This window comes from Pteropus alecto, unplaced genomic scaffold, assembly GCF_000325575.1.
Source record: "Pteropus alecto unplaced genomic scaffold, ASM32557v1 scaffold115, whole genome shotgun sequence".
Taxonomy (NCBI): domain Eukaryota; kingdom Metazoa; phylum Chordata; class Mammalia; order Chiroptera; family Pteropodidae; genus Pteropus; species Pteropus alecto.
Window position 1 is genome coordinate 4,100,256 of NW_006436814.1, and position 72,089 is coordinate 4,172,344.

At 37.6% G+C, this 72,089-nt stretch overlaps 2 protein-coding genes and 2 pseudogenes across 2 annotated transcripts; 1 reads left to right on the forward strand and 3 right to left on the reverse strand.

Moving 5' to 3' along the window:
* Positions 1 to 1,733: 1,733 nt before the first annotated feature.
* On the forward strand, positions 1,734 to 45,056 carry LIN9 (lin-9 DREAM MuvB core complex component). Its single transcript, XM_015591262.2, has 15 exons — positions 1,734 to 1,879; positions 5,748 to 5,780; positions 7,192 to 7,286; positions 8,808 to 8,912; positions 16,262 to 16,395; positions 17,623 to 17,748; positions 22,633 to 22,790; positions 25,960 to 26,093; positions 27,455 to 27,574; positions 27,850 to 27,951; positions 30,504 to 30,584; positions 41,898 to 42,023; positions 43,205 to 43,384; positions 43,539 to 43,636; positions 44,097 to 45,056. Exons 1-15 carry the CDS (start codon positions 1,846 to 1,848, stop codon positions 44,200 to 44,202), a joined length of 1,632 nt encoding a protein of 543 aa, XP_015446748.1. The 5' UTR covers positions 1,734 to 1,845; the 3' UTR covers positions 44,203 to 45,056.
* LOC112481731 lies at positions 9,110 to 9,225 on the reverse strand (annotated as a pseudogene).
* A 4,123-nt stretch (positions 45,057 to 49,179) lies between the features above and the next one.
* On the reverse strand, positions 49,180 to 51,646 carry MIXL1 (Mix paired-like homeobox). Its single transcript, XM_006914296.3, has 2 exons — positions 50,516 to 51,646; positions 49,180 to 49,485 (listed from the first exon to the last, which is right to left on the reverse strand). Exons 1-2 carry the CDS (start codon positions 50,921 to 50,923, stop codon positions 49,180 to 49,182), a joined length of 714 nt encoding a protein of 237 aa, XP_006914358.1. The 5' UTR covers positions 50,924 to 51,646.
* An 18,382-nt stretch (positions 51,647 to 70,028) lies between these two features.
* Positions 70,029 to 72,089, reverse strand: part of LOC112481723 — a 5,880-nt pseudogene continuing 3,819 nt past the window's right edge.

Here is a 72,089-nt window from a genome sequence, read left to right on the forward strand (position 1 = left end):
GGACCACAGGTGGCTGTGGACCTTGCCAGAGATAATCCAGACTGGGTACGCAAGTGTTCAGGTGGCCCCTATCCCACCAACGTCCTTCGGTGCGAATGCGCCTTCAGAATCACGGGGTGCCTTCATCCATGGATGTGACGGTCACAGCATGCACATACAGTGCTCTTGCTGACTCTCACCCCAGTGCACCGCTTCCCTCAACCGTGTTGACGCACCCTGCCATCTCAGACATGTGTGCTCACTTGTGTTGAGCGAGTAAAAGCACTGAGTCCGTAGTTTAAGCACTATAGAACTTAATACCGCCATTTACAATATTGTATAAAATATATTAAAAGGTAAATGTTTTAGTTAGTTACAGAGGGGTTCTGGATCCACACTCACTTCATTCAGTTTATGTGTTTATAATACTTCCGAGAGTTTTAATATAAAAGAAACAGAAGGGTCAGTCACTGTTAAATCTATCAGTGATGAAATTTGCAAGGGGCAAATAGTTTTCAAGATGATAGCCAATTCTGTTTTCTTTCTGGGGTCATATACTCTTAATGTGTTATAAAATTAAAATAAAAGTTCAGGTTGCCAGACTGGTGAAAAGTTCTATTAAAAGAGTTTGCAGTTTAAATTTGCTCTAGACTAGTGCTAAGTTCCAATAGAACTTTCTCAGTGATGGAAATGTTCTATTTTGCCACATCCAATACGGAAGCCAGTAGCCACATGTGGCTGTGGAACTCTTCAGTTGTGGCTATGGTGACTGAGGAACTGAATTTCAATTTTATTTAATTTTCATTCATTTAAACTTAAGTAGTTACATGTAGCTGTTGGCTACTATATTGGACAGGGCACACTGCAGACTACCTGGGAATTTTACTGTTTTTCATTTGGAGAATATAGTTGATTATGGTTTAGGATGCTCCCAAATAAGGGTGGGCCTACTAAGCACAGTGTGCTTGCCATCTGAAAATCCTTACTACCTTTATCATAAAGATGTTTTATTACTTCTTAGGAGTCACAACCACCAGAGCTGTTATTTTGGTTACTGTAGTCATTCTGTTGAAATGAGAGGTGTTTTAAGTGGCTTTCTTACAGCTGTCATTCGGAACATTTGCTCATCATTATTAAACATTTATCGAATACTTACTATGCATCTTTGTGGACTTGAGAGCCATACTAGGATTCAGATTCCAGCTCCACTCTCAAACTAACATTTATATTTGTGACATCTCTGGTACATTGCGGTGTTTGGGGCCCTGCATGTGTGTTTGTGTGGTATATGTCTTGTTTAGCTAGATCACAGCTTGTTAAAAGCAGAGATTGCCTTCCCTGGTTTGTGACAAAGTGCCACAGATCGGATATACATAAATACTTGATTTATATGGAACTGAATGTAGAATCAGAGGCATTGTTAATGAAACTGGAGCAGAGCCTTGAAAAGGGAAAGTGATTTCACTTTGATACTAGAAATAGCAGTATGTTTTTTTTTGCCAGTTTTAGCCAAGGTGGCTAGCTAATAAATTAGACAATAGCCAGTATAACATTATCCAGAATAAAAGCTACCATTTATTGAGTCTTAGTATAAACCAGCTGCTGTATGAAACATACTATATACATTTGCTAATTTAATCCTCATTTCAATAGAGGTAAGTACTCTTATTAGTTTGATTTTTGTGTATGAGGAAACTGAGGCTATCTTCAGCCCAGATCTTTCCTCTGAGCTCCTGTTCTTGATATCTCTCGCCTATTTCACATCTCCTCTTAGATGCCTGAGGCCCCTCAAACTTCACCGGTTCAAGATCTACCTAATAATTCCACCCCAGGACAGAGATACTTCAGTGGTTCCCGTCTTAATGAATGGCTTCACTGTGCATTCAGCTGAAACCTAGAGGTTATCTTTGGGAGTTCTCCCTTTTTATTTTGCTTTCCATATTTAAGCCTTAGTCTCTAAGTCTTGTAACTTTTACCTTTAAAAAAAATTCTACCTACTTCTCACCACCACCCTAGTCCAAGCTGGTAGCACCTCTACCTTGCACTAATTACTTCAGCCTCTCAATCCACTGACCTACCCCACCCCCACCCCCACCTCCACGCAGCTAGAGAGATCTTTTCTAAATGTATATATGTCATCCTGCTGTTTAAAATGCTTTAGCAGCTGGAAGACCCTTCATTGTCTGGCCACTCCCCCCCTCCCCAGCTTCATTTTATACCACTTCCTCTTATTCTGTCCCTTAGGTGCTAAATTGGACCTTTTTCATTCCTTACACTCACCAGGCTTTTTTTTTTTTTTTCTGCAGGGCCTTTGCACCTGCTCTTCTGTCTACCTGGAATGTTCTTCCTGGCCCTCACTCTCTGCTTATCCTTTAGATCCAATTTTAAGCTTCTTCAGAGAGCTATTTTCTGTCCTCCCTGACAAAGATTACTTCTTATTAAATCTTTTCATGCCACTATGTAACTTCTTATTGGCAGCTGTCACAGTTGCAGCTTTGCTTTTGTTAGTGTGTTTGGTTAGCTTTGGTTAGAAGATGCACTGTGGAAGGTACTGTTTCTGTTTTCTTCATGCCTGCATTCCAGTGCCATGTATAACACCTGGCTTCTCTGACCTTTTTCATACCTCCCATCTCTTGCTAGCTGCTCCCCAAGCACAGTGCCCTTTCACGCGCTCCCCCTCCCCGCCATCCTATTCCTTGGCTATGCTAACCTTTCTACCTCAGGACTTTTTTACCCATCGTTTTTTCTGTCCAGACTCATTGCTTTGATCTCCTGCTCTCTCTTGGCTAGTTCCTTTCAAATGTTACTTCATTAAGAGAAGCCTTTCCTAACTTCCCTGTGTAAGGTAACCCTCACTGAGATCACCTTGTTTATTTCCTTTATAACAACTGCCAGGAGTATAGTTATCATTTTATGCTCTTGCTTATTGTGGTCTCCCCCCACTAGAGTGCAAGCTCCCTGAGAGCAGAGACTTTGCTTTGCTTTTCCATCAGGTAACACAGCCCCTAGAATAGCGCTATGTCAGGCACTTAGTGAATATTTGTTGAAGGAATGAATGAACATACCCGGTTAGAACAGGATTCTAACTTAATCAAATTCACATGCCTGTAAAATCCATGTTCTTAATTTAATAGTTTTTTTAATTGATCAACATAATGCTGACAGCACAATATGAAAATTAGCCACGTGCTATGTGCATTGTTCTTTAAGCACTTTTACATAAATTAACTCATTTTACCCCCGTTTTGAGCAGCACAGAGAAATTAAGTAATTTGCTTAAGATAACACAGCAGAAACATGGCAGAACCAACCAAGATTCAAACACAGCTAGTCTTAATCTGCAGCTCACACCTCTATCTTCAGATCTCTGCTCAGGTATCACCTTTCGTAAAGCTGATCATGAACACCTTACAGAAAAATAGTCTTCCCTTCACCAACCCTACCCACATTCCCTCTCCTTATTATCCTGCATTAGTTTCTTCAGGTAGTGCTTATCATCACTTGATGTGTGTGTTTGTCTCTCCCCCTTCAGTAGAATGTCATTCCAAGAGAGCAGGAACATTGGCTGTTTTGCTACCGACCTATCCCCAGTGCGTAGAGCAGGGACTGGGATGCAGTTAGCACTTTATGCATACTCACTGAATGAATAAATGGTTACTGCTTTTCCTCAAACGAACCATACTTCTCATGGTAGCTGCATAGACATGTGCCAGTCTACTACTGCTGTTTCACAATTGTTTGCATTGTTCGAAGTTTTTTAGCAAGACTTTACAGCATCTCTCCTTGACTTCTCTCCCCACAAATTTACTGCCTATGGTCACTAAACTTCACTTACAATACAGAAGCTCTTAAGGTGTCCTCTTAACCATTCTCCACATCTAGGCAAGAGGATAGAGTGAAGCAAGAGCGGCTTTGATGTTGATGGGTTGTCTATTCCATAAGCCGCTCATACTGCCCTATGGCAGAAAAATCAATTGAGGTTTAAGTATCTGAGATGTGTAAAAATGTTTCATAGCCAGAATCGCAATACTTTATCTGTTACTTCTCATTTAAAGTTTGTTCTCCATTTATATGAGTTGTAAATCATTGCTGCTTTTATTAAACACCAAGGAGAATTTATCTTCACTGATTTTTGTATTAAGTTCATGTTCTTCTTTATCCCCTGAGGTCATCCTTTGTTTATTGATTTTTATGTATTGTGTGATGTCATAATGGACTGGCTCCTTAAAGATGTTTACATACATTTAGAACATGCCATTTAAAAATTTGTCTTTTTCTCGATGCAAGTAACCGGCCAGCCTTTCACATAACTTCACTTTTGCCTGCTCTTAGATTAAATTCAAACATAAATTGATGTCACAGCAACTGAGGTGAGAAGTAACGGGTTATGAAATAAAACAAATTTGAAAATGAGGAATGATAAATAATATTTGACTGTAGTAAAAGAAAAAGTGTTCTAAACAGTTTTTTAAATTTTAAAGAGGGAAATTTGCCCATCTTTAATTCTATGAACAATTTCTACTTTGGAACATAGAAAGAGTTTTTTTTTAATGTTAATTTTTTTTTTAAGTCGAGATATAATTGACATATAACATTGTATTAGTTTCAGGTGTATAACATAATGATTTGATATATATATACATACTGCAAAATTATTACCACAATAAATCTAGCTAACACCCATCACACATAACCACAATTTTTTTCTTGCGATGAGAACTTTTTAAGATCTACTGTTTTAGCAACTTTTAGATGTTTAATACGTTATTGTTAACAATAGTCAGGAACGTCTCCTGGACATATTTGTCTTATAACTAGAAGTTTGTACCTTTTCACCTGTTTCTCCCTCCCCCACCTCTGGCAACCACCAGTCTGTTCTCTATCTGTCTAAGTTGTTTGGTTTTTTTTTTTTTCCAGATGCCACATGTGAGAGAGATCTTCCCTTATTATTTTTCAAATGACTTGGTCTTCCTTACAATGTACATATACAATTCAGAGATTTTCAATTTAGTGCTCACCCTTTTTTATAAAAATGTCTTTTTCTATCGATCTTGCTACTTCCCCTTACCTATGGACCCCTTTCCTTTATTCATACTAGTAGCCTAGTGTTTCTCAAAGTGAGCCTGAGGGTTACCTGCAACAAAATCCCCTGAGGACCTTTATTAATTGTATAGATTCTGTGTGTATGAGGAGCTTCCTGGTTATTCTAATATACACTAAAGTTTGTTTTAGTCAGTGAACCCCTCTACCTTTCTGCGAGCCCCTCTTGGCTGTTCTGAACTCCCGTTTGCAGCTTGATGTTAAGTGTTGTATATACCTGCCTTCTGTACCTCCTAGGAACTTACTGACTGCTCTGACAGTCCCTGAATCATTTCCATTTTCTGTTGTCTTCACTCTATTTCCACTTCTGATCTTCGCCTCCGTAAATTTCAGTTCCCTTTCTCTTTTCCGTCTCCAGCACCAGCGTACTTCTGGATGAGGATCCAAAATTCTTTCCCTGCTCTTCTTTCTTCTCTACATTTTTTTCTTTTGGAAATGTCTCCAGTTCTCACAACTTCAATAAGACTCCCAAATGTCTTTCTCCAGTTCTTTACCTTATCTGAGTTCTGGTCTATAGCTTGAATTGTCTACTAGTTATTTCTAATTGCACATCCCACCGCCATTTCAAACTCAAAATTGCTAAAACTAAATGGATCACTTCTACCCCTAAACCAAGCTTTTTTTCTTTCACTTTGATTATCCAGTAATATTATTTGTTTTAATTGCAGGCTCTTCAGCAAAAGCCCTTGTCAGTTTAAAAGGTAAGAATCATAGCATGATCATTTAGGTATGACATAAACTAGAAATTTAATTCATGAAAGTAATTTGGATATAGTGTTTCTTTTTTTTTTCTACGTTATAATTCATTATTGATTTTTACTAATGATAATTTTAAATTCATATGCCATTACAAGAGAATTGGTCCTTGGCTATTAGAAATTATTAAGAAAATTTCTCCCCAGAATTACTGATTAAAGAACTTTCTAACTATAATATTCCACACAGATCTTAGTAGATTTAAAGCATTTATTAAACAATTGTGCTAAGCTGTATTTTTGCATAATAGTTTATTTTTTATGAATCCTGCTTTTTAAATAATAATGCAAGTCTTTTAAAATAAAAGAATGATAGTAATTTTCTTTTTCTAAGAAAAAAGTTAGACATGTTCTTTGGTCTTGTTATTTCTTTCTATAAGTACATTAGACCAACCCTCTTAATATAATATATTTTGAAATTTTACCTCTTGAGCAAGATTCTACTGGGTAAGTAAATTTGGAATGAAGCTAGATATTCTCAAGTGTTCATTAGTACTTCTAGTTTTTAAAACTACTGTGCTGTGCTTTGGATTGGTGATTTACCAAATTAAATTCTTCTGGCTCGAGAACACTTATCTTCCAGAGTTATCCTAATTTCTTTACCTACCGAGATAAACCCCATCCCACCTCTTTTCTTTTGTAAGTATTAAAATATACATCTGAAAAATTTTGTTGTTTTTTTCCCCAATATTAGAATCATTTTTCTATTTTAAAAAATATATATAGGTGATATAAATTTTCTATAGAAAAAAATTACAAAATGCTGATAAGCAACTGAAAGGAAACAAAAATAACTATGTTGGATATATTCATCCCAGTTTTCTATGTCTCATGCTATATAAACACATCCTTTTTATAAAAATTGAACTCACCCTTTATTTTCGTAATATCTCTAATTGATTGAATCTTTCCTATTGCATACAACTCTGAAGATATTTCTTTGAATTAAGGAAAACCGAAATGCGACACATTTCATTTTTAGATATCAGGAGTTTCATATATTGAAGCAGAAAACATTTAGAAATATGCTCTAAATACAAGATTAGAAGGAGCTTTTTCCATTGCCCTTCTTTCAATCAGATTATACTTACGGGGTAATTCTTGGCAAATTAGAATAGAGGAATTATTAAAAACCAAAAATAAAGAAAGAAGCCATGCATGTTTTAATAAGAAAATTTAATACTTTCAAGATGCATTGCTTTGTCAAATTATTTAAAGAGTTTGAAAAAATTATGGTCAATGTATTTTTTTCATATTGGTAAATATTTCAGATATTGCTGTTATTAAAAGCAGTGTTCACAGTATGACATCCTTTGACCTCAACTTAAATCTTATTAGTAATAATTATTTATTGCAGAGGGAAGCTTATCTAACACATGGAATGAAAAGTTCAGTTCTTTACAAAAAACACCTGTTTGGAAAGGCAGGAATACAGGCTCTGCTGTGGAAATGGTAAGGAATTAGTTTTTCTTACACTTTAGAATATGATAGCTAAATTGTCTGTATTGTCATGTGCAAATTCTTACAGGACAGTAAAAAATTTCCAGGGTTTTTCCCCAACTCCAAACATTTGAGTCTTTATGTGTCATTGAGCAGTATTTGATCATATTTAGATAAATAATTTGTAGCCTAGGATAATCTGGTCATCATTAAGCATTTGTTAAGTAATTGTAGTTTCTTTAAATAGGCAAAGACAAAAAACTCCAACAACCCCAAATCATATTTTTTTAGTATATGTGCTGCTGAAGTGACCACCAAATCATATTTTTTTAGAATGTAAAAAATTTTACATAGCTCTTATTCTTTACAAAAAGATATATAAATAAATGGTAAGATGTTGAAAGATCTTGTGTGATAAGGTATTAAAATCTTTTGTAGGTCAAGTGTAAGTACATTTAGGGTTGAAAAGTAGAGATAAGCTTATAGTTAGCATAACCAATGATTTAGGGGGCCTCTGCTCCTCCCCTGCCCAGCCAGGTAGCTAGGAGGTTTTAGGGTTCAGTCATGAAACAAACCTGGACCTGGGATAAACAGCAGTGGTCTGGACAGCTGGCCATAATGCAAGCACAGGACTTTTCACACTGTATCTGTTCTATCACCATCATTCCCTTCCTCCTCTGTCAGGGGAAGGGACTTCCTGTCAGGGCTATGGAATGTTGAGACTCTCAGTGTGTTTAACTTCAGAGATCCATAGCCTTGAACCAACTGGATGCTGCCCGTATGTGGTTAGCCCTCCCTCTGCACCTGCCTCCCTTCCAACTAGGCATGAAGCTCTGTCTTGAATGATGGAGAAAGGACTTGAGAAAGGATGTGGGTACTATTAGGATATTATTTCTGTCCTCTATGAAGGAAGCCTCTGAATCTAGGATGGACTGTAAAAATTTTCATGTTAGAGACTGTTAAATGTATGAAGTTTTTTGGGTACTTAAAAATTCTTTAGTTCTATACATATTTATCAAGTATCTGTTAAAGGTATCTCGTATTTTTATTTACAAATGTACATTCACTTAATTTTCGAGAGCAGATATAGTGTAATATTATATACATTTAGATTTACCATCTACAGTAATTTAGTAACTTTGTCCCAGCCCAGCCCTATGCAACAGATGCATCATGAGATACACCCAGTTGGTACTAATGCAAACATTAACATAATGAGAACTGGAATTTCCAGAACTTATTTTCCTATCTTCACCATTACAGGCTGCCAGTGTACTAAGGAGACCTGGATTCTAGTTTAATCATCAGCTAGGTGTTTTGTTTGTAAACAGTTTGCATAAATATGTATCTTACTACTTTCTAAATATACGATTATTTATATTTGACTTTATGTACTTTGTATTACCCATACTTCATCCTTCTATACTTCTGATAATCCAGAGTTAGCTGGATTATTCCAAGTATAGAATTATATTTTGGAACAAAGATGGGAAGTGTTCAGCCTTTTCATTAAATAAAAAATTTCTGTCATAGCCTTTCAGAAATTCAAAACGAAGTCGACTCTTTTCTGATGAAGATGACAGACAAATAAATACAAGGTCACCTAAAAGAAACCAGAGGGTTGCAATGGTTCCACAGGTATGTGTGGGCTGAAATTTTGTTTTTATGTGATAGAAAGTGAGCAATTGCTCAGAGTAATACAGTTTATATTTATTCTGTTACATTTCGAATAACAAGTTCTTTAAATCGGTGCTCCAGTTCAGCTCCTATTTTACATACCTAGAAAAGGCCATTATTTTATCAATGGATTTTATTTTATTATTTTATTTTTTTAATGCCTACAGCACCTGGATTCCTAGGTGGTCTCCCATCCAAGTACTCACCAGGCCCAGTCCTGCTTAGCTTCCGATCAGACGAGATCGGGCACGTTCAGGGTGGCATGGCCGTAGACTTTATTGATGAACTTTAAATCAAAGTAGAAAGCCAGTCCTCAGCCTTACAAATGCACACTTTTCTTTTAAGCATGGATATAGCAGACATTATGAAAATGAACTGGGCAATGTGGAATGAGTTTGGAGTTTAAATGGGACTAAGAGGAGAACTCTCCTTTATCACTGAGGGAAGGATGTTGAAGACTCCTTTATCCAGAAGAGGAAAATATGTAGCATGAAATCATATCTCCTTTTTCATTTTTGGCATCTTTTTAAAGTCATAGTGGACATGTAAGAATCAAAGGAATGAATGAAAATTAGATAAAGAAATATTAACTTTAAGAATAATGTAATTCTTCTTATCAAATTTTTGATAGTTATTCCCTACTTCCCTTTCATTTTTTTCAAAAATGTTATGAGATTTTCTAGTAGAATGGGCCATAGTAGAGGGGATTTTCTCAACCAAGGAAGGATTAGGCACCAAATAAAGTTATGACCAGCAATATACCCTACCAGAAAAATTTGTTTTAAACCCAAAAAGCTCTGACATATCTTTATGATAATTTCAAATAGTAAAATATGTTCATGTTCTATAAAATGAACAAAAAGGTATTTTGACCTTTTTTTTAACATCAAGGACAAATGTACATAAGGATCTAAAATTCAATTTTAAAAAATGGAAACTAATAATAACGTGCATTGCTTAACTTGGTAGGTGTTGCATACAGAGTTGAATGAATATCAGAAATAGTTAAATAACTATTTCTTGCATTGACTTTAGAAGAGCTGTGTTATTAGGATAATTTGAATGACTGTTTAGATTTTTTAAATTTTCAAATGTGGATTTTTTTAAATTTTTTTTTCAAGCATACAGAAAATTTTCAAGCATACAGAAAACCCTGGTCTTTATGACTATAAAACCATCCTGCCCCAGCTCTACCCACTGCCTTCCTCCCTAGGTACCTCATTCTTTCTAGGACTATTTTACAAAGTCCTTTCTACTTCTGAGCAACACAGAGCAAACATAAGACAAACATAATATGAGATGACTTCTGAGTTTTCTCTTTTCTTGACTTAACATGCCTAGTTCTTTCAATATTTATTTACCATGGCATAGCTTGTTCCCTTACTGTCCTAGTCACGTCCCTTAAATCTCTTGTGTTCTGTGTGTTTCTTTAAACCACACAGTCTAGAGCTGAAAAATTAGCAAAAATCAACTTCCATTGAGTTCTTAATATATAGTACATCCTGTTCTAAGCACTTCATACATATTGCTTTGATTTACTCTTCGGCAATGCCGATGACCTAGGTTACTACTATGTTATTTCCCATTTTTCAGATGAGAAAACAGACACAGAGAAATGTCTTGCTAGGAAGTGAAGGCTGGTACTAAAATGGCAGGCATCCTTTCTCCAGAGCCCGGCTTTTTTTTGTTTGTTTTAACAGCTTTATTGAGATAATAATTCACATGTCATACCATTCACCTATTTAAAGTGCCCAATTCAGTGGTTTTAATATATGCACAGTTGAGCAACTATTACCACAACCAATTTTAGAATGTTTTCATCACTCCAAAAGAAACCCTGTACCCAGTAGCAATCACTTTCCATTTTCCATGGTATGAATAAACCCTTAGATGTGTAATTGCTACAATAATAAAATTTAAACTTTGGAATATACTACCAAAAGTCTATTCATAAAAGTTGAAATAATTTATATTTCCAATAACAATTTGAATGTATTTCCTCACGCTCAACAAGGGATCTTTAATACAGTTTTATATCCAGTGAGCTACAAATACCTCATTAAAAAATCTGGCAAATAACTCATTGGAAAGAAAAATAGCACCTTTTCTGATAATATTTTATAATAGTTTGTGTTTATGCTTAACAACTCCCAGTAAACAAAAAATTTTTTTACATGAAAAAGTTAATTTTTTAAGTACAATGTGGTTATCTTGACCTGAATTCTGGTACAGAAAAAGGGCATTAGTGGTAAAACTGGAGAAATCCAAATAAAGTTTGCAGTTTACAGTATTATACTAATGTTAATTTCTTGGGTTTGATAAACCATGGTTATATGAGATGTTAACATTAGGGAAAGCTAAGTGAAGGACGTATGAGAACTTGTTACTATCTTTACAACTTTTCTATAAATCTACAATTTTTCCAAAGTAAAAAGTTTATAATAAAAAAAAGTTAATTTGACCTATACCTACCCTCCATAGCTACTTCCCTTATCCACTGGTAACCACTGTGATTAGCTTGATGATTCTTTTTGACCTTTTTAACACTTCTAAGACTATATATTTATAGAAAATATTTGATATTGTTTAATATATGTAATTTAAAAATTACATTTATAGAATCATTTTCATGACATTGTAGCATACATCATTCTGTAATTTATTTTTTTCACTGAAAAGTCTGTTTTTGAGACCTGGCCATGCTGATCGATTTAGTCAGCTGGCTAACTGGTTGAAAAGGAAGGGGAGGGGAGAGGTGGAAGAGAAGAAAGAAGAAAATTCTGGCTTCAATATTTCATTTTTTTTACTGTTATATAGTATTCAAATTTATGATACCATAATTTATTTACAAATTCTCTTATTTATGGGCATTTAAGTGGTTTCCAAGTTTTTACTATTACAATGCTGTAATGAATCCCAGGCATGCCTAAAATGTGGAATTGCTGAGTCATAGGATATGCACATTTGAAAATTTTTAAGTGTTGCCAAATTATTCTCCAAGGATATTATACTGGTTTATACTTTCTACCAACAATGTATCATAGTGCCTATTTTTTCAAGTGCTTGCCAGCTCAGTATATAATCAAACATCCAAATTTTTCTAATCTAATAATAGCATCTCCCTTGTTTAGTCGACATTTCATCTGTGAGTGATGTTGTTTAAAAACTATTTTTTTCCTTTCCTCTAAACTGTTATGTATTTTTCCCATTTTCCATTAGATTGTGGTTATTTTCTTATTAGCTTGTAAGAATTTTGTATGTATTAAGACTATTAGCCTTTGGCTGTTTATATTGGTTGTACTTTTTTTCAGAGTTTGTACTTTGTCTTCTGACTTTGTTTCTACATTTTTCACCATGCAGGATTGAAAAAAGTTTTAAGACTCAAATAGAACTATCTTTTCTCTTTATGAGTTCTTGAGTTTATGCTCAGAAAGACCATCCCTAATCTAAAATTTATAGTTTGAGAATTTTGTCATATTTCTTCTTTTGCTTTTTTGATGTTTAAAATTTTAATCCATCTGAATTTATTTTGTAGTAAGGAATGAGGTAAGACTGCAACCTAATTTTTTTCCAGAGGACTACTAGTTTGTTCTGGTAACATTTATTGAGTAATCCATCATTTATACATTGATTTACAATGCTGCCTACATCACAAACTAATATCCTGTATATATTTGGGATTATTTCTAGATTTTCTGTCTCTTTGTATCCTCTATGTCTCTGTTGTACTAGTGTCAAATTGTTTTACTGTGGTGTTATATCGTGTGTTAATGTCTGATAAGACATTATTAACTGTTCTTTTTTTAGATTTTCCTAAGTGTTCTTGCAAATTTTTTCCATGTCAATCTCGCACATTTCTTAAGTGTATTCCTAGGTATTTAATACTTTGTTCTTGTCATTTTTGCTGTCATAAACAGGATATTTCTTCTGTTTTATTGTTTAACCAGTTCTCATTAACATATAGAAAAAAGTGGTTTTTTTAAGATACTGATTTTTGTATATCAGCTTTGTATTCACCATTTTAAATTATCTTATTATTTGTAATGGTTATAGTCGACTTTCTTGAGTTTTCTGGGGCAGTCATAACACCTGCAAACAATGATAGTTTTTTCTTCTTGCAGTTTTATTCCTCTTATCTAATTGGCTAAAACCATCAAAACAACGTTAAAAAATTAGAGGTGATAGTCAACATCTTTGTCATATTTATCACTTTAATGAGAATGTTTTTAATACTTTAACATTGAGTACAATGCTGACTTTTGGGTTCGAGATATGATTTTGTTTCTTTCAGATAAATACCCAGAAGTGGAATTGCCGGATCATATGGTAGTCCTATTTTTAATTTTTTGAGAAATGTGTTCTATAGATTAAGAAAGTATCCCTCATTGATTTTTATGTTCTAACTAAAGATTTGTCAATTTTGTTGTCCTTTTCAAAGAACTTTTGATTCCATTGATTTTTCTCTGTTGTTTTTCTGTTTTCTATTTCATTTATTTCTGCTCTAAACTTTATTTTTTTCCTTCTGCTTGCTTTGAGTTTTCTTTGCCTTTTTTGCCTAGTATCTTAAAATGGAAGGATAGGTTATTTGTGATCTTTCTTCTTTTCTAATATAGGCATTTGTCCTATAAATTAAACTTTCCTCCAGGTATTACTTTAGCCATATCATTTAACTTTTGGCATTTGTGTTTTTTCAGTTGTTCTCTCTATTTCTATTGCATTAAGAGTTGTTTTAATGCATATTGAATTTTATCAGATGTCTTTAGCATCAGTGAAGGTGATCATATGATTTTTATTGCTTTGATTTATTGATAATGGTGAGTTACATCAACAGTTTTTTAATACTGGACCATCCTTGCATTTTTGACATAAATTCTATTTGATTATGTTGTGTTCTTTTGATGTTCTTATGGTATTTATCTGGTAACATTCTTTTTTAGAAAAAGCTTTTTTTCAATTGAGATATTTTGTATTGCTTTCAGGTATACAATGTACTAATTTCATATTGGTATATATTCCAAAATGATCACTACAGTAAGGCTAGGTAACATCTGTCAGCACAGTTACAAAAATTTTTTCTTATAACAAAAACTTTTAAAATCTCTCTTAATAACTTTTAAATATGCAATACAGTATTATTAACTATTGTAACCATTCTGTATATTACATCTCCATGACTTATTTATTTTGTAAGTGGAATTTTCTACATTTTGACCCATTTTGCCCATCCCCCACGTCCTGCCTATAGCAACCACCAATATGTTCTCTGTATCTATGAGTTTGGTTTTGGGTTTTTTGTTTTTTTTTTTTAATTTTAGATTACACATATTAGTGAGATCATAATAGTGTTTGTCTTTCTCTGTCTGATTTACTTCACTTAGCATAATACCCTCAAGGTTTATTCGTGTTGTTGCAAATAGCCAAGATTTCATTCTTTTTTTATGGTTAAATAATAGACCATTGTATATATATATACACCACACTTCTTTTATTCTTTCATCCATTGATAGAGACTTAGGTTGCTTCCATGTCTTGGCTATTGAAATAATGCTTCAGTGAACATGGGAGTACAGATATCTTTTCGAGATATGATTTTGTTTCTTTCAGATAAATACCCAGAAGTGGAATTGCCGGATCATATGGTAGTCCTATTTTTAATTTTTTGAGAAACTCTTACTGTTTTCCACAGTGGCTGCACCAATTTACATTCCCGTCAGCAGTGCACAAGGGTTCCCCTTTTCTTCACATCCTCACCAGCACTTCTTGTTTCTTGTCTTTTTAATAATATCCATAGAATGTATAATTTTAAGAGGTTTTGGATTGATTCAAATTCAGAAAGCATTAACATACAGCATATTTTTACATTTATTAAGAGCTGTTTTCCCATTCTAATTCAGTAGGATTGCTATTAAGGGATTCCATGTCTTCAGATACTGTGCTCATTTTTTAATCAAATTGTTTTTTCCTGTTGTTGTATAAGTTCTTTATCTATGTTGGATATTAATTCCTTTTCAGATAATATGACTTAGAAATGTTTTCTCCCATTCTGTAAGTTGCTTTTTCATTTTGTTGATCGTTTCCTTTGCTGTGCAGAGCTTTTTAGTTTGATGTAGTCCTACTTGTTAATTTTTGCTTTTGATACCTTTGCTTTTCAGTGTCTAATCCAAAAAATCATCACCTAGACCATTGTCAAGGAGCTTACTACCCATGTTTTATTCTGGGAGTTTTGTGGTTTCAGGTTTTACATTCAAATCTTTAATGTATTTTGAGTTAGTTTTTGTGCATGGTACAAGATAGTGGTCCAGTTTCATTCTTTTCCATGTGTCTGTCTAGTTTTCCCAAAACCATTTTTTGAAGAGACTGTACTTTTTCCATTGTATATCCTTGGCTCCTTTGTCATAAATTAATTGACCACATGTGTGGGTTTATATTTGGGCTCTCTCTTCCATTCATTTGATCTATGTATCTGTTTTTGTGCCAATATCCTACTGTTTTGATATTACTGTGGTTTTGTAATGTAGTTGGAAATCAGAGGGTGTGATACCTCCAGCTTTGGGTATTTGGGATCTTTTGTGGTTCTATACTAATTTGGGGATTGCTTGTTCTGTTTCTCTGTGAAAAATACAACTGGAATTTTAATAGGGATTGCATCGAATCTCTAGATTGATTGTTTTGGGTAATATGGACATTTTAACAATATTAGTCCTTGCAATTTATAAACAGAATATCTTGCCAAGCATTTTAAAAATTCATAGGAATGAGTGATGTTTTCTGAGCTTTTATTTCATTATACTTTGGCAGATTTTATTATCTGTGTTGTGTTGTCTTTATAAAAATTGTTGGGAACCTTTTTTACTTCCTCAGTGATTTGAAACATTTAATAGCATTGGAGTTACGATTTGATACAGAATTCTCTGGTGAAACCTTCTGGGCCTATTGCTTGCTTGCATGTTTTCTCTTACTCTCTCAATAGTAGCTGAGTCCTTACTGTTTTTTTCTGGCCCAAGAACTCTAAAAATATTTCTAACAGGTATCTTCTTCTTGCATACCTTAATTGAAATTGTACTGAAGTGCAAACATGGTGGGGGGTAAATATTTCACATTCCTTACCAGAATATGTTATGAAACTGGAGGCTTTGTCAGAATTAATTAGAATATTTATTTGTTAAATGATAACAAAAATACTATGTCGAATGTTGTTGAATCTTTTTGAGTACTTAACCACAATTTACCTTTTTACAAATATATTCAGTGTGATAGATGTGCATTTTTATTTAATGGAACTGTTGTTAATCTCTGTTTTTATTGTATAGAAGTTTACAGCAACAATGTCAACACCAGATAAGAAAGCCTCACAGAAGATTGGTTTTCGGTTACGTAACCTACTCAAGCTGCCCAAAGCACATAAATGGTGCATATATGAGTGGTTCTACTCAAATATAGATAAGTATGTATCATGGCTCATATCACAAATATTACCTGAACCAAAAATTTGTTTTTAAAACTTTTTCAAACATACAGTCTTTTCTCTAAGTTTAATTTAATCCTATTTTTTTCCTAAATTCCTTTTTCTATTCCTCATTCTGGTTTAATCCATTTTCATTTCTCATGGTTTTCTTCCCCATTCCTTCTTTTGGGAAAGGAGTTGTTATAGATTTTTGTGAAAAATAAAATGAAAGTATAATTTCTGTATTATAATTTATAAAGACTATGGAGTGGAGGTACCCTAAAACAAAGCACCAATTTTTGCAATGAACGAGACTTGTTTTATAAATCTTGAAATTTTAAGTGTTGATATAATAGTAGAGAAACAGTTGATTCAATGAGATTTTTAGGATAGTATTTACACATTTTAGTTATATTGAAATAAATATTGAAATAAAACATTAAGAGATTTGGGTTAAATCCGATTATTCAACAACAGAAGTTACTGAGGAAAAATTCTGATTTCTAATCCATGCCAGTTGTTGGTGCTTGCTTTGCTGGCTACTTATCTTTACTTTCCTTCTCTGCTTTCCAAACCTACTCTCCAAACCATTACCTACTCTGATGCTTGCAAATCTCATGAACATTCACATTTAAGCCCAAGATATTCAGGTATCATTCATTGCTAAGACTGGTTCCTGGTTGCCCAAACTCATGAATGAAATCGTTTTATTTTTGTCCACAGATTTTCCATAGATTTAGGAGAGTTCTCAGGGTACCGTAGTGTGATCTGAGTTCTTCTGGAATTCTTAAGAATTAATATGACCTTCTAGAATCCTCCAGTTTTCCAAAACTGATTTAATCTCAAAGAGGTCTCCTTGGTGATGGTATTACCTTTAGGGCAGATATTTTGTAGCTAACATTGTCTGTCCTCCCCAGATATAATGCCAGTGCCAGGATAGCCTCCCAGAGGATACACTCCTGTCGGAGATTTAACAAAAATCAGTGTCTTCTGGACACCTCAAGCACAGACAATATTGCCTGAGTAACTTTTACACATTGTTTCACAAATGCCAAGGATTTAGTTTAGTTTAGCACTTTGAATGTGTGTACCTGTTGTGTGTTTTGAGTAGAAGTGAAAGTTTGGCATTTTGTTTAGTATTGAAAATCATAATGCATGTTTTGAATTTTATGTCTCTTAAGTAACATATTGTATATTAACCATTAAAATACCATTTCTATTTTATAGACCACTCTTTGAAGGTGATAATGACTTCTGCGTATGTCTAAAGGAATCTTTTCCTAATTTGAAAACGAGAAAGTTAACAAGAGTAGAATGGGGGAAAATCAGGCGGCTTATGGGAAAACCACGGAGGTAAAAACAATGTTGTTGTTTAAAATAAAATCAGTAAGTTGGTAGTATTGTTACTACACTGAATTTTTTAAGCTTCTAAAGGACAAGTCCCAACACATAACTTTTCAGAATAATGAATTATATGTTAAATATATCCTGTTAACCAACTTTAATGTAAGGGCCTTTTATACTTATACATCTTATAATTAATTGTGCAATCTCATTTTTGTTCACATCACAAACTTTGAATATAATTTTGTTATATATAATTGTAGCCCATTGTGTTCCAAAAATATTTAAGAATGCACTAAAAAATACTTAATGAAGCTATAAGGTTGTACATACATTGTTATCTTTTGTTAAACTTTTTATCACCTCAAGAGCCTTCTCACAAAAAAGAAAAAAAAAGCCTTCTCACAGTGTATATTTTACTTTATATCAAAACAAATCAAGTGACTCTATCTAATATCTAATTACTTTCTGAGAATTACTTTTCATGTGAAATGACTTTTCCTTTTCCAGTGTTATCCAGATTTCCAACACATCACAAAACCTTATATTACTTTTGAGTAGAATCTTGAAATGTATTAAAGGATTGGATCGTTAATTCTCATAGTATGTCTATCCGCCTAATAAAAGCATGTACAGGGTTTTAAATAATGGGAAATAGTCAAGAAAGACCTAGAAATATAAAATGACGTGAACAAGTAGAAATGGAGTTTAGTTTTAATGATTTCTGGAGATAGTGATGAAATGTAAGGATAAATTTTAATTGAACTGATAATAGTTCGTTTTATTCCTTGTATTTAATGGTGACCTTGCTGATGATGTTTTTAAGATTTCCTTCATTTACAAGAACAATTAAAATTTGATGTGTTAGTGTGTTTCATACTGGTAATGTATGGCCTTTGGTAATTACTTCAGGAAGTTTTGGGGTTTTTTTTGATATAACGTGTTTAAGCTAATTGAGCTGCACTATTTCTGATTATTGTCCATCAGAATGAGATATTAGCCACTATTTATTTTAGTAATGTGTTATAATTCTGTAGTTTGTTTAAGAGTATCATTATTATATTTCTATTTTTAATTTATCCTCAATTAGCTTACCATAACATTGCTTAATCTTATAGTCTTTTACTTCATCAAGGCTAGTTAACAGTTAAAAATCTTTATTTTCAATGAAAGTTTGTAGTTTTTCTTTTCTCTGAGGAAGTCCAGGTATAATACAAATTATTGATAACAATAAACTTTTAAAATATTCTTTAAAAAAAAGAGAGATAAAATACCAGGAAGGAACTTAACAGGAAATGTGTAGGATACAGATGAGGAAATGTGAAGACATACATGATCTTGGATAAGACTCAAAATCCTAAATTAATCTATAAATTAAAATCAATCTTAATAAAAATATTAGTAGGCCTTTTTTTAAAACTAGATAAACCAATTCTAAAATTCACGTTTGAAAGACGAGAAATCAAGCAAGAAAATCCAGGAAAATTCTAAAGAAGCAAAGTAGTAAAGAGAGACTACATTGATCAGATATTAAAATGGATTATAAAGTGATCATAATAAAAACAGTATGGTCGTGGTGCATGAATAAGATGAATAAAAAAGGAGAGAAAGTCCAGATAGAATCACTAAATTTTATGGGAATTTAGTACATGGTAACAGTGGTTGCATCTGTGGTTGCATAGGGGAGAATGGGGTTAAATTATTTGTTTAATGGATATTGAGATTACTGTTTAGCAATCTAGAGAAACAAGTTGATTTCAAACCTCACACCTTATACCAGTAAAAATTTGAAAAGGTTCAGAGATTTAAATATTTTTAAAATGAAACAGTGAAACTACTAAAGGATCCCACATGAGAGTTTCGCTTAATCTTGAATTGGAAAAGGTCTAACGAGCCCTAAAGCTGGGAACCAAAAAAGAAAATATCAGTAAATTCGATTTCATTAAAAATAAGAACATTAAGCAAAAAACAAACTCATAGACACAAACAATAGTGTGGTGGTTACCAGGGGGGAAGAAGGGTAGGAGGAGGATGAAGAGGGTAATAGGGACCAAATACGTGGTGACAGATTAGACTTTGGGTGGTGAGCATGTACACAATGCAATATACAGATGACAGAATGGTACACTTGAAACTTATATAATGTATTAACCAATGTCCCCAATAAATGTAATAAAAAATAATAATATTCAAAACACTGGGGGAAAAAAACATTTTGCATTGCCTCCCCCCCAAAAAAACCATAAACAAAGTTGAAAGGTAGTTGAAATATTCATAACTTTTATCACAAAGAGCTAATTCTCTAATGTGTAAAGAATGCCTATGAATCGTCAAGAAAAAGACAAAATAACCCATAATAGAAATGATTATAAAGAGACAGTTTGTAGGAAATAAGAAATGGCTCATCTAAATATATGAAGAGTTCAATCTTACCCATAATGAGAAATGCAAAATCAAAATGTGCCGAGATACATTTTTTAATGTATCTCAACTTAAGTTGGCAGTGGTGTGGTGAAATGGTCACTCTTGCTAGTGAGAATTTAAATTTGTATAATTTCTATGGAGGATGATTTGGTAATATCTATCAAATTTACAAATTTCAATACACTTTGACCTAGTACTTCTACCAGTTTATATCACAGAAATACTTGTACATAGGTGAAATGATAGGTACAAAGTTATTTAGTAGGAAAAGATTGGCAACAACTTAATGTCCATTAATAGAAGAATGATTAAAATATGGCACCTGAAATATCTAAAATTTTTTAAGACTAAGCATATTAAGCATTGGTGAGAATATGGGGTAACAGGAACTCTTATACACTGCTAATGGGAATATAAAATGGTGCAACCACTTTTGAAAACCGTTTGGCAGGTGGTTTTTTTTTTTAGGGCTTAATTTTTGTAGAACAGTTTTAAGTTCACAAAAAAATTGAGAGGAAGGTACAGGATTTCTCATATATTCCCCTGCCTCCACACATACATAGCCTGCCCAGTTATCAACATCCACCATCACAGTGGTGTACAGTTATGACAATTGATGAATCTATATCAACATATAATCCCTCAAAGTCCATATTTTACATTAGGCTTCACTCCTGGTGTTGTACATTCTCTGGGTTTTGACTAATGTATAATGACATATGTCCACTATTATAATATCATACAGATATTGTTACTGCCCTAAAAATCCTCTGTGCTCCACCTATTTATCCCTCCCTCCTCTACCCAATCCTGGCAACTGCTGGTCTTATTATCTCTATAGTTTTGCATTTTCAGAATGTCATATATTGAAATCATATGTAGCCTTTTCAGATTGGCTTCTTTCACTTAGTAATATATATTTCAGGTTACTCAATGTTTTTTCATGGCTTGATAGCACATTCTTTTTGTCACTGAGTAATATTTCATTATCTGGATGTACCATGGTTTATCCATTCACTCTTTGAAGGACATCTCAGTTGCTTCCAAGTTTCGGCAATGATGAATAAAAGTGCTATAAACATCCATGTGCAGATTTTAGTGTGGACATAAGTCTTCAACTCATCTGGGTAAATACCAAGGAGTATTCTTAATAGATCATATAGTAAGAGTATGTTTAGTTTTGTAAGAAACCACCAAACTGTCTTCCAAAGTGGCTGTACCATTTTGCATTCCCACCAGCAGTGAATGAGAGTTCCTATTGCTCCACATCCTTGCCAGCATTTGGTGTTGTCAGTGTTTCAGATTTTGGCTATTATGTGTGTAGTGGTGTGTTGTTTCATCTGTATTTCCCTAATGACATATGACGTAGAGAATCTTTTCATATGCTTATTTGCCATCTGTATACCTTCTTTGGTGATACTAGGCTTCTTTGATTTTTAAAAGGTTAAACACACTGACCGTATGACCCAACCATTCCACTCCTAGGTATTGATTTCAAAGAAATTAAAGCACGTGATACAAAAACATATACACAAATGTTCATGTCAACTTCGTTGTATTTGTACTAGCCCCAAAATGGAAACAACCCAAACATCCACTAGCAGATGAATAGATAATCAAATTGAGACATAGCTATAGAATAGAATACTATTCTCCAATGAAAAGAATTGAACCACTGATATTTACAATACGAATGAATCTTAGAATAACTATGCGAATGAGAGAAGTCCAACAAAAGAGTACATACTAGATGATTTCATTTATATAAAATTTTAGAAAATAGAAATGATAATGACAGAAAGCAACATAGTGATTGCTAGGCAAATGAGGGTATAAGAGTGGAAGGAATGCAAAGTAGGAAAGGCACAAGGAAACTTTTGGGGGTAATTGATGTCTTTATATGTCCATTATCTTGACTATTGTGATGGGTTTATGGATATATATTTTGTGGCATGAAACCTATGTTTAAATATCTTCGGTTCATCATAGAATTTGAAAATATAAGTAAGATAGACCCTAAAAAGAAGAGTAAATTCAGTATTTATACTTACAGGTAGGAAGAATGATTAAACGTTTACACAGTGGCACGTCTCATCTTTTTCATTCCTATAGTAGTATGCTCACTGGGTGACAGGAAAAATGTCATATTCTTCTGAATAGAATATTACAATTGCACTTTGTCCTTATATGAAGACTTGAGATCCAGATGCAGTTTTGTCAAAGGATGGTGAACAAATCTTTCTGCTTTATAGGAAGGAACAATCTAGACTTGCTTACATATCTTTGAGTCTTGCAAGGCCTTGTTTTTAAAAATATGTAAGGGCAACTTGGAAAGGAAACGATTTCTAAGAACTCATTTTTAAACACAGGATTCAAAAGAATGAGATGAAGAGCAAACAATGAGATAGATGGTCTGACTTGAAGTTTTTGTGTAGGCTAGTTATATATGATTTTTGTAATTTATTCTAGATGTTCTTCTGCATTTTTTGAGGAAGAGAGATCAGCATTAAAACAGAAACGGCAGAAAATAAGGCTCCTACAACAAAGGAAAGTGGCGGATCTTACACAATTCAAAGATCTCCCAGATGAGATTCCTTTGCCCCTGGTTATTGGAACCAAAGTTACAGGTAAGTGAAGATAAGCTTGTTAATATTTTGACTTGTAATTTTACACCAGGATAACTTCTCTTAGAGATATGGCTTTTAAATTTAGAAAGCTTAAACTATAGCAATATATTATAGAGGGTTACTGTTTCTTCATCTATGAAGTCTGTTTTTTAAAGTAATTGGAAAAAAGGTATACTAGATCAAAGCAATGCCTAATACAAACGGCCACAAGATGAAATTTTAAATTCACTGGAATGAGTATAGCTATATATTATTTAAATTTAAAATTTTTTAAATTATTCTTTTGCTTCCATATCATTTATTTTCTTTTTCTAACCACTCTCATTCGAATAGTCCACAAATACCATTGTTCTTGTGATCTTTGAGTCTAGAAATAGTCCATTTCTAATGACTCAGTAAAACTAAATTATTCACTAGATAGTTTGCTTAAAATTTTGTAAGGGTATAAATTTTGTCAATTTATAAATGTGATTCTATGTATTCACTTCAGTTATAACATGGAGGGAAAGTACCACCAAAACCTCAAGTTTAAGTTAATCTTCAATAATTCGATAAATTAAAATTACAACTTATATAGTACAGCTGAGTAAGTGGGTTAGTAATTGTACTGAAAGGGTTTGAGAAATGGTTGGATAAATCAGGGCGTTTTTCTGGAGGAAGGGAGCCTGAGATTTTGCGTTTTACCAGACTCTCTTAGGTATTCCCTACCCATTCACGTAGTTTCTCAGTTAGCCAGGGATTTATGGAGAGCTTGCTTATTTCAGCCCTTTCGAGGATGTCTACTTTCCAGAATCTCCCTGTTAAATTTCTGCTGTTCAGCCGCTCACGTCAGCCAGGACTACACGTTGGGCTTACAAAGCTTTGGGTTTTTCTTGCTCTTTTTTGATCGATTTCACCACTTTTAACTGGCAAAGTCACAGGTTTTTACCCCACTGGTCCACATCTAGCCTTCCCCCTTTGGCAACAACACTGCTGGTTTTCATGACCAGCCATCCACTAGGAAAACCATTCTCACCAACCAAGCTGGTGGTGATGGTGGGGGTGTGAACAGCCTTATGCTTAACAGGCCACTGACGTCCCCTGTCCTTACCTGATGCTCTAGCAGTTTTTCAACACTACACATTTCTTAAATGTTTTATGCCTTTGGACCATTTCTATTCCCCCAAAATGGTTGTCTTTGACAGTCTTATACAGGCTTATACTTGTCTTTTGCAGAGAAGAATCACAGATCCTTTCACACTGCCATAACTAGAAGTCCTTTTCTATATTTATATTTTATTCAACTTTATTTATTACCTATATCTTCTATATACTGGTTTACTTTTAATTGATCTGTCAGGAACTGAAAATATTTTAGTCTTCTACAATTATGTATTTTTAACCAATTGATTTTTTAAAAGTTTTGCATTGAATAGTTGTGTTCTATTAAAATGATACTGTGTATTGTACTTTTTTCATCCATATAAAATGTGTCACTTTGCCTAGTTCAATGCCTTAAATGTTATTGTTCTTATATTTTTCACTCATGTGGGATGTTTGCTTGGATCTTCCTGATGTTATTTCAGACTGGATTTAAATAATAGTGACATAAGAATTCATTTGCATGAAGGGCCCTCAGACTGCCCCAGATTTGCTGATTCACTAGAATGATTCAGAGAAAAAAGGAATGTAGGGCACAAGTTCTACTTAAGAAGACTTGTTTAATTCCTCCAGCAACAAATTGCAATATCACTTGTGAAGTGTTGTCTATCAAAGTAACTCATTAGATACTCAGTACCCAAGGTTTTATTGGGGTGGTCACGCAGGCACCATTACATAGCACATACTGGAATTCCAGGCTCCTTGAAAGAAGCAGGTGTACAACATAAATGACATTTTTTTCACATACAACCTTGGCACAGAAAACCACTTTTATTAGTATTGGAACAGTGGGAACACTCTGAATTCAAGTTTCCAGATGCCAACTCTAAGGCAGGCCTTTCTAAGGATAGCAGTCTCAGGCCTGGTATATTCATTCTTCACGGCATCCCTGTCTTTTATTTCCGTTTTTAAAAAATTAAACTTATGGGGTCACATTGGTTAATAAAATTGTATAGGGTTCAAGTATACAATTCTGTAAGTCACCACCTGTGTATTTCATTGTGTGTTCACCACTCAAGGTCAAGTCTCCTTCCGTCACCATATCGTTGACTCCCTTTACCCTTTTCTAATTCCCCTCACCCCCCTCTCCCCCCATACTGTTATTTGTGTCTATGAGTTTTTGTTTGTCTTATTTGTTCATTTGTTGCTTTCAGTTTTATATCTCACACATAAGTGAAATTATATGGTTCTTAACTTTTTCCATCTGACGTTTTTCTTAGCATGATATTCTAAAGATCCATCTGTGTTGTGGCAAATGGCAGTATCTCATCTTATCTTATGGCTGAGCAATATTCCATTATATATATGTACTACATCTTCTTTATCCAGTCATCTGTCAAAGGACATTTTGGTTGTTTCCATGTCTTGGTCACCGTGAATAATGCTGCAATGAACATAGGAATACATATAGCTTTATAAAAAAGTTTTCAAATTTTTGGGGTATAGATACCCAAAAGAGGGACTGCTGGGTCATATGGTAGCTATGTTCTTAATTTTTTGAGGAAACTTCATACTGTTTTCCATAGCAGCTGTACCAGTTTACATTCCTACCAGCAATGTATGAGGGTTTCTTTTTCCCCACATCCTCTCCAACATATGTTATTACTTGTCTTGTTGATAATAGCCATTCTAACTGGTATGAGGTAGTATCTCATTTTTGTTTTTTTTTTAAAAAAAATTTTCAGTTGTGTACCTTTGTTTCACTTATGAGTAGAAAGGCCAAAGTTCTTTTGACTTTTTTTTTTTTTTTTTTGCAATTCAAGGTTTAAAACAGTGATTTAAAAATATTTTCCTTTTAATTTGGTAGATATATGATTTCATTCATTTATTAAAATAGGGTTCGTCATTTATAGTTTTTTGTTTCAGATTTTTTTTTCTCTAAACCGAAATAGTGTGTACTTTTTTTGAAATTATAATAGACAATAATACTATACTTTTCTACATTTTAAATTACATGCTTGAGCAATTTTATATTTGACAATTCTTTGTATCTTCCAACATCATAATGCCTTATTGGTTCTTTTCTCAGCACGGTTGCGTGGTGTTCACGATGGTCTGTTCACTGGACAAATAGATGCTGTGGACACTCTCAATGCTACTTATAGAGTAACTTTTGATAGGACAGGGCTTGGAACCCATACCATCCCTGACTACGAAGTTCTTGTAAGTATTTCATAATATATTTGTATATTATGCCTACTAAATATGTTATGTAGAACATTTTTAGAGATTGTTCTTCATGATAGAATCAATGGGTCACAGAGAAAGAGATCCTTAAGGGTTTCAGGTCCTACCTGCTGGCCCCCTGGAGCACAACTGTACTTAAGTCTTCCACATTTTTCAGAAACTAGCATTTCTGTATTGTACCTTACCCACACAGCACCTCTGTGTGACAGAACTGATCACTCCTGACAGTATAATCTTAGAGAATAAGCTATACAAGACTTTTATTCCAGCTGTTTTGTTGAAGTACACTCTTCTTGCAAAATAATTTTAAAAGTATGAAGTAACACTTTTCACTTTAAAATTTGTTCTCTGATTTTATCCTCAGAATTATGCAGGGTAGATGTTAATTATACTCACTTTTCGTATGATGAAACTGAAACATAAATAATTATAAATTAAGTGATTTATTCAAGGCTCTAGAGCTGGTTTCTTACCAGGCTGAGACTAGAACGCAGCTCTTTTGAATTTCTAATACAATCCATTAAGCCGCTGGACCATTATTTCATGATCATGCTTGATTTAGCAATGTCATGGAAATTATATACTTTTCTGATAAGTTAAAATAATCTTAAGAACAAATATAACTCTGCAATCTAATGAAGTTTTTAAAAAGTGAATAATGAGCTCTTTATAACAAAATTATTTGCCTCTAAGCATTATGGAAATTAAATTGTTCACTTTTGGCCTCTCTTTTTTTCATTTCTTTGTTATAAACTTGATTTTAAAGGTTTATGAACTTAAAATTAAAGATCAAAATTTCTTTATCTCCTTAGTACAAAAATAGAAGATTCTTCCTTTTCTAATATGTACTTTTTAAAAACTAAAATTCTCTGTTTATCGTAAGGGTTTCCTTATCAAACAAGGAAAATTCCCCTTTCAAAAAAAGAAAATTGCTTTTCTGTTTCATCAATGTAATTTCCTTTATGAGATCACCCAAATATTCCTCTCCGGCCAGATAAGAGTTGACTTTAATTATAGTAAGTAATCTTCAGGTAGTCTTTAACACAACCAAGGGTGGCCACAGAATAATGTTAATCTTTGATTCTCTGTTTTGATCCTTTGGTCCTTTTTTTTTTTAGTTCTTCTGTTTTGTGGGTTCGACCTTTTGGTAGCAAAGTAGTATTTTCATACTCTGACTTAAGTTCTAGCCCTTTGATCTTTGTAAGATAATATATTCTATGATACATCATGGCATATGAGCTAGTGTATATCTCACGCTGAAATATAATGTTTATAAGACTAAACATTATTGGTAGAGCTCTACAAGTTTTGTGGACTTTTCTCTTTTTTTTCCAAAGAGTAATGAGCCTCATGAGACAATGCCAATTGCTGCCTTTGGACAAAAACAGCGGCCTTCTCGATTTTTTATGACTCCACCACGGTTACATTATACTCCTCCTCTCCAGTCACCAATTACGGTAATATTTTTAAAATGTCATCAGTAATTTAAATGATTGTTATAGATGTGAACTATGTTCTTATGAAATACACATCTATTATAGCAACTTCAGAAGGTGCCCACATGATTTTGAGTTGTCAGATTTTAAATAGGTAAATAGTTGCTTCAACTCCTGGAAATATTTTCCTTTTTGTAGGATTTTTAATATAATATTAATTATAATACAATTTGCTTTTTATCTAAATGTAAGATACTCCCTTTGAATAGTTAAATAATTTCCTTTTATTCCCATAGGATAATGATCCTTTATTAGGACAGTCACCTTGGAGAAATAAAATTTCTGGCTCTGACACTGAAACATTAGGTGGTTTTCCAGTAGAATTCCTTATCCAAGTGGTAAGAACTTCTCTGAATATCTTGGCTATTTGTTAAAAAACTCAATGTCTTTTGTGTTATTAAAGTTGAAACTTTTTCTAGGACCACATATTTTAAAAATATTTAATGATTTTATTGATTTTAAGAATGCTGTTATTTCCAGCAAAGCTTGACGATAAAAGTTATATCAGTCAAAAAAGACTTAAAGGTCTTTTTTGTTGGATTTTTCTTGAGTTTGGTTCTTATTAAGTTTGAATCATAGTCAAACAACATTTGATTTGTTTCTTTTCCTTTTTTGAAAAGAAAAACTACTTTGGCTTGGGATAGAGTATAAATTTAAAAGTTTATATATTATTTCATGTAGCATAATCCATTAAAACATTCAGTGTTACCTTTTGCAGTTGATGTTATTTCAAAGAAAAGTCTTGTCATCTGTGTACATGTATATGGCATTGTGTATTCCTTAATCACGTTATTACATTTCCTTGCAGTATAGAATTTTATTATGCCTTTCGGCTTCCAAAGGTAGATAAGATATTTTTATATGAAAAGTTGAAACTATGAAAAGAACCAAGGCTTATACTTTTCACAAATAGGACACTTGATTTTTAAAGAAATGCTTTCTTTAAATAGTGAAAGTAAAAACAAAGCTAACATGTCATATTTGTGTGTGCGTGTGTGTGTGTGTGTGCGTGTGTGTGAGTGAGACAGAGAGACAGAGAGACAGAGAGAGAGAGAGAAAAGAAAGGAAGGAGAGAGGGAGAGATCCACTGGCAGAGGGAGCCAGAAGCTGTGTACGTACTGCACTGCTTTGAAGTATTGATATTTTTATTGATTTTTAGATGTTTGATATCAGTGCTTAATTTTAACTTCAAAATGTGTAAAGCCTGGTTAAAGACCTACTTGCATTACTATTTTAAGCTGAGAGGTGAAAATAGAAATCCTTTTATGTATTTGTCTTTTGTAATATGTAAGGTTTTATGAAACAGGTTTGTTCTTGTTAATATTAAGCTTTGAAGTAAATAGATATGTAGATGGATATGTTTTTATCTTTTTCCTAATATTTTTCTTATTAAAAATACACAATATTAAAAAATTTTGCAAGTTTCATAAATCATAGTTTATGGTGAATTTTCTTTTTGAGGGAACTTTCTATTCTTGGGGTTAGGGATTTTGAGGAATCTAAAAGGATGGATCCACTTTCTTGGGACTCAGTTTTAAAAAGAATTAAACGGAAACAATGATTTTCTATCAAAAACAAGCAACACAAAACTGAAACAGAAACAAAAGAGAGAACTGCTGCCTTTATCTCATCTTTTACTGCTTCCAACACTAAAAAAATCATACAAATTTCTGTAAAAACTCAGCAACTTAGAGGAAAAAGGAGAGCAGTCCAGAGCTCTAGGCCTACTGAGCACCAGATAAAAGTCTGTGTGAACAAGTACGTAACATATCTCACCAGGCCTGTACCAACTTAGGTCATTTTTTTAGAATTTTTTATATCAAGAATTTAAAGCATATAAGCACACAATTGTGTAATGCACATATATGTACCCATCATCTGGCCGTAATAGTATCAACAACTCCTATCCAGTCCTATTTCATCTTTACTCTCACCTACTTTCTCCCTTTTGTGTTATTTGGATGCAGATACCAGACATCATATCATTTACCTGTAAATATTTTATCATGTATCTCTAAGAGATAAGGGCTCTTTAAAAAATATATATATATATAACTAGAATACCATTATTACACCTAAAAAATTAATTTAAATGTCTTAATATTATCAAATATCTAATCAATATTTAAATTTTTTCAGTTGGCTCTGAAATGCTGAATGTTCTTTTTCCCCAAATAACTTATTTGTTGAAGAAACTGGGTTATTTGGCCATAGAGTCTCCCACAATCTGTGTCCCGATAGGAGACTCTTACTGTGTTATCTTTTTTTTATATGTTAGCTGCCACTGATTATCAGCGCCTAAATCCATTCATTCACTAGGATTGTAAAAAGATGTTATTCTCATTCTATCATTCCTTCTTCATTTATTAGCTGAAATAATTTTATAAAGAAAAATTTCCCCTAATCTGTTACTTGCTTACCTAATGGTATGGTTTGTATGGGAAAGGCAAGATAAATGCTTGATGTTTTGCTTTCCAGTTTGTAAAATAATGAGTTTGGTCACTAGCATTCTCTAACAATGGTTAATTTTTTTAAGATAGCAGTATGAACTCATGGATTTTAACATATTTGTGCTTTAGTCCATTGTAGTTAGTATTCTTTTTTTTTTTTTCTTTGTAGTTAATATTCTTATTGGTCCACAAATTGTCGCAGTGAAAGCTTGTTCAGGTTGGCTCCTTAGTCCTTTTGACATGTCCTGGTTGCAGTGGACTTTAAATAATATTTTCATATCAGCTAATCAGATTTATAAAATAAAAAGCCTGTGCTATGTTTATATTGAAACACTAAAATCTGCTGCTAAAATATCTTAGTGAAAAATCGGAAATCTGATGTCTAACTGATTTACTTAAATGCCTCTATTTGTTCTAAAACATCTCTTTTCTTCCTGTAGACTAAACTATCAAAAATTCTCATGATTAAAAAGGAACATATCAAGAAATTAAGGGAAATGAATACAGAAGCAGAAAAATTGGTAAGGATTCTTTTTTCTTTGCTTGTCTAATTATAAAATAGTGGGGACTTCTATATCTAAGGATTTTAAAATATTTTATGGAAGAAAACCTTGAGATTTTTAACTCTTCTTTTGCTATTACTATCTCTGGTTACACTGAATGCATGCTAAGTAAATAAGCAATGCAGTACAGTTTATATTACCCCAGACCTCATTGTGCCATTGACTGTACAGTTGAATAGGATTAATGGGTATATTAGGTTCTTTGACAGTTTGCATGAGTGTAGAATCTCTAGCATTGGTGCCTCTAACTAAGGAAGCTATATTAACAGAGGTTATTAGAAGTTATTCAGAATAAATAAATCAGGAAATATGTAAGTTGGCATCTTCAGGTTATCTTGACAGAGTTCATATCCTATTTTATTAGTCTAATGAGTCCAAAAATATGAGACTCAATTTTATTCATAGGAGAGAATTATCAGAGTTTTTTTAAAAATGTAAAAAATACTTAAAGTTTTTGAACTGTATCAAAAGTCATAACTTGCTTATAGATTTATAGGATGACAAATAGATTTCATCTCAAGTACCATCTCCAATTCATTGGAAATGGCTGCATGAAAATAAGGGAGAGCCCAGTGACTGGATTCAAGGGGGCAAAGTGCTATAGCTAATTACCAGTCTGTTATACGTATAGGAAGAGGGAGTTGTGGCATTAGTCATCTCTGGTATGGTATTAAGGGGTAGGTGTGGGTAAACAGCTGGACAAGTAGATACCTAACTGAATGGGGAACAATCCTCTTTCAGGGTTAGAGTTTGTTTTTTTTTAATCTGAACATGACAATTATCTAATTCGAACCCATCATTTTATGGAATTGGAAACTGAAGACCAAAAATATCAAGGGATCTCAGTCTAAGATTATACTGCTATTTAGTGATACAGATACGAGAACAGGCTTTGTGGCTCTGGTTTAACTCATTTAGGCACAATATGAAATTAGTATTATCAGATGCACAGGCATCAAGGATTGAAAAATTTAGCCATGACTATTGCCATTACATATCCTAAACATTAAAATATATGCATTTGCTTCTTTCCTACTGGACTTTAATTCTTATCTTGGTTTCCATTAGTTTTACTTCTCACCTTTATTCTATGCCTTTTCAATGTTCCCCCACTATATTTCCTTTGATTATTTCATCATCTCTTTCATATTTATTTCACTTTCATATCACTAGTCGCTAGGATATTTCCCTGTGGCTAGGATCCATACCTTTAACTACTGGGCTTGCCTTAACTTGGTCAGTGTTACCTACTTTTAAATAGAGACGTATTTTGATGTTGGCTTGGCTTCTTGACATTTGAGAGCTTTGTAGAAGTCTAGTTGGTTTGATATATTTTATTATTTGTTTTGTTTTATTTATGATAAAAATAATTCCCATTATAAAAATTCAAATATTATAAAACTTTAATGAGGAAAACAATTCTTTATAAACCCTCCCTAATAGAGAAATATTATTTAATTTAGCATATATTATAAGTATGTTTATATATTTGGCATATGGATTCTTCCTGTATGCATATACTATCATATGTGGTTTTGAAAATTATTTTCTAACAAAAATGGAATTATGTTATTATATATTGACTTATCTCAGTCTTTTAAAGTTTCGGTATTGTACCATCAATTAAATAATCTATTAATAGGTATTTGGGTCATTTCCATTATTTTACTAAAATAGTGCTGTAGAAAATATCCTTGTCCATATAGTTTTGTGTATTTATATCTATTTGTAAGATAATTGTTAGAAAGTAGAATGACTAGGTCAAAGTCTATGAACACTTTAAAGATTTAATGAAATTTCTAATTTAAATTGGTAGACTAAACACGTTTTCTTCCTATTCCTTACAATTCCACACAGAAAAAAGTACAAAAGAAATAAATAGAATAGACAGTAGACTACTTATTAACAATGTATGAAAGATTTAAAATTTTTTTCTGACATGTTGTTGCATGAAACAAAAACCATGGCTAAACGCTGCATGTTAAAACCCTGAAGAGGCTCGAGTCGCAGAGTTGCAAATATGATGGAGTGCAGAAGTGAGATGCAGTGTTTAAAAAGGAATCGATTCAGTGTCTGTTACATTTCCTTCATTCCAGTGACAAAACTTAAATACGATATCTACCCAAGTTAAAAGGAGAAAATGAAACAGATACTCCTCTAAAGAATTTGAACATACCATTTGGGAAAAAGTAAGGCTTCTTCTGCTTTTGGTAATGGTAGACTAGGTAATTTGGATTAATTTTTCTAATCCAAATAGTTGAGAACTATTTCTTCTGGAATAAAATATAAAAGTAACCTGCTTGAAGTCACTGGAGTATTAACAAGGCATTAAAGAATTATAGGGATAGATCTAAAAATAAGTAAACTCAGAAAGGGGAACCTGACATTTTGTGTTTCTTTTATGCTCGGGGCTTTGGCAAATTTCAGAAAAGGTGGCATAGAAGTGGATGGAGTAGCATTCTTGAAAGGTTTACAAGGGTGAAGAGGACAAAAATTAGAGCCCAGAGACCCAACAAGGGTTGGGGTAAACTGCCAAACCTTTCATGCTATGGATTGGAACCCCAGAAAGCAACATCGGCCTAGCTTCAAATCATCTCATCTCTTGAAACGGAATTAAGATGATTATGGAAATGTAGAGCCTTAAGCAGCCCACCAGAAGTAAATATAAGTCCTCTTAGAGGCATATAACATCATACTGGGCCTCAAATTGTTTCTATATTTTTAATATACAGTGTCTGAGACTCAATTTTAATTCCCAGATATAATAGGAGACAAGGTCACCCTAACAAAAACAAAAGAAAGTAGACAAATGGCAGACTCCAGATAATGGAATTTTTAGGCATAGATTTTAAGTGCTTAATTTGTTTAAAGAGATTAGAAAAACTTGAGAATTTTAAAAAGAGAACTGGAAACAACAAAAAGGACCAAATGAAAACTAGAAATAAACTATAGCAATCAAAATTAAGAACTCAGTTGGTAGATACAACCACAGCAGATTATGAACAGCTAAAGAAAGAGCTAGTAAATAAAAATAGATCAAAAGAAAATGGAGAGAAAAATGAATGTAAGATACAGAAGAGAGGATAAGATAAATAGGGATATAGTGAGCAGTCTAATATGTCTAATGGAATAGCAGAAGGAGAAGAGAAAGACAATGGGACAGGACGATGTTGAGAGAGAATGACTGAGAACATTCTAAAACTGTCCAAAAAAAAAAAAAACCGGCCATAGATTCACAGATTCAAGAAGCCCCGTGAATCCCAGTGGGATAAAAGGTAATGACTCCTAGGCACATCAGAGTAAAAATGCTGAAAACTAAACACAAAGTGAAAAATGTTTAGAACTACCCAGAGCTAAGTGGAGGTAAGGGAGTTCTTTCAAAAGAGCAACAGTTTGACAGCCGGCCTCTCCACAAAACCCATGAAGGACAAAAGAGAATGGAATGACGTCTTCGTAGGGCTGAAACTAAAATTACTACTAACTTAGATCTCTATTCCCAGGAAAAATTCCTTCATGGTGAAGTTAATATAAGGACATTTGTAGACAGATTTATAGAATTTGTTACCAAAATACCTATACTAAAGGAAATAATAAAGTTTTGTTCAAGCAGAAGAAAAAACTTGAAGTTTTTTTTTCAAGAAACTTGGTTTCAGAAATGAATGAGGAAAACAAAAAGAGTAAACACATGGATTATAAAATAAAAATAATATAAACTATAAAATAATCCCTGTGGTATTTAAAATAAAAAGACTTAAAACTACAACCCAACAATTGCCTATTGGTCAGGGTACGGGGTGTGTATATACATGTAGACTTTGATAAATCAAGGGTATACATTTTAAACTCTAAGGTACCTATTTAAATAATAATAAAAGATGAATAACAAGCAAATTGGGGATGTGAGTGGAAGATTGAAACAGTGAAAATCGTTCAGTCCTTCCAAAAGAAGACAAGAAAGGAAAGAAAAAAAAATGACGCCAAACAAGTGAGACACATAGGGAATTAGTAAGATGGTAGATTTAAATGTAAATATATCAGTAATAAATAAAAGTGGACTAAATTTTTTGAGTTAAAAAAAGCAAAGATTGCCAAACTAGCTGAAAAATAAAACCCAACTCTGTGATGTATACAAGAGACACATTTAATATAAAAGGACCCTGAAAGGATAAAGTTTTAAATGTATGAAAAAATAGAGTTTTAAAATAACAACAGAAGGTCTTATAGCTATATTAATACCTGATGGTAAAGTTTAGGGCAACAAATATGACAGGATATAAAACTGTGTTTCCTAATGATGAAAGGTTTAATTCACCAGATAGTATTGGATATAAAGAGGTGTGCTTCCTGATGATCAAAGGTTTAATTTCAAAATTTATAATTTGAAATTTATATGTTCCTAATAACTCAGCCTCCAGATATATAAAGCAAAAATTGGCAAAACTCAACGAAAAAAGACAGACTTACTATTGTAGTGGGACAATTTTGATAGCCCTCTTAGTATTTTATAAAAACAGTCAAAAAATCAATTAGTATATAGATTTGTAAAACAACAGTTAACAAACTTGATTTCATTAGCATGTGCACAATATTATACTTGACAACTGCAGTATACTTCTCATTTCAAGCCCACGTAGAATATTTACAAAAATTAATTATATGTTGGCCCTGAATCATATTTCAGCAAATTTCAAGATGATTAGAGTTCTCCAGAATGTTCTCTGATCACAGTGCAAATAAGCTTAGAAGTTAATAATAAAAGTATAAAAACTCTCATGCTTGAAAAATTTTTAATGTAGTGCTAATAAACTGTTGGTCAAAGAATAAATTATAAAGGAGACTGAAAATGGCTTGAATGGTGTTGAAAATTATATACATCAAAACTTTAGGATGCAACTGTGCCTATTTTGAAATAAAAGAATACGTTCAAATTGAAGAAAGACTGAAAAATCAGCAAGTTATCCATCCCAAGAAGTTAGAGTAAGAAAAGATATTAATAGAAAACAAATCTGAAATAGGGATGATTAACAGAGTTAGAATTGGTGCATATGGAATTTACAAAAAATATAGAACATTGGTCTGGTAAAGTCTCCTGGAATTTTGGAAAACTTAATTGTTTATCTCTACCCAGCAAAAGCAAACTAAAGCCAAAGAATGTAGTCAAAATATGAAATTCTGTTTAAACTTTCTATTTGTAAAGTGAAGGGGGAAAATTATGTTAAAATAGTTCAGTTATGATACAACAAGGACAAATTTCTCAGTCCTACACCAGAGAAGTTTCTGTTAAGTTCATTCAGAGTTAAAACTTTGAGCTACCATTTCTTGGCCAATTATATAGTACATTAAAGTCCATGAAAGTTTGTCTAAGATTATTAATTTCAGTATGCTTTTTCTATTTTGGATTATTAAAATTTAAAAATACACATACAGCATTCACAAAGAAATTAATAGTGCACATGCAATTTATTAAAATAAATTTGAATTGCCTCAGCAATATATAAAAGTAGATACTGAACTAATAGTCTCAGTCTCTCATAATTGCTTTCCACCTTGAAAATTTGTCTTGTTCTACATGGACATTAATAATTTAAGAGTAAGAGAGGGGATTTATCTCAGAGTTCTTTTGCCCATTTTTAAAATAGTATATTAGTGGTTCTGGGAAACTCTGTGCTCCTTCCCTCTCTCATATCCACCACTGTGAAAGTTTATTTTCTTGCCCTGAATTTACTATCAAATTGTCCTTACCATGTTTGTTAGTCCTCTTTTATTTTGGGGATTATGGGTCTCTGCAGAAATATGCTCACCAGTTAACCAGTCTTCAAAATAGAAGTCATATCATGTGTCATAGTCAACATGTATGTGGCAGCTAAAGCACACTAGTTGATTCTAGAATTGATAGAAAACCACGCTTAATTATAGTAACATTTTTTAAAGGACAGGTTTTTTTATAACAGCTTTATTGAGATGTTATCCACATACCATACAATTCCCCCATCTACAGTAATTGGACAGTTCAGTGGCTTTTAGTTTACAGTTCAGTTCACAGGTTGTGCAGCCATCGTGACAATCAATTTTAGAGCATTTTCATCGTTCTCAAAAGAAATCCCATACCTTTAAGCAGCCACTCCTCATTTCCTCTCCAATACCACCTGCCTCACCTAGGCAGCCACTAATCTAATTTCTGTCTGCCGAGATATTTAATGAAAATAGAATCATACAATATGTGATCCTAGAAAATCTAAAGGAATCTGCAGACAAATTATTAGAATTAATAAGTGAGTTTAGCAAAGTTGCTGGATTTAATGTCAGTTTTTTACAGAAAGCAGTTGTTTCTATATAAGTAAATAGGCAGTTAGAAAAGGAAATTTCAAAAAATACTATTTAAAATTACATATCTTAATATAAATATGTTATATTAAACTTGTATATAGAAAATTAATGTTGACAGAAATTAAAGAAGACCTAAATAAAAAGAGAAATATATCCATGATTTCAGATACAATATTTTTAATACTTAAGGGTAAGAGCTTTTTAAATGGATAAATAGAATATAAAAAGCAATATTCATAAAGGAAAAGATTAATAAATTGAACTACATTAAAATTAAGAACCTCTGTTCATTAAAAATACAACTATAGGAAAATAAAATACAAACCACAGAATGGAAGGAAATATTTGCAGCACATAGAAGTGACAAAAAGCTTACATCCAGAATATGTAAAAAACTGTCATCAATCGGAAAAAGATCTGCAGCCTAATAGAAAACAGGAAAAAAATTGAACAGATTTTTTAAAAAGTATATTCAAATGTGCAAAAAAGATTTTTTGAAAAAGATATCCAACCTAATTAGTAATCAGAGAAATGCAGATTAATACTACAGTGTAATACCACTCACATCCTCTGAAGTGACTAATATTCAGACTTACAGTGTCAAAGATTGGCAAAGATGTGAAGTAGCCGGAACTTTCTTATGCCATCACTTTGGGAAACTTGCTCTATCGACTAAAACTAAGTACGTGCACCTAAGTACAAGTTGTCATAGCAGCACTATTCATATTGGCCAAAAACTAGAAGCAACCTAAATGCCCAATAACAAATAGAACAGTAGAATGGGTGAATATATCATATTTCTGCAAAAGAATACTATACAGCAATGAATGAATTAACTACAGATATATATAACAGTGTGATGAATCTCACAAACTTAATGTTAACTGAAAGAAGCCAGAAATAAATATATACTGTATGATTGCATTTTATATAAAGTTCAAAAACTATAATGTTTGATGTCAGGGTAATGGTTACTTTGGAGAAAGAAGAGAAATAATTGTAAAATGACATATGGAGAGCTTCTGGAGTGCTAGCGATGCTCTATTGTTTGATCTGGCTGGATTTATTCCATTATTATTTTCTCCAACTTTGTTAAGCTATAATTGATGTACAGTAAACTGTACCTATTTGAAATGTACAGTTTGGTCAGATGTATGTATACATGCATATATACATATACACCGGTGAAACCACGGCAAACTAGATTACAAATATTTCTATTTTCTACCCTCCCCCCTAGATTTCCCCAAGCCCTTTGTAATTTATTCCTCCCTCTACCCTAGGCTCCAAGCAACCACTGATCTGCTTTCTGTCATTATAGTTTGCATTTTTTAGAATTTATACAAAAGAAAGTATATAGTAAGTACTCTTTTATGCCTGGTTTCTTTCATTCAGTAGAACAATTTTGATTCATCCACTTGGTTATGTGCTTCAAAATTTACACAACATTGTTTCTTTTTTGTTTTATTCTGTCATAATGAGAATATATTCATGTAATAAATATTTTTCAATTTATTTTAAAAGATCCTTGTCCCTTAAGCCATTTTTTGTTCTATGGTATAAATCCCCTTACAATTCTGCATCCTCTGCTCTGGATTAAAATGTAGAGCCCAGATCGGATATAATGTTCCAGGTTACGTCAGACTCTAATACTTAATCCAGTGGAACTGTTATTATACAGTAGCTAGGCACTGTGTACTTGCAGTTTAGATTGACATTAGCCCTATTACAGTAATGACTTATATAACTTTATGGCCAGCTAAAACCCACACAACCCTTACACCTGAACTGCTAAATCTGGCATTTTCCATCTTATCCCCTAAAAGCAAGTCTTCATATAGAACGTTTGTCTTCAGCATCACTTTATAAGCCACACAAGAAAATCATTAGTTATTATACCTTGTTTTTGACTAAAAGTTGTATTAGGTATAAGTTATTTCATATGGTTCAACTAATATCTGACTTCATGCCTCATCTTATTCATGCAGACCTAACTCAACATCATATTCTTGCAGTTTTTAAAAATTATATGTATAAAACCTGAATGTATTACAAAAAATTACTGTTCTTATCGAATTTGATGTGTATTTTTCCTTCTATTTTTGTACATATGAGTACCTATAGAATGTATACTGTTGGATTTTTTAGGGTAGTGGCACATTTTTTAAATAAATGTTATACTAAGTAACATTCTGCTTTCCATTTCACAGCATCAGTGAATGTAGATCATCCTTTCCAATCTTAGATATTGCAAGATTATTAAATTGTTAGCAATCATGGTTAAAAAATCGTTCATTGACTTATTTTACATTTCTAAGGCTTCTAGTGGAAGATGTTATAGTACAGAAAATTTTAATTGTAATGTGCTCAAATATACCAATATTTTCCCTTTTCTAATTTTTTTGTATTTTGTTAAAAATAGCTTTTCTACCCCTTGTTCATAAACATATTCTTCTGTTTTTTCTTGTAATACTTTTATAGTTATTTTTTTGTTTAGATCTTCAGTCTATCCTAAAATTACTTTTATGAATGTGAGCAAGATCTAACTTTATTTTTTCGTAAATAGTTAATAATCCCAATTTATTAATAGTTCATCTTTTCTCACTGATTTGAAAGGGCAACTTTATTATAGTCTAAATTCTCATTATGTACACACACACACACACACACACACACACACACACACACACACACACACACACACACACTGTGCCAGGTACATGGGAATTTAACGTATATTAGAGACTGCCTGCTATCCTGTTCCATTGATATATTTGTCTCCCGTGCCAGTACCACACAGTTTAGTCTGACATCTACCAATACAAGTTCCCTGTTTGTCCTCCCCTTTCAAAACTGGTTTGCTTATTTCTCTATTATACTTCATAGTATGAATATTTAAAAACAAGGGAAAACATTTGTCATCCTTGAGGATATTCAGATGTGCTGAAGACTTTGAGAACAGTTTAAAAAAAGAGGGCTCCAAAAGTATTTTGAGAGGTTGGGAGATAAAGCCAGATGATAATTTTGAAGGGGATGATATCCATTTTGTTTTAAGGTGGTTTTTTTAATAGTTCATTAGTCACTTTATTTTATTATCTAAGGTATTAGCCATCTCCCAACTTTGTACATTTTGATGTGTGTATATAAAGTTCTTGTATGTTTTTATTTAAATAACTCATAAAAATATCGAACACAGAAGTTGAGGATCAAGGTTTTTGACACTTCTCCTCAGTTCTGTGCAAGATGATACAGAGCCTTTAATATTTGATTTTGATTAACTAGTCCTGAGTCTGCCAAATTATACCCTTGGTCTCAAGAAAAGACTTGATCAGGTGCTTAAATTCAACACTATGTCCTCAGTAATCCCCAGTCCAACCCAACAGGGAAATGAAGTTAAATTCACTATGTCCTATTTATCCTTGCATTCTTATACAATACTAATCTTTTGGATAGTGCAGTGGGCTTAACTCCACAGAAACTGAGGCTTAGGAAGAGAAAACAATTCAGGAAGCACCAGTGGTAAACTAAGAGTAGGGTGTCCTGGTTATGATTCCAGGCTTGTATAAAACTTATCCCTTGCTTACTCTCCCTATGAAATTCTCTCCTTGCCTCCTCTTTCATTGCATCAGATCCGTAGTAGCAGAGGAATTCTTAGCCATGCAGTCTGGCTTCACATCCTGCATGCTTACCACTTACTGGCTGTGGTAGGTGGGCCTCCGAGTTCTCATATGTAAAATGCAAATAATAATTATAGTTCCCTTCTCATAGGGTTATTGCAAGGATTCAGTGAGACCCCATTAAACACTGAGAATAGTGCCTGGCACCGTAGATGTAGTCAAAACATGTTAGCCATCTTCATCATCATCATTATTAAGTCATTAGCACATTACATTTAACTTTCTTTGGCCTCAGTTTTCCCATTCGTAAAATGACGAGGTTGCATTAGATGATTTCTAAGGTTTCTGTTAGCTCAAACAATTACAATCTATGTTTTGGTGCTCAGGTAAGTAGTTTATCCCTACAGTCTAGGTATACTTTCCTTCCTTAACTATACTTCCTAGAAGAAGCAGTTGGACCTCCCTAGTACATGATGATCTGCTTTCTCAGAAATCCTGTGGAAAAAGAAATGTGGTTAACTTTGGCTTGACTGGAGAAGTCTCATTGCAGCGCTTGTAGCTGGAATGGAATGTAAAGTGTAATTTATTGGAGGTATAGTGAAGAGAGGAAAGGAATTGGAATCAAAGTGCATTTACACTTATTGTTAGGAAACAAATATGGAATGATGGCAATGATGGTAACAGTTCATGTTTATGGAGCATTTTCTTTGTGGGAGGCAGTATGCTAGCATGTATTATTTCATTTATTCTTTGCCGTAATCTCATTAGGTATTTATTCTTATCCCCATTTTACAGATGAGAAAACTAAAGCACAGATTAAGGAACTTGCTTAAGGTCAAACAGCTAGTAGGTGATAGAGTTGGCATTTGAACATATACAATCTGATTCTAGCACCCATGCTCTTAACCATTACACTATATTGAATCCACTCCAGATGGAGAATCAGTTGAGTTTAAATAACTAGAACACTTCAAATGAGTACATAAAATTCTTTACTGACTTTGTATTTTGAAAAATGACAAATTTATGAAAAAATCGAAAGACTAATATAAGGAATAGGTATATAGAATCAACAATTTACTTCATTTATTTTCTCCCTTTAAGATATCCTTTTTTAAAAAAATAAATGGCAGACATCATGATGCTCCTAAGAACAAAGACAATCCCCTAAATAACAATACATAGTACTACTATCACACATGGGAAGTTTAACACTGAACATAGACAATTTCAATAACCTTTAGTTTAGATAAATCAAATCTCCTGTTAATTGAAATTGCACTGCTCAAGAAAACCCTTATCAAAATCTGATTTTTTTTCTGCTCAGAAATCATATTCCATGCCCATTGGCATTGAATTTCAGAGGAGTTATGCAACAATTGTTCTAGAGCTTGAACAGCTGAACAAGGACCTCAACAAAGTTTTGCACAAAGTTCAACAGTACTGCTATGAGGTAGGTAATTTGCATGAATTTCTCTTGAGAGGCTATGCCCTCTACTCTTTTATTTGAAGCTTAATACTGTTACCTTTACATTTTAGAAAATCCAAACTAAGCCATTATCTTTTTAAGGAAAGAAAAAAAAAAAATGACACCAAACAGGTGGGACAAATAGCAGAGAAGTGGTAAGGTGATAGATTGAAATGTAAATATATCAAGAGAAAAACAACAGTTGGCAACCGTCTTGGTAATAATTGGTAAAGGCAAGAATCATCAGTAGATGCCAAAACTGGTGTGTAAAAAAGTTTGATGATGAACAGAATCTTTACATAGCCTCAAAATATCTCTTCAGGAATACTTATTAATTACAAGGGGAGAAATCCATTACTGTGAGAAAATCTGACAGACACTTAACTACCTTAACCAAGCGATCAAAGATAATGTCACCAGTAATGCCTCCTAATCATGATACACTGAGAATAACTCAGCTTCACTTTTGTGATATTCCTGCCGAAACTGCATAATATCAGGCTGATTTTGAGGAAACAGACACAATCCCATTGATGGATATGATATGAAATAATTGGCTGGTACTCTTCAAAAATAGCAAGGTCATGAAAGACTATAGAACTGTTCTAGAATAAAGGACTCTAAAGAGACAGGACAACCAAAATGTATTCAGGGGGAAAATAGCTACATGTAAGACATTATTGAGTCAGTTGATGAAATTTGAATATAGACTTAGAAAAAGATACTATATCAATGTTAAATTTCCTAATTGTAATAATTGCACTATTATGTAAGAGAATATCTTATACTTAAGAAATACAAACTGGAGTATTTAGGGATAAAGAGAATAAGGGAAAAGAATTGTATACATAGACAAACAGAAAGAGATCAAATGTTAAATGGAATAAGTTATAAACAGTGAATCTGGATGACAGGTTATTTGGAGTTTTTTGTTCTGTTGTTTTTTTTTTCCCCCAGAAGTTTGAAATTACATCAAAATTAAAAGTTAACAAAAATATAAAACAATAAAAAAACTTATAGGAGAAAAAAACTAAGGTAGAGTGAGTATCATTTTTGTTATAAATGCTAGTTTTGTAAAAATCCAAATCTGAAAACAGGGCACAAACACAAAGGAATGATCATGGCTCTGTGGATGTACATCTTACATTTCAATCATCTGTATTCAGCTTGCTCCAGACCAGGGGCTCCAACCTGCAGATCAGCCAACAGATATGAGACGGAGGTGTGAGGAAGAAGCACAGGAAATTGTTCGGCATGCAAATTCCTCAACAGGACAGCCCTGTGTTGAAAACGAAAATCTGACAGACTTAATCTCCAGGCTTACAGCTATTTTATTACAAATTAAGGTAAATTTCAGAGAAAATACTTTCTTGATTTTGACATCTAAACAACCTATGCTAATTTGTGGCTAAAAATTTATAACCCATAGATTATGTCAGATATTTTTTGTTTCTATTTGAACTATAATTCAATTAAATTTTGAAATATTTCTTCCTTTAGTGTCTAGCAGAAGGAGGAGACCTGAATTCCTTTGAATTCAAATCACTTACAGATTCATTAAATGATATCAAGAGTACAATAGATGCTTCTAATATCAGGTAATTCATTAGATATACCCTAATTATTTTTATATTAAATTCATAGTGATTTCCAGTACAAGTTTTAAGAGTTATGCACATTTGTGAAGTATTTATATAATTCGTATTCTTTAAATAAATTATAAAAGCTTTTTCAGTTATATCCTGTCTATTGATAAAATAGGAACTTCACATGTATTTTTTATATAAAGGAATCAGAAGACGTAGAAGTAGAGCTTAGAAACAGAGCTTCTCCAATCAGAGAGAGGTTCATCTAGTCCTCCGTGGCTCCTTGCTGCTTTTGAGCATACTTTTCCGTTACAACTGCCGTGGAATTAGGGTTAATGTAAAGGGAAGATTTATTCCTTCCCTAGAGTCATTATCTTAGCTATTTCCTAACTAAAATTCACCTCTTCCTTTTTTAGAAATTGTTTTTAATTTTGTGAAATAAAGCAGTTAACTGTGTTTCTTTTTTCTTTAGTTGCTTTCAGAATAATGTAGAAATCCATGTTGCACATATTCAGAGCGGCCTGAGCCAGATGGGAAACTTACATGCCTTTGCAGCAAATAACACCAACAGAGACTGAGTACATTTAATTATTCCAACTGCATAGGACATTGTGTTTGAGAAGTTCTTTTCCTTTATATAGGCTTCCAACACCAAATAACCTAACTCCTGGAAAACAAGGGAAATTTAAATCTCCAAATAAGGCATTTTAATATACTGTACTGCTTCTTAAACCAGCATTGCTAACCAGCATTATATTTATTTTTCTTTTATTATTCAGCTGCAGTAGCATTGCTTGTGTTACATATGATTATTAGCAAGTATTTTTAAACTGAAAATGTCTGAACATAATATAATTTCATGGAAGAATATGTTGACCATTTTTTTTTAATGTGCATGAATTCAACCCAACACATGCAGACAAATGCAGTGAAGAACATGAAGAAACATGGTCTTTTTGTACATATGAGAGGCAATGTGGAAATTCCATCTAGAAAATGACAACTCTGGTTCATTTAGTTGATCATCATCTCAGTCTTCAAAAGATAACATCATGAGATATGGGAAGTCCTATTTTGAAGGAAGGCACTGGAATATAGATGGGAAATATGAACTTTACAAGTATATATGCTATATACTTGAAATGTGACATGGATCTGTAGATCATTTTATAATAAATATTTTAATTTATCATAATTTATAAAAGAAACCTTTGTTTTATCTGTTGAAAGGAAATTAAGGAGCAGGAAAAAACATTACTTGCAAAATGCTAAATTTCAGCAAGTGGATTTGGCATGTCTTTTCCCTTCAATTCAGGGCAAAAAGTGCTATTGTTATGAGATTTATTTAAAAAAAAAAACTAATAACACACTATTTTCATATTTTTTTGTTTATTTGCACAACTTTCGAACCAGGTTGCTGGTTAAAATCCAACAGTACACAATTTATAAAGTAAAAAGATTTTATATAAGGAAAACAAGTAAAATAACCAGTGCTGTGAAATGCAGAAAAAAGGTTTGTATTTGGTTGTGGTTTTGTTTTTAGGTTTTTTTTTTTTTTTTTTAAGTTTTTTTGTTTGTTTGTTTGTTTAAGGAGAACCCTGCCTAAAAGGTTACTCTTGTAAAAAGTGTGTGTTTGGAATTTTCTTTGTTTTAATATAGAATATTATAAAGTCAAAATATAATAAATTGTTTTCAGATTTGGAGTTTAAGACATAGCTGTAGAAATGGCTTTGATTCTTTTAGATGTCTCATAAAATGAGGCTTTTTATATGTTAATGTATAATAAAACTGAAACAAGATTATTTTCCATTTGAAATTTTTGTATAGTTTAAAAATGCTTCCATATTCTCTGTTGATATTGTGCCACTGCAAAACTTTAGTGCAGAGTTTATATTTAGCTAAACTGTTATGTTAATTAAGAAATGCATAAATCTTTTATTCTTAATATTTCTAATTCTAAATAAATTGATCTATGAAAATTAATATTGTCTACATTTTCATTTAATTAATATAAGTTGATAAGTATTCCTCTATTTAAGAAATTTTAAAGAACTGTAATTTCTACTTTATTCTTAGGGGAAACAGTACCTATTAATTACCAAGTCATTCTGAATTACAATATCCTCCAATGTAAGTTACTTGGCTTGCTATAAACATCTTGAAAGGTTGATTTTAATATATTCTGCCTAGAATTAGGTAAGCATTTTTTTACTTTTTTTAATTTAAATTTTACATTAAGGCTTATCACACTTAAAGTATACCTCATTTTGCACACATTTAATTTAGCACTATCCTTGTCTTTTAGTGCCATCATGTGTTGATGGCAGGAACTGCATGTAAGGATAAGGATATCTGAATTTTATTTCTGTTTAGGAGAGAAGAAATCAATGTAATTCAAAGTAGTCATTTGGGGTCCGCTGTACATTAACTTGGAAGATGCTGCCACTGCTTAGCACATTTTTAGAGCTCTAAAGAAATCTGTCAAAGCCAGATTGAGCTAAGAAGCAAGCACATCATGTGTTAGGTAGATTTGGTTCTGAATTGCTTTAAATTAGTTTAAAAATCATATTCGCTTACTACCATTGAAAACCTACCAAAAGATCTGCCCATTAAGTTTTTTGTCTTGAATTCATGCACCTTTCTCCATCTTCATTGTTACTATTCTCAACCCAGGTGCCATCGTCACTAGCCTGGCACACTGCAATCATCTACTAACTTATCCCCAGCATCCACACAGCCCTCCTCAAACATAGCCATCATAAGTGATATTTTTTAAATGCAGAATTGATCATTTATCCCCATCTAAAGTCTTTTGGCTCTCAGGACAAATTCCGAACTCTCTTACAAGGCCTACCAAGCCACACACGGTCTGGCCTTCCCTACCAACCTCTCCCTCCTGCTCCGTACTCCACAGGGCCTTTGCCCGTGTAGTGTCCTCTGCGTTCCCTCTCCGTGTCACCTTGGTAACTCCTCATCATCCTACAGATCTTACCTTCAGCATCGTGTTTTCAGAGCTTGACTACAGCACGTCATCTCCAGTTGCTCATGTACCTCTCCTTTCGGCACTGTCACGTTTGCAATTTTATATTTCTTGTTTTGTGTCCGTACTGCCTTCTTTGCTCAATGAGGGGAAGGACAGTTTCTGGTTTTCTCACCATTTTATTTCCAGGTCCTGATAAAGTAGCTGGTCATAGGCACCCAATGAACAAATAAGAGTTTCAAAAGCGTTTTTAGCAATATTAGTGCCACTGGAATAAAAGTATGGTCTTCCATGATGATCACTTTGAAAGATGAGACTGTACTCACTTGGATGTAGAAATTCTGACTAGGGAGTTGCCTTTAAACCTGTCGTGTTATCATCAGTCCAGACTAAAAAGGCCAGGCTAGCCCAGTATAGGAGGCATTATGCGGTGGTGGATAAATGGCTGGGCTGAGTTAGTACTAGGTTGGAGTCCTGGTTGTCATTTATTAGCTGTGTGATTGTGAACCACTACTGAAGTTTCTTGATCTTTAAAACAATAATAGTCCCCACTTTATATGGCAGTTGTGAGGACTAAACATACAATGCCTGTAACACATTTAGCAGTTAGGGCCTTTTAAGAATTTGAGAGAGGTATAGACTACTGTTCTTAGAAGATCCTGCAACTTTGAAAAATAAAAAAGGCGACAAGAATTAAATATTTGTGGATTTTTAAATTGTTCCTTGGGAAAAACAATATAACACAATAGAAATGCAGTCATACAATTAATAAGCTAGTTACAAGATTTACTTTTAAATGTGATCCTTAGTGGACTGTAAGTTTAAAGTGTTATATGTCTTTTACTCTTTTGAATTTATTTGTATCATCTCCTTTGGACATGTCACAAGTCTGAATGCAAAGGAAGCTCTCTGTGAGACCTCCTGGCCACCCCCACAAACCCTGAGCACAATGTTTGGCACATAGTAAGTATTTAAAATAATAATAGCTACATTTGTCATCTCATTTTTGGTTTCGGACAGTTTTCAAGGGTTTAGAAATCAAGTCTGCTACTAAAGCATGAACTGTGTCCTGGTGGCTTTTAGTAGTGGATTTGCTATTCTGAAAAGTGCAAGCCATTTGAGTAACACCTCTACGAAAATTAGGGCAGCTAGCATGTATGATCTCTATGACATTCAACATAGCCCATCCTCTCCCAGTAACCATCAAACATGAGTCCTGGGCCTAGCCAGGGCTTCTCAGGAACCTTCCCCACAGCACCGTTTACAAAGAAACCTCACCCCTGGTTACCTCACACAGCTTCCTTTGGCCCTCAAAAGTTTAAAAGCCGTCAAAATATCAAAATAACTTATTTCTGGCTAACTTAGAAACAGCAATTCACATACATTCTTAATGTATAAATTGGGAAAAAGAAGTCTCCCAAAGCCAAAAGACTGTGACTAAACTTCGAACAAGCCAAAGATATGCTTTTAACCAAGTTGAATTTCTCAGCACAGTGACCTGCTGATAAAAATTACTGACTATAAATGACATTTGCAAACTTTTTTCTTTTAGAAATGTTTTTCATGGCCACATAATGGGCACTGAGCAATTGTGGAGCAAAGCACGATACTAAGTGCTGTCTAACAGACAATTCACTTAAATAGAATTACAGTGAAACATTTGTGGAAAACATTTAATAATTCACTAAAGTTGGACAGAAGTACAGCAACAAGTGCTAAGGGTAATGTTGGAGTGATTGTGAAGTAACAGATACAAAATCAGGATTAGACAAAGTTTCAGACTTCAGCAAGAAGCGGGTCTCCAGTGTTTTGAAAGAGAGAGGTATTTGGTTGGTTCTAAAACTGAAATGAATGACCTTGAGACTGAGGCATAACTTGTGGATGAGTGATCTTAAGAAGATCTGCATAACCACCCTGTAGGCTGTAGATGTCAGTTACCTGGGAGGGTAACCGAAAGGTTTATATAATTTGGTAGCCAGAGTAATTTCTTAAAAGTTGAGAAGCTAGAAGCAGAGAGCCCTCGAAATAACCTGGATGCAGAGTCACTGGAACTAGTACTGAGTTGATAACAGTACTAGTTTTAATAAGATTTCCTACTAAAAAGTAGTAAATCTTGGTGACAGGCTGAGGATTGAAGGAGCTGGGTTAGAGTTTAAGGTTGTAAGCCTTGGAGGAAGCATGAGAAGACGGCAGCTGTCAAGCACAAGGGGAAACTGGGTCAAGCTGAGAAGTTCTTGTGAAGATAATGAGTTCTGAAAAACGAGTCTGAAAAATAAGAACAGGACTGGCAAGAAGGAGCAGGGATGGAGACCAAACTGGATGTGCAGATTTGGAGATGGCACAGGTAAATATGAATGCCAGTACTCCTAGGGGCGTGTGCTACAGAGTAAGAGCTGGGCTTGGGTAAAGGTTCACAAGGGAGGAAGCTTCACAGGGGAGAGATGACCGTCAAAACCATCATCAAAGTTAACATGGATGTGTCCTTAAAATGGAAACCAGAAAGACAGTATTCTTATGTGTCTCTCCCTGGCTGTCAGTCATGGCTCCTCTGAGCTTATCTGGAATTCTAGAATCCTCAAGAGTTACCAAAGGCAGAAAAGATGTGTTCCTCCCATGAGTCCAGCTTTGAAACAATGTCTTCAGTGAGAGGAGAATAGGTTTCAAAATTCTGACCTTGGGAGCTAGGGTCAGAGCTGCCCACTCCAACCCTGTTGGGATCTGGCAGGCAGTTCACATCTACCTCAAGAGGCAGCAAGGGCTTCAGACATTTCCCTTCGGTTCCGTGAGCCTCCGGATGGAGGAGGAGCGCCGGCCTGGCTGAAGGCTGAAAGGACTTCCCGCTCTGACGCCGCGACTTGGCACGCCTGTTCTGGAACCACACCTGGAAGCAGGGACAGAAAAGCTGCTTTTGGTTAGTCTTTATGACTGTTACCTTCACAGTTCATACGAAGTTCCAGTTTAACATACCCTGCCTCCCTGCTCCAGACAGAACCGTTTAATTTTCAGAAAGCACTTGGGCCAACGGTTAGAAGTGCAGAGCACCTGGCGTTCTCTGCCTCACCATTCCCAGCTGCAAAACTGGAATAATGCCTCATTCCGCCTAAGCGTATAGGGACTTTTGTGATAAAAAATGGGATCGCAGAAATAGAAACTTTCGATTTGAGAGGAAATGTTACTATGCTTAAAGATGATAGGTATTAGAATAATTTAGAAAAATGGTTTTTAAAAGTACGTATACTCACTCCCTTGTCGAACTAACCAAGCAGGTATTTTGCTTAACGGATTTTACTCCCATCGACAATTTTTTTTGTTTGTTTGTTTTTTTGTTTTTTTGCTATTTCCCAAGCATTGCTGAAGGTGTCCTGCTGAGGAAGCCTCTGTGCCAGCTGTTAAAACTGACATGTATTCCACCAGGGATGCAGAAAAACAAGTCCACTCTCTCCCACGGTTCAAATGAGGCTCTACTTAAAACCGAGCTTGGACTCAGACCAGGGAGCTACAGACTAACAGCCCCAGGGGTAACTTGGTGAGCCATTCCCGTGTTCTGTCAGCTACCATCTACCAGGGGAAACCCTAACTGTGCCTCCTGTCTCTTCCTGGATAAGGAAAAAATGTGAAAATACACTCATCACCTTCTGGCTGAGGATTTACTTTCTGACCATTTCAAGGAACCAGCCAGCCTTCTCGGAGACGCCCTTCTACTTAACGAGACCAAGCTATTTAATTTAAAAAGCCCGATGCAGTAGGTACTGATATTGTCCCTATTTTACAGCCTGGGACACTGAGGCTCAATTTGCTGAAGGTCAAGTCAGTGGGCGCCAGGCTGCTGCCCTGGGAATCCTGGCTGCTAACGCCGGCGCCTCCACTAGGGGCGCATCGGCGATCGCGCGGGGCTGCGGCGGACCGCTCACCTGGATCCTGGACTCGGGGAGCAGGGTAAGCGCGGCCAAGCGCTCGCGCAGGTGGATGTCGGGGTACATGGTCCGGCGGAAGACGAGCTCCAACAGCTGCAGCTGCTCCGGGCTGAACGACGTGCGCTTGCGGCGCTGCGACGCAGACGGGGCGGCCGCGCCTTTGGGGGGCGCAGGCGGGTCCAGGCTGGCGGGGGGTGTCGGGGCTGGCCCGGGGCCCCTTCCGAGGAAGCCGGCGAAGGTGGCCGAGGCGCCACACTCCGGGCTGGGGCCTGAGGAGTTCGTGGGGAGCAGGGTGGCGGCGGGGCTCGGGGGCGGCAGGAGCGCCCCTCCTGCGTGCACTGGCGGGTACACGGGGAACACGGCCCTGTCCCCGAACTCGAGCTGGCGGGACCCTGCTGCGGCCATCGCTACCCAACCCCAGTGCGCCACCGGGAGGGGCACGGACTCGAGTTATACGGACCCCCGGGCCGAGGGAGGGGGCCCGGGGTGACGGCGCGATCAAAGGGTTGGACAAGGGGAGGCCCGTGGCTCTTCGGGGTGCGAGCCCGCCCCCGCCCCGCCAGACGCCGGTGGGGAATAATCGCTTCCGCTGACCGTGGGATGCAGGGAGCGAGGCGTGAACTTGGGACCAGGCCCCCTCCCGCCCCCTCCTCTGTCCATCCGCCCCGCCAGCGCCGCCAGCCCTGCCACTGCAATCCACATCCCCTAGATGCTCGGGGAGGGGAGGCTAGAGGGCCCCGGTGCGTGGGTGGGGTGAGGGCACAGCCACCGCTACCCGCCCCTCGGGTCAGGTCACCCACTCGGCGCGGGCCGGCCTATCTCTAGCCCCAGCTCGCCTTGCCCGCTGTCTCGACTGTTGTCATCAAAGGTATTTATTTACGCCCCCTGCTATGTGCTAGACCCTGTACCAGGTTGGTCAAACAGCCCAGCCCCTGACCTCCGCAAGCCTCCCTAACACATCCTGAATCAGAAGGAGGGGGTGCAGATAAAGGGACCTCAAAGGGGGACAGTATATTCACCAAGAGGAAGGGGCGTGGGAGCGCCCGAACCTTTTGTCTGGACTCCACTGTGGTCCTCGGAGTAAGGGCACCCTAAGCACGCAGTGTTGAAAATGTGCCCACGCGTGATTTGGCCTTTCTGGAGATACCCAGCGATGCTCAAGGCGCATCCAGCTGGAAGCGAGGACGTAAAGGGACTCCGTGAAGTTTCCATTCCCTCTTGCCTCTGACCTTTGGGCCTCGTTGAAGGGTCATATTTTGGCCTGATGTGTACTGTGGTTATGGTGTATGTATCAGCTTCCTCTCCTGGACTATAAAGTCTTAGGAACCCATTTTTCTCATTCAAGTCAATGGAGCATCTACTTGTACATTTGTTATGCAGCAGGCACCATGCTAGACGCCCCCTCAACCTCTGTTGAATTGGCGTCACTGAATTCACTTGCTAGAAAGAGAAACGCACGGTCCAGTATGAGAGCTGCTTCCCCGCAGTGGGGTCCTCAGAGGAGGAGCCCAGAGGCCAGGTCTTCTTGCTCCCAGGACCTAAGCGCAGACATCACTAGGACCATTCATCTGTGACTCAAAGGGGGCTCTCGGTAGGGAGGGTCTTTCAGGGTCCCTGTCCTGTCGCCATCCCTTCTGGAATGCTACAAGACAACCTCAAGAAGAGCTTGGATATTTTCATTCTGAATGGACTTTGCAGCTGTCAAAGTAGGAAGAATTCGTGGGGCTGCTGGAGAAGTTCTGTGCTTAATTCTCTCCTGGTAGGATGGGGGTGTTGGGACTGTGTCCCAGTCCCCTGCACAACCCCAAGGCTCTCAGAAGCAGCCTGACAATATTCGTTGCCTTCTCCTCCAGCTACCCCTACCCCTGACAGACAGCTCTTTCTGTTTCTTCCCCCACCCCTCCTCCCATCCTTTCTAATTCCCATGCCTGGTCGTTGAGGTTTTCAGGCAGAGGGTATGTGAGATGGGAGAGCAGGCCCTCTATTTTTCTGAGTTCATTCATTCTTTCATTAATTCAAAAGGCATTTCTGAAGTGTCGCCGTGCTAGGCCATGCTTTATGCGTGTTCCTATGAAGTAGGTATTCCTGTCCCATTTTATAGATCAGGAAATACTCCACCATCCTAGATGGGTCCAAATTACTCCAAAGCCGTTGTGCCAGGTGGGCCCGCAAAGTTGGCTCTGTGCTCACTGCTGAGTTCCCTGCCACCTCAGGAGGAAGGCAAAGCCCCTACTCTGCTCCAGTCCAGGGCGGGTGTTGCTTATAGGCACATTGGGCTCATTAAGTTCCCAGTTGCAGGCAGTGGTGATACAGCCAGATCTAGGCAGACCCAGGTTCTGTTGCTGTAGCTGTGGGCACCAGGAAGCCAGTCCCAGGAGGAATCCAGAGGTTCCCTTGCTGCTGGCAGCCAGCTGAGATTAAACAGCAGTCAGAGATGGTCCAGCAAGCCAGAAACTGTGCCAGGGTCAAGAGTCATGGGGATTCTCTCCTCTGCGTGGAAATTCTCCCCACATGCTCTGGCCAAAGCCTCATTCTTCTGGTGCTGTCTGCTCGCTAGTAAGGCCCCTGAGCTGGCCTGTTTGCTAGTAAGCCAGAATGAACAGGCAGAGACAGATGAAGGGCCGGGTCATAAATGGAAGCTGGTGATGGTTTGACGAAGCGATCTAACCATGCACGATGGTCTTTTCTCTGCCTTTTAAATTGGTCGTAAGAAATTCAGTATTCGGTTTGCAGCTTGATAACCGTGCAAACCAACTAAACAAGCATCATCTTATGACTTTTCCTGAGAGTTTGTGTGGTTAATATAATCTTCAATATTGAAATAAGATTTCAGCCTTTCCCCTTCTTGCCTCCTTTCACCTAAAATGAAGTTTTAATTGTGTGTGCTTGTACATATCTAAAAAAATAAACTCAGTGAGGATACAGTAGAAACCCAGAGTTGGAATTGGGAGGGCAGGGTTGGAGAGGGATGCTTTATTTCTTTTCCTATGGCGCCGCTTTATTATTTTTTTATCATGTGCCTGTATTATTGTTATAAGTACATTTTTAGAAGCTAGCTTTTGATGACTAAATGTAATGTGGTATTCTAGGTTGGATCCTTAGGAAAGAAAAAAGGACATGAGTAGGAAAACTGGTAGAATCTGACTTTAAAAAAAAAATTACTTTAAAAAACTGAAGCAGAGGAAGCGATGCTATGTATCTGGAAAGAGAGGTGACTCCCCGGTGAGAATGGGTTTTCTGGGGCTCTCGGTGTTTTCATTGACTAGAGTTCGCAAGATGGGAGCTTCTGAAGGGTCTCTACAGAAGCTCTGATGCGTAGGTTCACTCCAAAGTCAAGTTGTTTTCTGCTTTGGTTTGACAGACGTCTATAAAATCATAAGCGGTTTTCACTAAATCCCGTTTGTAGATTCCTTCATTACCCTGCCAAAAATGAACAATGAATGTTTGTTAATGCTTCTATACGCGTATCCCCAGTTGGAAAATGGAAAGAGCCTGATCCTTGGCAATATCTTAAAAAACAATTATTGCAGGTTATTTTCCCAAAATAGAGAATCTGTGAAATCGAAGCACATTTTATTTTATTTTTTTCGAAGCACATTTTAAATAGGCTCCATGAAGTACTTTCTTCTCCTGAAGCAAGTCAGTGTACCAGTTTCAGGATACAAAGTGAAGTTCAGGGCTTGCTGAAGACACCGTGGCTGAGATCAGGGGCAGGAGTCCCCTTCGCCAGGACCTGGGCTTGCTCGATCACTCACCACTGGAATTGCTGGGTCTGTCAGTCACATCTGTCAAAACATGTAAGGGGAGGGCAAGGTGAAATAGAAGACAGTCCTCAGAGATGCTTTCTGTATAATGGGGGAAGTCTGGCAAATATAAGTAAAGATGCAATAGAAAAGCAGTAAGCTAAAAGAAAAAAAAAAAAACTTATCATTATAACCATCCTGTTCTGCATCCTCAATATTTCCCACCACGTTTCCATCCCTACCACCACCCCCTCACCACCACCACCACCTCAAGGAGACCTGCCTTTCCTCTTTAAGTGCTAAGTACTCTCTTCCCCCGGCTCTCTTTGTTGTTCAAGTCGGGCCCTCCGAGCTGCCCTAAGACCTGGCTCAGGAGCCCTGGGTGTTTATTAGAGAGCCAGGAAAAGGCAGCCCAGGGGAGTCGATGGCTCTGCTTCCACCTTGAGATCCCAGAGCTGTTTGCCTCTTTGATCCTGGCCTTGCTTTGATTTCCTTTCCTCTCCTGCCCAGGCCTCTTCAGTTCCCAAAGTTTATTTCAGAACCAGTAGTTACAAGAAGTTGAGAGAGGACACCTCCCAAAAAGGTTTGAATGTGCCAGGAAAGTGATAAAATGTTAAGGAGGTTTTATTTATTGTTTAGTCGGTGCCATATACATTCAAATAACAAACACAAAATAGATTTTGAACTCAACATGTTGAGTTTTTTAAGATGATTTTTTTTTTCAGTTATTTCTACCCAAAGCCTCTGAGTAGAAAAGACCCCTCTGTACGTCTTTCATGGTCCCTGTTCACATAATGAACCAATAAAGTTAAAAAAAAAAACAACTTTTCAATCTCAGAGAAAGGAAATCATACATTTTCAACCTTGTGTCAACGCCCTTGAAATGAAGACCCGAAACAACTGGCAGATTATTTGGTCCTCAAACCTGACATTTATTTGACTTCTTTCTGGAACGTGCCTATTGAGCACTTTAAGTAGGACTAGTGTGACTGAGGAGTTGAATTTTTTATTTTATTTCAGTGTAATTGATTTAAGTAGCCAGCCACATGTGGCTAGTGGCCACCATTTTTAACACAGCCCTATATCATCATCTGGCAAATCACTCATTATTATTATGTTATTTTTGGTAATTTTTCAGATGTAGATACAAAGAGATATTTCGTTGGTACAAAATCATGCACTAGATTTGAATTCTGGACTCTTGTTTTCTTTGCTTAAACTGAACTTTGGGTCTTCGAAATGATTGCTTCATTTTCATACCGAACTGTCTCAGACAGATTTGGCCATCAGTGTGTTAAATATTACCGTAGCATGGGAAAATGGTCTTTCTTCAAAAGCGACAGTGTGAGAGCACTTGCCGGTGAGATGTCGATGATACTACAAGTTTTTTTTTTAACATTGTCATCTGATTTAACCCCATTTCATTTTGATCATTTTTTCCTCTTCTAACCATATAATGAAACTTTGCTTTGGACGTTCTCCGATTTTCTCGCTAGGATGTGACACGGTATTGAATTAGGGTACGCCACATATCTTGCATGAGGTCTCATTGAACAAGGGCAAGTAAAGAGAGGTGTCAGGAGAACACAAAGTCTGCCAATACCCGTCTTTTCTGCCCCAGAATAATTTATTAAAGTGTTAGCGAATACCCAGGGTAATCTGAGATCAATTCTGGACTGTGTCTCAGCCAGCACGTATTGGGCTTGTATTTCCAAAATATTGCCTTTTACTGGATCTATAATAGCCGAGAGATACCCGTGCAGGTAAAATACCACCCTAAATTGGTCCAAGCAAACACAGATTCTTGATGGATATAGGATATAACAAGGCATTTTCACTTGATCTTAGCCAAAAGGCCAAGAAGCGATACAAGGCATTTTCAAATAGATTCTAATCTATTTTAGTGTACGCTAAGAAGGGTGGGGGTTTTAAATGAACGGTTCTACTCTCTCAGGCAGTTGGGCCCTCAGCTTCCATAGTAACCCGAACCTCCAGCACTCATTTGGATGAGAGAGGAAGTCACACTAGCCGCCTCCTTCGTCAGATCGCACTCACGTGCTCTGAGCGCCGACTGCACACCAAGCACCGTGCCTGGTCTGGAATATTCAGTCGTATCTGAAAATCTGGACTATTTAGTCACAACTGAAAGTGACAAAACTATGAAATACTCCTGAAATAATTACTCTAAGAAATAATTTCAAGAGGCTCCCACTGGCCAAACAGGACAATTTTGAGGATCAATAAGAATAATAAGAGTAATAGATTGAAACACATCAAATGTTAAAATCTATTCTTTCATGATGATCATAAGAAAACAAAAATTGGTCACTTTTGGAGGATTCTAGAGAACAAACTCTTTGTCTTGAAAACTGATAAACAGAGAGAAGGAAGCAAATATTTATCCTGCCTTTTTTTGTAAACAAACTGTTGATAAGGAAAACTTTATTCTGCTGATAAATGAAGGAATGGTAGAGTTAGACTAGCCCCACTTTGTAACCTCTAATGGAAATCATGACCCTAAGCAGTCAGTGATCATTACTGCCTTATCGACATACACATAATTACCTGTGAATCATTCTTGCCAAAATATAGATCTAGAATTGAGTCCAGAAAACAATCTTTCACCCAGGAGGTCCTCCCCCACTGTCCTGTGCAAGTTTCTGGGGGCTCTGAGCCGAGTTCTGGGGTATCTCCAAGAACTGTCTTTGTTAAGTCAGCCAAGTCGGCAAAGAGCCCTAAGTCAGAGGGGCAGCTTAGAGCTGCTCCTTCCTAAGTCTGTGAGAAGAGGCTCCCTTAAAAATGACCCCAAGCGGGGTGTAAGACACCTGCCCACTGCGGAACTGGTCCCGCGCCTGCCTCAGACACCGGTGCGTTCCTGGGGCAACCCTGTCCAGGATGGGGTGTGCTTTGGATCATACACTTCTAGGGTAGCCCTCCCTGGCTCCTGGGCCCTTCGTCCTGGGCCCCTGGGCAAAAGCAGAGTGAGGCGACAAGGGTCCTCTCCCAGCTGTGCAGACTGAGGAGCCCACGCCAGGTACTTTCACAGCAGCCAGAGATGCTGTTGCAAGTCCTCCCCGTTGCCTCCCACAGGCCTGCTGAAGGACGGACCAGGCCCTACCCGGCTTGGGGGTCCCATGTGGCCCAACAAGGCACGAAGCCTGCCGGCCTTTGCACATGTGGTTTCAAGGAGTCTTTCCTCCCCACGGCTCCATGGGTGAGGGGCGACTGGAGGAGAAAGCAGGTCCAGGAGCCCGAGGTCGCTGGAATCAGAGCCCTCTGACCAAATCCAGGGCCTGCGCCTTCATGTGAGTCCTAGTTTCTGTAGAAATTAAATATAAACCACAGAAAAAAGAACCACGAATAAATGTATCTGAAGGCAGGCACTATCAACCCTCTCATACAAAGCCTTTTCTATGTGTGTGTCTGTATGTATGTACACACGCGTGGAAATGTTTTATGTTTATGTAAACTAATCTTATTTCCGTGACCCGAGTATCATTTCTTTGTGGGCATGAATGTGCAATATTACTTTGTCCCCCAGTTGCTTAGCACACTATAAAATCTGTAATAGGCTCTCAGGATGTAGCAGAAGAAATCTCACAGCTGACAATCCCAAATCCGTTTGAGCTGGTGTATGGAGGGAAGGGGGTTCAATGGGCGAGAGGGACTGTCACACTTTTCCTTACATGCTTTGAAAGTATTCGTATTTATTGTACAGCAATCATTCTGAAACTCTTGTAATCCGTCATGTGTCCCAGGTTTGGAAGAACTCAGGATTTGCCCAGGATGCCCCAGGGGAAATCTCTGGATACCCCTCCCACATACACACCCCTATTACTGCAGCCAAGCCTGCTTAGGAAGCATTTGATGCTGGTTTGTGGGTGGGAGAGAATATAATTTATTTCATTCCCAGAAGGGCCTGCGTGAGATGTGGTCTGAACTGGGCCTTGGGGACAGTCCTTGTCTTGACCTAAAGATATTTTGAAAGCTTCTAGATGAGGAGAGGATCAGAAACTTGAGGACGCCTCTGCCGCCTGGCAGGTCCGGAAAAGAATGGGGTCGAGTGGAGAGCGTGGTGGGAGGGCCACTGCGCATCTCTTACTTGGGGGTCCCTGTTGCTCACGTGAGATGTGGTCTGAGCTGGGCCTTGGGGACAGTCCTTGTCTTGACCTAAAGATATTTTGAAAGCTTCTAGATGAGGAGAGGATCAGAAACTTGAGGACGCCTCTGCCGCCTGGCAGGTCCGGAAAAGAATGGGGTCGAGTGGAGAGCGTGGTGGGAGGGCCACTGCGCATCTCTTACTTGGGGGTCCCTGAGGCACCCTGAGTCTGATGGCTGAAGGGGTGGAGCCTGACAGGTCATATTGAGGAGGTGCTGGCCGAGGCTATTTGGGAAGCATCCATGTCAGACTCTAAAAATCGTCTCCCTGTTTTAGCCCCTGGCTTTTCCTCACAGCCCACATCTGTTCAACTGTGCCAGGGTGTCATTCCTCAGCCCGCCGCCAGGTGGGGCAACACTCCCTCCCAAACAGTCCCATTCAGGTGACTCCCCTTTCCTACCGCGTAGTTGCTGAAGTTCCTGGCTTGGACTAGATGGCTTGGGGTTCTGTCCCACGTAGAAGTGTGGGTGTGAACACCCAAAAGGCGCCGTCACCCCAAGACCAGGTCAGGGTCTTCTGCAGGGCCTCCTGTCTGTCTGCGCATCTCTCTTGATTGGGCCTGGGAGACTCTCAGAGCTAGATCTGACTTGTTCTCTGCTCCCCCAACACCAGCCCCTTATCTGGTATGTGATAGAGGCTCCGTGAGCTTTTCACACAGTAAACACGTAGGGTTCAGGGTGCCTCTGCTGCTGGCATACTACAGGGGCTCAGGCGGTCCCTGCCCTCTCTGGGTCAAGCCTGCAAGGCCAGGTGTGGTGCAGAGTTTGAACCGGTCTTCACTTTAGTACCTTGTCAGTTGTTGGACCTCAGGCAAGTCTCTTACCCTCTCTGAGCTTTGGTTTTCTCATCTGCAGAATGTGCCTTCAAGGAGCAGAGTTTACCTAGGAAAGGGCTTTTAAAGCTGGCTAGCCCAGGCCAAGGGCAAGGCTGACGCGCGTGTGGTAATGAATACATCCCAGAATGCTGCCCGTGGAGCATCCTGTTGATAGTTCTACATGATTCGTGGCGCTGCTGCTTGGGCGAGGTGGAGGGACCACGTGTGCTCTCTTTGGCTCCATCCACACCCCCTCCCGCCCTCTCTGGCCTCCAGCTGGCCAGGCTCCTGGGAGGTACCCATACTGCTTGTCTGTCACGTCTCACTGCTTTTCAAAGTCTGTTGTTTCAGGTGTGCTCGTCTTGGCTCCCATCTGGCCTGTGAGCTCCTGGTGGGTGGGGCCCAGGTGTGTACTGAACTCTGGGACTGGCTCACATGGTGGCTATGCAGGCAGTGGTTGCAGGAGTAGCCAGGCGTGAGCTCCTGAGGGGGTGAAGGTGAGGCTCATGGCACCTATACTGAGACACAGAGGACACAGCAGGGCATCCATGTAAGAGACTTCCCGTGGGGTTTCTTTTAGCCCCAGCAGGGTTCTGCCAACCGATTTTTCTCAAGAGGGACCTGAGGGCTTGGCTGGGGCAACTGACAGTTTCTCCCAGAAGCCTTAGTTTTACTAGCAGTGAAATGGGAAAAGTGGTACCTGCCTCCCGCCTCCTGCCTCCTTCCTGGGGGTTCTTTGATAGTTGAAACTTTTCTCAGCCCTTTAAAAGGCTGAGATGAAAGGCGCTGATGGGATGAAGGGGTCTTGGAGCCATATTGAGTTTCTCCCAGTTTTTGAAGCCTGGGAGAAGCGGCTGGAGGAAGTGGTCAGCTGGCAGATACTTGTGAAAGCACCCAGAGGATTAGCATGCCAATGAGCACGCCTAGGGCGTGAGGGCTGGGGCAGGGGCGGTGGCTGGGGGCCCTTATCAGGGACAAAAATCTGTCATTTCCCTGAGGAGGGGGTCTTGGGATAAAATGCTGAGGAAACTGGGCCCAACGGATGGAGGCCAGAAAGGCAAAGGCTTGGGCCGGGTCTTCCCCGGCTCTGGGCCTCAGTTTCCTGGCCTGTAGAGCGTGAAGCTGGATGCGGGAGTGGTTCCCAAACTTGGCTGCATGTCTTTTTCGCCTAGGGAGATTTTTAAAATCCTGACTCCAAGCTGCACCTCCAATGGAATAAACCTGAGCCTCTGGGAGTGGGACCTTGCATTGGAAGTTTTTAAAACTCCCCCAAGGGATTATAGAATTCTGGGGTTCACGAATCAGAATGCACTTTCCCACCAAGTGAGGAGTCTCTGGGGAATAAGGTAGGGGTTCATATGGCCGAGTCTTTGGACCCATATATCTGCGTCTTTTGGAGCACCTTCTGTGTACAGAACTGTTATTAATTTATTGCCAACTACTTCTCAATTGTATATTAGAAGGCAGAATATGGCAGAACTGAAATCCATATAAAATCTTTGCAGGACTCTTTTTAGTCAGGTTTTAGTCTCCTCCTTGACCAATTCATTTTTAAAATAATGGAGCTGCCAGTAGATAGCTTTCATCGGGCTGTCTTCAGTTTCAGCCTCTCCGTTTTGACCGTCCGTGGTGGAAACAGTGGACCTGAAGCCCGCTGCCGGCGGAGGGGAGGAGCCAGCACCGCCACAAATCATGGGAAGGGGGCGGGGTTTAAGCCTCGTGTCCAGCTCCTCTGCCTCCCTCTAGCCCCCGACTCCGAGCGGACACTCTCGTACCACCCAGGGTAGACTTGGAAGGGCATTGGTTTCAGAGTCTCACCGAGACCCATGATGGAGCGCTGGATACGCCCCAGGACCCTGGGTGCAGAGAGGAACACTGTGGTACCTGAGGGTGACAAGGATTCTCTGCTTGACCAAACTAGTCGGGCTACTGAACCTTCTAGAGTCATCTGTGTGCTTCCTTATAAAATCCAGTTTTAGTGAATCCCCCCCACACACACACCCTCAATATATGATCAGGTTCCCCGTCCCCTCTCCCTAGGTGACATCTGAGCACCCTGGCCTGTCTTCAGCAAGAATCCTAATCCTCCGTTTAGCCAGAATCCCCCCTTACCCCAATGGACTTTTAGTAATTTTAATGCAATTTTTGTAATTATCTCTTAGAAATTTTCCATCCACTGACCCACATCCTGCTCCCTGGCTGTATAATCCCACCTGCTCCTGCTGTATATGGAGTTGAGAGTGATCTTTCTTCCTCTGTGCAAAGTCCAGGGGTCCCTATAGCAATCAAAACAGTCCTGAATGAAGTCTGCCTTTCCATCTTTAACAAGCGTCATAAATAATTGTTTCTTGAACACAGAAGCCACTTCAGAGAGGAGAAGCCCCCAAGGCCTCTTCCCACACACTGTGCAGGGACTTCCTGACTAAGAGTAGCACTCAGGCCACCTGCCCCAGACAGCTAAGGGAGTTGTAGGGACAGAGGTGACAAGCAGAGGCGGCCAAACATCCAGTGGGTTTTTTATCAGTACCAAGTTCTTTGGCACCTGCTCCCTCATGCTGTTAGGATCACTGCTTGCCCCGCTCTCTGATCCAGAATTGCCCCCACCTCCATGTCTGAGATTCTGTAGCAGCCCCTGAGTCATGTCCAAGTTACACGTCATGTCACACGACAAGGCCTGGCACGCAGAAGGTGGCCCTCGACTGCCCAGGCGGCAGCCCTCGTTTCTACCTCTCTGTTGGGAGATCCCGCCCTGTTTTCATCTGACTGCTAGTCACAACCGTTAGGACACAGGATTCTCAGTTGTACATTAGAAGGCTTTTGTTACAAAATCTTTTCATGGACTTGACCAAGAGTCTACTTCATGTACATTCACATCACAAACCTCACGAGTCTTAGCTCTCCTACACATCTACTTAGAAAACAACGGTGACTCAGTGCGACACATTTAAACCCTCTTCAGCCCTTTCGAAGGAGGGCGGTGTGTCCATGCTGAGCCGGGCACTTTTCTAGATGCTCAGCCCTTATTACCTTGATTAATCCCCAGTAATCCACTCTTTGTGTGCCTTTCCTCCCATTTTACAGGTGGGAAAACTGAGGCTCTGAGAAGGCAGATGACCAGCCCGAGATCCCACAGCTTGTGTGTGGTGGGAAGGGGTCTGCCCACACCTCCAGACCCCTGCGGGCTCCTGGCACTCCACTGGAGACCGTGGGAAAGCCAGAGCAGCTGTCCTCAGAGTGCCCCCTGTCCACTTTCAGCCACCTAGGAGTATCTTGGAATTAGATTGTTCCCTCCATACGAACCTCAAAGGGACTGAGTCTTGAGATGATAACCCGTTCCTAAGACAACCAATTAAGGACAAAACAAATGTTCCCTGGCTCTGCTTCAGCCTGCCTTCTGATCAGTGTGCCTTCCCTCCTGCCCTGTCCAGTGTCCTTGCCCAAAAGTTTAGAATTTCCAAGTCCCCCAGGTCCCTCGGTGAGCCTCCAACACCCTCTCTGGCCCTAGCCCCTTCCATTATTGAATTTCACTTAAGACAGCCTGGCTTCCGGAGCTGACCATTCAGAGGTATTTCTGGAGTAGCCTGTCCCAGGCACTGGGAACATGGTGATGACTCAAACCACAAAAATCCCGGGCTCCGTGGTGTTCACATTCTGATTGCGAGGAGACAGAGAAGAAACCAAATAAGTGATGGATGATACAGGAATTTAGTCTGGTATGTTACATAGCTTGTTAGGAGTGGCATAAAGAACAAGAGACAGGATACGGAAAGAGATGGAGATGACACTTTTAAGTAGGACGGTCAGAGTAGCCTGCGTGAGAAGGTGACATGGAACAGATACTCCAGGGTGACGGCTGTGGGTGTCTGGGGGGGGAAACGTGAAGGGCCTGGGCCGGGGCTGTGTCTGACCGGTGCAGGAACAGCTAGTCCAGTGTGGGAGGCAGGGGCGAGCGGCCAGAGAACAGGCCAGGGGGACAGCGCTCCCAGCCTGAGCGGGGCCCTGTTGATGGTGTCCTGACTTTGGCTTTTACTGGGAGATGGGAGCCCTGGGAAGCTCTGCTCAGAGGAAGGTCTTTGTCGCAATAGCTGACACTAATTGACTTCTTCCTCTCATTTAACCTCACAGCCGCCGCCCTGTGTGGTTAAGTGTTGTCATGATTATTGTCACCATTGATTTTATGGAGATGAAATCACATAAAATAAAATTCACCATTTCAAAGTATGCAGTACAATGACATTTAGTATCTCCAAAATAGTGTATAACTATCACCTCTATCTAGTTCCAAACAATTTCATCACCCCCAAAGCAGACCCCGGGCCCATTAAGCACTGACTCCTTCTTCCCCTCCCCCAGCCTCTAGCAACCACCAATCTCTTTCTTTATGGATTTGTCTATTCTCGATATTTCATAAAAATGGAATCATCCAACGTGTGACCTTTTGTGTCTCGCTTCTTTGACTTGTGCAGTATTTTTGAGGTTTATCTAATGTGGCAGGCAGGTATCAGTAATTACTTTTTTATGGCTGGATAGTATCCTATTGTACGGTTATCACCATTTATTTTACAGATGAAGACACTGAGGCTTTGGTAACGGGACCAAATGACTTAGTCAAGACCCCCTTACTCAAGCTCTTAGTGGCCAAGCCTGGCCTTGAACCCATGTCTGCCTGATACCACAGTCTAACCTCCTCACTATGACAAGGCCACACCACTGCCTTCTCTCAGCTCTGCACACTTACAGTCTCCCAGCATGGCGACACGCGGTCTCTTGTCATTCGTGGTCTGTTTGCAGATAGTTGGCTTCCTGAGGGCGAGCGCTGAGACCCACACTTCCGCCTTCCCCTCAGCACGTGCTGGACACAGAGGAGGTGTAAGGGAAGGTGTGCTGGTCGGGAACACGACCCCTCTACAGCTGATGTGATTATAAACCAGCTCTAGTAGAGGGTTGCTTGGGTGGATTAGGATAACATTCATAAGATAGAGTGTTATTCAATCATTAAAAATTGTGTTATAAAATAATATTTACTGTCGTAAGAAAATGATATAGTGCTGACGGGGAAGGCAAGCTACAGAACAAAACAATATGGAAAATATACCATTTTCTAAAAATAAAAGAAAATGCATCTATATTCACAGAAAAGCTTCTGGAGGGACATCAAAATATTAACTCTGCTCATTTTTAGATAATGAGATTTTAGGTTGTACTCACTTATTTAATTGGGGGAGGGGAAATAATCCAATAAACATTGTTTTAAAAATCTGTCAGTCAGATATATTTACTCTCCAAAGAAGCTACCTCAGAGGCCACTTGCTGCCCTGACCCCCAAATTTTCAGACAGGCACAAGGGGAGGTCCACCCCCCCGCAGCGGTTTTCAAATTCCAAGCTCTTCCCAGACCGAGAGAATCCATCTTTCTCTGATGGGAGGCTGGATGGTTGGGGGGTAAGGCAGCAAGGGGCTGATACCACAGGGAAGGGCTGGTAAGTCAGCTGGGCTGAGGGGACTTTGGGTCAAGTATGGGTTCTTCTACCAGCTGGCAGTATCTTGGGTCAACCCTTAACCACTCACCCACAGAGTGAGTGAGTGGGCACTGGACTCCCAGGTCCCTTCCAACTCCGTGATTCAAACCCTTCCCTAGCGTGCACTGGGAGGAGGGATAATCACACAGCACAACCCCTCCTGGGACCTGGCCCCTCTGCCCCTCCCCAGGTGTGCCTGAGAGACCCCAGCATGGGTCAGTTCATCATGTCACGTTTGCCATGCCCTCCACTCCCCAAGGTTCTAGAGGGTGCCTACTCCCTGGTTAAATAAACTGGGGTACATTGATGCAAAGGAAACCAAAAAAGACGTCCCTGATGAAATAGTGAAATGAAAAAAGCCAATTGTCAAGCAAGATGTATGCTGTAAGCACATTTGTATGTTTCAAAAGGCTCTGCGCTATATATACATGTGTGTATTTGCATATATTTACAGAAAAAAAAACTTCAGGAAAGAATACATGAGAAATTCTTACCTTGGGAAGTGAGACTGGGGAGTTTAGGGGTGAAGAAGGAGAATTATACTTCTCCCCTCATACCCTATAGTGCCATGCGAATATTTTTTTTTATCACAAATATGTGTTATTTTGAGATGAACTAAAAAGTAAATATATTAGAATGAAGTTAATAAGAAATAAAGGATAGTCCTTTATTAAGAATTCATATGAGTTATTGGTGATATTTAGAAATAATGTTAGGGATTATATTACAGTTATATATTTATATTTTATAGTAATTAAAATACATCCTATATTGAAATGTATTAACTGTGAATAATATTAGTAAGGATTAATAACTAAAATTCGTAAGGAATAAAAATCATAAGAAGAGAACATTTCCTGGTCCCACTGCCTGGCTTCTGATTATGGGCATGTCCTCTGGGACTCACGCCCTGTTCCACATCCTGACACATAGCCCTGCTTCCTGGGCAGCTTAAAAATTGTTCATTTTTAAAAAATAAAATAAGTAGACATAACCCAGCACGCAGTCCTGGGCCATGGGGAAGGCATAGCTGGCACACTCTCCATACTTATTTTAAGGTCCTTTATAATAGGGGTGTTATTTGATTATCACCTTTCTATCTGCCCCAGCCAGAATCCTGCTGTCTGACACCTGGAAAGCCAACCCCCTAGTCCCCGTTCTGGGCTCTGCACACCACATCTTTCCTGGGTGTCGGGACTTCCTGCTGTTTGAAGATAAGCAGTGTGACTGGGTTCTGACTCTTCAGAGTTACCGCCTCCGAGGCCTTGCATGGCTGCCCCTGGGCCTAGCGTTCTTACGGTGCCCTGTCTCCCCTTGAGGCTTTTCCCTGCTTTTCTCTGCTTTAGGGACAAGAGCCTGGTGATCTGTGGGTGGGGCCAGGGGTACAAGATGTCCTGCAACTTCCCATGTTCCGCTGGATAATCATGAAGAAGACAAAAGGCCAGTCCGTAATTATCTGAGCACTGACCTGAATTTTACAAATAAACATGGTGAATTTGTGCAGAGTTTTATATACAGTAAAATTTCCAGGGAAGTATCTACGTATCAACTAAGGTTTCTTAAGAGTTGTTCCCAGTTTCAAAAACCTTATCACCAACTGCAACACCATGAGCCACCTGTATTTATCGCATGTTTTCAGGATGGTTCCACGTATAGATGCATGCGTCTGATCGCTTCATTATTGTCCTAAAAATCATGCTCACAAACACCCACAGTTTTGTTATTAATCACTTGCCTCGAATTTTCTTTTTTATATTACATTTAAGACATTTTAAAAAATGATCGTGTAGATATGCTGTTTTATCTATGGATTTCTTTCAGATAGTAAAAGGGATACTAAAAAGGATCCGTTTTATGAAGAGGCTTGGGGTCTGAGATCCATGGCACCTGAACCTCCGGGTCCATCAGGGCACGGAGTGTCTGTTTTGTGCACCCCTTTAGCCCCTGCACCTGGATATATTTGTTGAATGAATAGCTTAACTCTAACAACAATTGGGGGAAGTTAACACCAGCCCCTTGCTCTGTCCTCTGCATGTAGTAAATGACCAATAAACATTTCATAAATGAATGTATGAAAACAGTTGAATTTGGGGGTAGAAGAGGAAGTCTGCGAAGGTGACAGTTGCAATGACCTGTCACTTAATTTGCTCTTCAGAGATTGTGGGAGGGTTCGAGGGGCTGAGCTCTACTGGTGCCGTGAATTTAATTTAAAAAAAAGTTCTCGGAAGGGAAATAAAGATCAGAAAGAAATTCTTCTAACTTGTTCACCAAATTAATTCATCTGTTGAAGAATAAACGTTTATTCGCTATCTACTATGTGCCAGGTACTACGAGGGGCAGGAGTCGAGGTAACAGCTGCCACCTCACAAATTCCTACGATAGGCTTTGAAAAAAGATTAATTTTTAAAATACAAGAATAGGTTATTTTAATACAAGAATAGAAGACTCGTGTATTTTTAACACAAGAATACACAATAGAAAGATTTTTAAATTAGTCATAATCTTCCTTCCCAGATAATCCTCAGTGACATTTAAAAAATAACGTCCTAAGTTACAAAATTCAAACAGTACCAAATGGTAAAAAATGAAGGTTAAAGACTCCCTCATATATCCCATATAAATTGATTTCTTCAGCTATATAAATGTTTTAACCCAAAAAGGACCATACTATAAACATGGCCCTTCACCTTGCTTTTGTAACATAGTAACATATTTTTGAGATCTCTCCATATTGAGGCATCTTTATTAACAGCTACTAACTCCACTGCATGGGACCATTATGTAATATGTCGCTTGTCCCTTATTGCCGGGCACTTCAATTGCTACTATTTTTCTTTTTCTATTATAAACACTGTTGCAATAAACCTTCCCGTGCCTATATCTTGGTACTCTTTTAAGGGGCTCTCTGCACCTCTCATCAAGAGACCAGATTCTCATCTTCGCCTGGCCAGCCCCAGGGAAAGCCAAGAGAATGGGGAGGTGACTTTGTCTCTCAAATAGCAGTCTCTGCTGGGCTGCATCCTCACCATTAGGAAACAATGCTAAGCCCCTAGGCGGAACCTGGGGTTATACCTGCTCTCCCCACGGCAGAGTTCTGCAAGATTATTTTTCTTTATATTAATCTGTGTTGATGGAATTTTCTACAATGAACATATACTCACAGTTTTAAAAAAATCAACCTAGGTTTTGTCTCTGATAGTTTTATGGCAGGTCCTGGAGAGGGAAAGAATGCCTTTTATTCTTGTGCATGGTTTGGTTTCCAGAAGTGGCTTTACCTACAGCAGCTCAGATGAGGGTTGGGGAGACTGGGCTTTGTCACTACGTTTTGGAGGTTTGGTGACAGGGTCTTTCTTACCCCCTTGTTGACTCAGGAATCTGGAAGGCTTCTGTAAAAATAGTAATAATAAGACAGCTGACATTTATGGAGAATTTTTTTTTTTTTTCATTTCACAGAGAAAGATTCCTCCTTTATGTTATTTTAAAAGGGAGCTATGTTTCTTTAGAGTCTGCATATTTGGGAGTTGGACAGGCCAAAATTACCACTGCATATATTCGCACAAATGCTATCCTTCTTCCATTGGTTCTAAGATGCAAGAGGAAATGAGAAACATCAGGCTCTCTTTATTCGTAACAAATAAAACAAAAGGATAAAGTATGTTCTCCTAAACTGTTTTTAGTTTGTCTCTGTGGTTGGTCCTGGTCACCTGGTGCATTTCCTCTCTATTCAATGAGAAGATCATCTTCAGGGCAAAAAATGTTTATCAGACTCTTGTTCCAAGAAGTATCTATTTTATTCGTGTGTGTGTGTGTGTGTGTGTGTGCGTGTGTGTGCATACCGATCTTACTCTCACCTTATTGCATTCTTGTTAACATGAGTCATTTATTATCAACACCCCCCCCAAATTGTATTTATAGTTAAAAATTGGTACGTGGTATAAATCAACTCAGCTATCAGTTCACAGAAACCACATACTCCTCACTGTGCTGAAATACTTTTTTCCAGCCTTGGGGAAATAATTAGATGTTAATTTAAACAGACAGAGAGACTGTTTCTGAGACAAATGTAATGCCTGAGCCTCATCTGGTAAGATAAATTGCTTTGTACGTCTTAGCACAATAAAATATATCTTTGGGAACTGAGAAGAACCAAAGAACATTTAAAACAAAAACAGAAAATCACACATACTGATCACACAACGGATTGACTGATACCTCAAGATTCTGTCAAAATAGATTTTCAGTGAGGCTTGTCATTTCAAACAGGCCAGGGAAAAAGTCCTAAACTGTCTGTGTATTTTATACATGTGGCTCTTTACCCTCTTCAAGGTCATTTTTTCATTTAAAGTTTATAAATAGTATTTCGAAAAAGAATATTTATTACAGGACAGATTGTCTCAGTTAATTTTTTTGTGAGAGGTGATCAACAACTGCTTTTAATGCTCAAATGTCAAGAAGTTGGAAAACAAATACATTTTGCAATTAAATGCGTGATGCTGCATTTCCTTAAGTGGAAATCATTTATTTCCCTTACACCCTAATTTTTAAAAATTATCCCTTTAAAAACTCATGGAACTAGTTAAATATCGACTATTTTTTCTCCTCTTTCAAATCTTTCCTCATATTTTCACTAAGTTTCTGCTTAATGTTGGATAGCGTTCACCCCGATTTGCTCCATAGGAATTTTCCTCAGCCACCTTAGGAAGGCAGAAGGACATAGTTTACTCAAAATCCTTCAGGCCAAAGAAAGCTCCTCAGGTGCCTTGAATGTAGGGGACGGGAAGGGAGAGCAGGATGGTGATATTAAGAAATTATCAACATGAAATGCTCAAAGAGGCCGGGAGACAGTCACCAAAATAATAAGAAAGATTTATTATTTCATTTTTTAACTCCATATATAGATTCTAGAGTTCACTGAAACTCAAACACAAGAGAATAACTATAGAATCTGTAGTTTTGGGCTAGCATATAACTTTTCACATCAATTCTCTACTAGAAAAATTGGATTGGATTTTGTCTTATGGTTATCTTCCTTATTATACTTTGCTTTCAATAAATGACATTTCAATTCTAAGCAGGAAGTTAAACTAAACCAGCTAAAATTAAAATGCTAGATTAGATTCTGATATGAACATTTTGGTGGAAATTATAATAGAGCTTATATTGGGGACCACCTGTGAGTGACTAGGGGAGCCCTACGTGCACTTCCAAGGAAGAATATGAACACTTAAAAACTATGATACATTTGTAGTACAGCGACATGAATTCCTTTGCCATTATTATAGAACACGTCCTCTAAATAAAGTAATGCAGAAGAACTCTAGTGTCTAACAGGTTACAGGTGACTGGTGAAATGTTCCCAATGGTCCAATAAACTGACACATTCACCTTGAAAGCTATTACTCCAGTAGAAACTGACCAGAGACCAAAATTTCCTCCTTCACTAGTTCAAAGAAGGGCACAGTGACCAGCAACGTGACAGGTGACATCAGAACCTAATTGTACAGCAGCCGCATCGAGTTTCCTTGCAATTCATGCTGTTTGGGTGCTACCCCAAAACAGGTAGGTAGGTACTATGTTTGGTGAGCATAGTACACCCACGTTTCTCTGTCTCCTTTCTTCTCTTCAACTTGAGTCAGACAATTTATGCAATTTCGCTCTTTTCCCAAAAGTCTATTGTCTCTATAATGCATTTTCTAAACCTTGGATACAGCTTCAAAATTTACGAAATCTGCAATGTGAGCCCTATATTGGTAGAGAAGGTTTCTACGGCAGAGGTTTGTATGACCGTGATCACCAGTGCGGTCATGGCCTTGGCCAGCTGAAAGGTGCCCACAGTGCTGTTCTGCAGGGAGCTATGGAGAATTTAACGTGCCAGTTATTATTCTAAGTGTGGTTAAGTGTGTTAACACATGTTCTAATAAAAGGACTGTTATAACCACCTCACTCTGCGGCTGTAGAAACTGAGGCCCAAAGTGGATGTGTAACATGCTCAAGATCACACGGCTAACGGTGGTAAGGCTGGCTCTGCAATTATGCAGACTGGCTCTAGGGTCCGGTGTGCTCAGTACTACTACGCTCACTCTCTCGTAAATAATGTCTGTCATTCTACATCTCCCTGACCCTCTGTTTCCTCTTCTACAAAATGGGTTCATAATACCTACTTCATGAGATTTTTGAGAAATAAACAAGGTAAAGCGTGTGAATTGCCTGAGGCATAGACTGTGTGGAACAAATTCACTGACCACGATTAATACCCCAGGGCCCCCCATTTATCAGGATGGCGGTTCCAGAGGTGGATTGTTTGTGGACCCTGGTCTTACAAGGAACACTCTTGATCTGCTCTGAGGAGGGAAAGTGATGGCTTATGGTGGCTTAGGCTCTGCACACAGAAGCTGTGTTTGCAGTGGCCAACTGTCCATCAGCAACTCAAGCTGACTTTACTCTGCAGGGCCTCCCCGGGGGAAAAGCTGTGCATATTCTGCCTATAAAATGCAAGGGTCACCCGGGTCATTGAGACTCCTGAGGTACAGGCAGACCAGAGCTGGAGGTACTATCAGAACTTCCGGGTGGGATTTGATTTGGCTTTGGAGTCAGACAGACAGACCAGGTTGCCCATCGAGGCTCTTCCACCAGCTCTGGGCAAGGGTGTGCCGACGCCCTGTGTACATTGCTTAACCTGTGACTTAGTGTCCTCATTTTTAAATGGGGACAGTGAGCTGAAATTGGTCCCTTGTAACTTCCTCATATTGCTATGATATTTGCATGTTCTTTTAGTTACTCGGCAAACACAGATTGGGCTTTTTCTTTGTGCCAGGCCTGTGAACGCCACTGGGGATTAAGACCAGTCCTTGTATGTGGAAAAGTGCCCTCCTCTGCATGGAAGCCATCACCGGTTCCTGACAGACCTGTTTGCCTGGCTCGCCTCCCTCTCCCCTACTCATTTAGCTTCACTTCTTGTTCTTGTGACTTGCTGGTTTTATTTTTATTTTTTTTATTTATTTTTGCCGATTTTAATTAAGACTCAAAAATATCCCTCCTCCAGGAAGTCTTCTCAAGCAACTATATTAACACTTTCTAGTCATCCAGTCAGCACTTGGGGACCCAGTTGCCGAACTTCCTATTTGTTTGACTTGTCAATTTTCTGGTGTGCTCCCACTTTTCTGGGGAGCAACTCAGGGCTCCCCAGCACTGTGTAAGGACATGGAAGATAGCGCTCTCAAACCACAGCTGGGATCCTCCAGGAAACCTTGGTCAGTCTTCAGATTGGCTTTAGATTGGCCGCCAGGGAGCTCAAGCACAGTTCAGGTATAGGAGGAAGGTTGTGCTGTCTGACAGCA

What these genes read in the sequence shown, in the direction of transcription:
- LIN9 (XM_015591262.2), top strand. Translation starts at nt 1,846, where the DNA reads ATGGCTTCACTGTGCATTCAGCTGAAACCTAGAG. An exon ending in CATTCAGCTGAAACCTAGAG is followed by an intron (nt 1,880 to 5,747) that starts GTTATCTTTGGG and finishes TTTTAATTGCAG; the next exon opens with GCTCTTCAGCAAAAGCCCTT. An exon ending in ATACAGAAGCAGAAAAATTG is followed by an intron (nt 30,585 to 41,897) that starts GTAAGGATTCTT and finishes TTTTCTGCTCAG; the next exon opens with AAATCATATTCCATGCCCAT.
- MIXL1 (XM_006914296.3), bottom strand. Translation starts at nt 50,923, where the DNA reads ATGGCCGCAGCAGGGTCCCGCCAGCTCGAGTTCGGGGACAGGGCCGTG. An exon ending in TCCCCGAGTCCAGGATCCAG is followed by an intron (nt 49,486 to 50,515) that starts GTGAGCGGTCCG and finishes CCCTGCTTCCAG; the next exon opens with GTGTGGTTCCAGAACAGGCG.